Source organism: Semicossyphus pulcher, unplaced genomic scaffold (assembly GCF_022749685.1).
Source record: "Semicossyphus pulcher isolate SPU_LCO1_2020_fin unplaced genomic scaffold, fSemPul1.0.p SCAF_20, whole genome shotgun sequence".
In the NCBI taxonomy this organism is placed as follows: Eukaryota; Metazoa; Chordata; class Actinopteri; order Labriformes; family Labridae; genus Semicossyphus; species Semicossyphus pulcher.
Genome location: NW_027211694.1, coordinates 18,748,739 through 18,802,698, shown reverse-complemented (window position 1 = coordinate 18,802,698; position 53,960 = coordinate 18,748,739). Strand labels below are relative to the sequence as shown.

The window sequence follows — 53,960 nt, the reverse complement described above, 5'->3', positions numbered from 1 at the left end:
TTTTTTATTAAATTGTTGTGAAAGAAAGAATGCAAACGATAATTTAATAATAATATTCATGATTGTAGTTAGCATGCGAAGAGGCCTTCAACCCATAAGACGACATGGGGTACTCCGGCTTCCTCCCGCAGTGCAAAGACATGCTCGTTAGGTTCTTTGGTGACTCTAAAAGTTGCCTGTAGGTGTGAATATGAGCGTGAAAGTTGTTTGTCTGTATGTGTCAGCCCTGTGATTGACTGGCGATCAGTCCAGGGTGTACCTGCCTCTCGCCCAATGACGGCTGGGATAGACTACAGCCCCGCCGCTACCCTGAACAGGATAAGCGGTATAGATAATAGATGGATGGAAGGACTTTTGGTTTCACTTAAGAGTTAAAGTCCAAAGTGTGCTTGGTTGGTGGTTGGTTTGATGTCAAACAAACAAAAATTTCAGGAGAGTAAATTACTTCATATCACATATCACACTTCCTGTTTCCTGGTTCTACTGTACTTTGATTGATACCACGATCTTCCCTCTAAATCTAACCAACTAGTTTTGGTGCCTTTGGGATAGACAGTAGCTCAGTCTGTAGAGACTTGGCTTGGGAACCGGATGGTGGCCGGACCAAGCGTGGAATTGTGGCTGGTAGCTGGAGAGGTGCCAGCTCCTTTCCTGGGCTCCGTCGAGGTGTCCTTGAGCAAGGCACCGAATCCCCCACAGCTCAAGGTGCATGCCCATGTCTCACTCTGACATCTCTCCTTTAATGCATGTTCATGGAGTCCTGTGTGTGCGTGTATTTTGGGCCTTTGTGTGTGTAGCACTGTTTGCACTAACAGAGTGAAAACTTTGAATTTCCCCTCAGGGATAAATAAAGTATCACTTCTTCTTCTAAACATGACCAAAGCGGAAAACCTTAATACCTAGAGAGCACTGATGGCTGCCATGGCACATAATTCATGCCACCACTATACGTAATGTGGTCCTGCTGACTGACAGAATTCACTGTTGGACCTTCACGTTGATAATAAGAAAAGAAGGGGGATATATGAGTCCATGTACACAAAAAAATTCTACACTATTATGAAAGAGCTGCCGTGAGACTGCGTTGTATTTTGGTGCAGACACTTTCTTCCGTGGCACGGCAAACCTTCCCTGTTGTAGCTCGATATCACAAACTTTATGTAACACAATTAATTTGGGTTAATAAATTAATAACTAAAACATACTTGTCATTGTCTCATGTTGTAAATCTGTCACACATTTGACTATAAACCAGTTCCTGTGTTGGAAGTATCTCCTGCAGCTCTGCACTGAGGTCCTTGAATACAGGGGAGCAGCAACTACTGGATGCTAGCTGTGACATTTACATCTCTGTAAGGCTCAGGCACATTTTGATACAGTTGTGTCAAAAATATTTTTTAACATGATTCAAACTGATGTTTTAGCTGGTGTGCAATTTATATAACATAGGATGCTTGTTTGCATTCTCAGGAAGCCCCAAGCGGACATGCATCCATATATTTATTAACTCAGTTTTACCATGATAACGATTAATTTCAGGTTGTTTTCTCGAGATCTCGACTTGGTTATCTTGTTATCTCGAGATAACAACGCTGGTTTCACGTGATAAAGAGTTAATTTTAATTGTTATCTCGAGAAAACAACCGGAACATTCTCATTATCACGGGAAAACAGAGTAAATAAAACGGATGCATGTCTGCTTAGGGCTTCCGTACATTTCATCTGCTGTTGTTTAAAGACCGAACATTTCACATTTTTTGTTTACTTGCAACTCAGCTAACCTACAAATTTTGCTTTGGTCACCTGACAATCATGCTGAGCAAATATTAGCAGGGACTTTGTGCGCTAAAACCTCGTAGCATTAGCTCAACTCATAACACATGCTTTTACTCTGAGCGGATGTGACTGCACCAAGGCCTTGAGGTGAGATAGTAGCAAATCTGACTCCAGATAAGAAGGGATGTGTTCAAATCATATCAATTAATTCAACATGACAGTTTTTGAATCTCTTGTGTTTTTAACTTGCAACTATGCGCTAATAAAACGTGACTTCAGTACCTGCCTACGTCCCCTGTGTCTCTGAGTGCCTGCACCGCCTCCCATTTGTGTTGCAGCTGTGTGTGTGCGTGTGCATGCGCGTGGGCTTCCACCCTCATGTGGGACTGGATGTGTCACAGGTGGATGCTCAGGTGTAATATGATGACCCTGATAGCTCTTGTTGATAACCCTGGAGCTAGAAAAGTCCATGCAAAGTCATGAATAATTGATGCATATGGGACCAAAAATAGGAGGAAGAGATGGAGAGAGAAAAGAAAAGAGATGGAGGTGGAGAGAGAGAGGAGCAGGCGGAGGGAGCGATGACATGTGAGCGAGAGGAAAACAATCAAAGAGGAGAAAGAAAGACGGGAAGAGATTGGAAAAGAGAAACGGATCTGATGCGTTTAGCCGGTAAAAAACAGCCTTCTATCAGATGTTCGACCAGTAAATGGAGACACACCTACATTATTTACAGCCGCAGCTTTGCCCGAGTGGACACAGGAAAGGTTTCAAAGGACTGATCCAAGGTTTTATTTAAAGCCATCGAATTTAGCTGCAAAGGTTTTTATGGTAAAAATACACCCATCCCAACAAGGGAAGGTGTTTTCAGGTGTCAGGTTTTAATGGTGCTGGGAAATGCTCTTAATGTCTTAATGAACAGGAAGTTAACAACAGATCCACCAACTGAGGACGAACAGCTGTTATTTGATCTCTTGATAGAACATTTTAAAACTTTATTTAAAAGCAACGCTAATAAACATTTTAAGTGTAACGTGAAAAAGGTCCCCGGCTGGCGAGGCGATTAACTTCACGCTGCCAAATCAGCCGTTGTTCTATATTTTCAACGGCAAAGATTCACAGCGAGTGATACGTTTGAATGTTCCACAGGGGGTCGCCAAAATCAACACAAACCGGAAAGTTCCTCACAGGAGCTTTAACTTAGGATTGATTTGGTTGTCTTGTTGGTCAACCATTTTATTACCTAAGTTGTCGGTTATGGTGCGCAAGCTAACTCATGTGTGATATAATGTGTAACAAAGAGATATGTGTGCCAGAGCTGTCAATCATGAGGTTATACCCCATTTTTGCAGCATCAAATAACTCAATAAAAATAAACTTGTCAGAAAAATGAACACTTGGACGTAAATCAGCATGATAAGAACTAACTATAATGACCTGACTTCATTCTGTTCCTACTGTGCTGTAAGTGATGTTTTTTTCTGTTCTATTATTCACATACATTAAATTCAACATTCACTTTTTAGGCCGCACTCTTGTATTTATTACGTAAAAGCTGTAAAGCTCATGAGGATGTTCTTTACTGTAGTTATGATGAAACAGCAGCTCAATGACGCACAGAACAGAATGAGGTTTCCTACATAACCTGCTTAATTAATAATATACATATAGTATGAAATGTCTAAAATCAAGCAGGAGACTGTTGCAGCTTTACATCACACAGTCAGCTACAAACCACAGTTTGATCAGTATTTTCTATAAGACCTGCGTGAAGATTTACGATCAATAATATATAATGCCCTTGATATGCAACTTGCAGCCTTTTTTCACATCAATAAATCATAAGTGCATTAATTATGAAACATACAGTATGTATAACTAGTGCAAACAAATGAGATTATCTCTAAGCAGACTATCAGCCTCCACTCTGCAGGTAACAGCGTTCAATCACATCAGCTGAAAACAGGAAGAGATGTGATGTTAGAAGAAGTTAAATAAGGGGAGAGATGGATAGAGACTGGTGCTGACTCTCAGGCCTGTGTGTGTTAATGTGGACCGTCGATACTACAGTGTGAGTGGATGGCACTTGTGAGGAGGATTATGAGGATTAAAGAAGCAGCCGAGCAGATATGGATGAAGAGGAAATTCACATTTGTACAAGTCTTTCTGCATTCTTCTACAAACTGAATGTTGTAGCTGAAGGTTTATCTGACAAAGACGTCTCTCTCAAATACTCAACATAGCATATGTGATGGCTAAGATAGGATGTTGGACCTGCGAACTAACTGAGTCACTGTTAGGCCGGAGATAGACTTGCTTTTAATTACACGTTCGCATGCGCATTATTGCTGCCCCGCGTGCCCTGTGTCTGTTTGGAGTGTCGTCTGTGCACGTCCTCAAAAATGAATGATACACAAATGATGGAGCATGGACATGAACGGTAGGGGCAGTGTAGATGCAAAGGGGAAGTGACGGGGTCAACACAGCAAATCTGCAGTTATCCACATCTGTATGATGTGTCATTGCCACTGCACAGCCACAAACGTGCCTGTCAAAACAACTGGAGACAGATACGCTCATTTTAGAAGTCGACGTGGAAACCTGCAAACCTAAATGGAATCAGGTGCGGGTCTGTTTCATTGGTGCACAGAGGAAAATGATGGAAAAAGGAGGGACGGTGCCAACGGTGTGCTCGGTCCACCTCTCATCAGTTGCCTGAGCTGGCTACGTCATTTTGTCTGTCACTGTTCAACTGAGAGTTCAGAATTAACATCATAGTTACCTCCTCGAGTGTCAACATGTCTGTTTACATCCTGCACATACGGTAGTTGCATACGGCCTGAGCTCTCCGGTGTGCGCTATTAAGGTCTTCTCCAGTAACACACGTTGTGCAAATATGTTCACAGTTATGTTCATGACGGAGCCGGTTTTGTACGCGAACACAAGGTAAAAAGCAAGTATATCTCCGGCCTCCAATATTTAGAGCAGTATTAATTGATTGTTTTGGCCATTTAGTGGCAGCAGATGAAGCAGCCATAACAAACAAAAAGTAATAGCGTTGTTTGCTAGCTTGTTAGCCAAAAGCTGCTAGAGGGTAACATTAGCATTCATTTAATGTTGCTTTTAGAAGTCTACAAGTCTACAAGCTAGTTGCTAACCCTGTCAGTCAGTTGTCTGGTGCTGAGCTGGTAGTGCACCGTGGGTTTGTAACAGTGTTTCCAACGAAAACTAAGGCAGTCTCCATCACATACAGCCATTTAGATCAATGTTCCTTCACTGTAATATGCCAGTGTTTCCATAATTAGCACCCCTATGGCTGCAGCTTGTCCCCATACCTACTGTACACACGTCAGTACTGGACAGACTTTGAACAAGCTTGGTTTTGTCACTTAAACTACTTGGTTCAGTTTGAAATGATTATGTTTTGGTTTTAAAAAAAGGATGCTTAATAGGTTACGTTAAATTCTGTACTTAAGATACTTTAAATATGTGAGTAACGTTATGTATATTGCGCAAGTAACATTACGCACAGTACTTAATGCAATGTATGAAGAAGTCGGCATTGACTTTTTGTTTGACGTAGGACTCAAACCCCGGTCCGCTGAATGAAAGTTGTGTTTATGTGACGTTATGTACACAAGTTATGCACATCTACAAGTCAACACTGACTACTGGTTTCACATGGGACTCAAACCCCCGTCTCCTGTGTGCAGAGCTGAGTGATAACTCTCTCTCTTTCATATGTCCTCTCGCTGCTTTTCGTGCACTTTAACAGCTGTTATCAGCTAATGCATTGGCACATTTTCCCCAGTTTGGAGATGTTACAAAGGAAATTAACTGCTTGATCTCTTTGAGGAAAAACAGCCGGGTCTTATACCATAGGGAACCATTAACAGCTAATTTTGTAAACTGTGGTCCAGAATAATATCAAATTAATTCCAGTTCTGATCCCTTAAAAAAACAGTCAGACAGACAGCGCTCCCTGCTGAGCTTATCAGCCAGACAGAGGAAACACAGACTCATTGTGTTGTGATGAATAATAAAGCGACGTGCGTGTACAGTGTCGTTACTTTGAAGAGTATTACACAGAAGTACATTACAAGTCTGTCTGTCTCTGTAGACACAGAGGCAGAGGCAATCTGCAGCTTTGTCACTATCAACCTAATCCCTAATGCGACATCTTAGAGCACATTAAACATCGTTATATAATACACAAACACAGCACAGCGACACATGCACGTGCACTCACACACACTCTGTCACTTTGTGTTTCCCTTTCTGTCTGTCTCTGTCTCTGCTACCATGTTAAAACTCAATTGCACACATAGTCCTGCATGTATTGTGCAGCCTTATATATTTGCATGTTACAGTCCTAAACTTTAAATATCCCCATTTGTCTGCATATGTTTGTTTGTGTCTGTGCATTAGGATTGTGCAGCACAGCAGCATAGACAGCCAATAATCAGCGCTAAGTAAGGACGTGCAGGGTCACACGGGACAGAGGGGCTGTGCCGTGACGACAGGTTAGTGAAGGACAGGACAGTTCCTCTCACCCGAGTTCAAATCGTCCGTGGCAGCAGTTCAGATGATGGAGATGAGGGAGAAATCTCTGAGAGGAATCAGAGGATGATGAGGCCGGGGTGAGCCAGATGCCGCTCTGATTGGATCGCAGTTTGATACAGGATTCCCTGGAAAGCTTTAGCTCTGTTTACTCCTCTGACACTTGGAGTATTTTACTAAAAGACGACTTATGTGAGTTTTTAAAAGTGATCCCTACATTTTTATTTGTATTTAACGCTGCTCTGCAAACAGAAATATCGTCAGTGGACCTCGAGAAACAGCGGAGGTTCCTCCTGGTTATGTTAGTACAACTCTGAGGCCAGACATCCTCCTGGTATCAGAGAGTACCAAGTGCGTTATCATGATGGAGCTGACAGTGCCGTGGGAGGACTGTATGGAGGAGGCCCACGAAAGGTAGGCTGCAGACGCTATGTGGGGCATTCACTCCACAAATCCTTAAGCGAGCTGGGCATCAGAGGACTGGCAAAGAGCAGAGCCATCAAGAATATCACAGAAGCAGCCGAGAAACCCTCAAGGTGGCTCTGGATCCGAGGAGGCCAAAGGGATTACTGAGCGCTACACGAACACAAGCCGTGGCCTTTTCAACCACGGCCGGCTCGCCTGGGCGAGGGTGTCTGATGCTCAAAAGACCTGAAACACCCTATGGCCCCATGATACATCACCGAACATGTGTTCATGTGGATCGGAAGATGTATTCTAAGGATGAGAAAATTGTGCAGTTCCCTTCAGCTCTAACAGGCAGCTGTTTTAAGAGAGATAGTTCCTATAAACCAACTGTGTACTAACAGCAGACGGGCACAGATACTGCAGAGCTTAAAGACCCTGTCCAGTGAAAATCAAGTGTTTAACCTTGTAAACATCTCCATGTGGTGTTCTTCATGTGCTACAAGACATATCAGGGACAACATCAGCAGTCATCTCCATGGCTGGGCCTGTCTGCTTTTAAACTGCAGTGTACCAAGGACAGGCTGAACAACACGTTTTCAGATTGGCAGGTTTGTGATGTCACAAACCTAAGGAGCCAATCCTGTTAATGGACGGGGTGACGCTATGCATATCATTATGTGCAACCTATGGCAACCTCTTCGGCGATGCTGGAACCAGCTGTAACTCACTACTGACTACTAACGTTAACGTTACAACTAATCACTACATTTCACACTAGCTAAGTTTCAACAAGTTGCCACTAAACGATGGCAGAGACGAGTTTCGTTTTCGGAAATGTGCATAGTGGGCGGGGCCTATGCAGATTCAGGAAGTTTTGATGAGGGAGAAGGTGGAGATGCCTTGGGAGGATTTTTACAAGGCAATTAAATGTAAATGTATCAGACACAAATTATTATTTCAAGCAGAGCATTTTATATATCTTAAAACATGACTGGAGCTGCTCTTTAAAAGGAGAGGGAATATGAGTCTTTATCTCCTGGATGACAACTCTAAATGAATGCTAGTGTTGCTTCTTGTCTGCTCAATGTACAATAGGCAACTGTATGCATTCAAGTAGCTGTGTCAGTCAGTGACTGTAAGTGAAGTTTAAGTGCATGCCCCTTTACTTTTGAACGAGGAGCCAATCAGTGACAGGTGTTTTTTTGCATGATGACGTGTTTTTTTTAATTGTCGTAGTAAGGATGTAACATATGTTGTAGTACATTTTGCATTTTAAACTTGTGATTGCAAAATGTCCCCTTGCAAACAGTCTACAAAACCAAGTTGTCTAAATCACGAGTCCCACGTAACAGTGAGACCAGGACGGTTGTCTTGCCAAAGGCTTCTGAGTTAAGTACTTTAAAACAACCCAATAACTTATTTATGAAAAGCACCTAATTGGACCAGAAGGATCTATCTTAAATGAGCACTTTGGTCGTTTTAGTTCAAGTTATCTTTTATTAGAGTTTCAGGTTACAAAACTAAAATTTGTTCTTTCCTCTGAGCTTCATTAATGATTTCATATTTCTGCCTTCTGCCTTTGCAGCCACAACATCATCAAACCACCAGTAAACAGCTCTCAGGGTCTTACTGCAGCACAGTGGGGCCCTGCAGACTTAAGGGTCTTAAGGGTCTTCAGCACCACTGGAGTCTTGAAGCTTCTGATTCTGACTCCTGCTGCTACAAACCACTTCTGACCCCAGAGAGACGAACCAGGGGTCGAACAAGAGGGAGGGGATTTGAAGGGCAGGGATCAGGGCGGGAAGGTCTCTGGGACAGCTGGGGAATAATCCCTGACAAGAAACCACTGCTGGAGTGTCCTTGAAGTGTCTTCCTACAAGGGCACTTCCTCGGAGTGGAAAAGCACAATAAAAATTCTGCTGTTCCAACATAACGGTAAAGTGTGAAAGATGAGATAAGATGAAGTTATTGATCGGTGTGGAGAAAACTGCAGCCAAAGACAGCAGTGTTAGATGGAGATGTAGAGACAGTAAACTAATCCGATGTTAAAGGCCTCTGCTTCCACTTTCTCTGGTTTCCACACATGCAGATTACCGCTCAGCTCTCCAGACTAAAACATGGAACTAAACTTGTAAATCTGTACTCTGAGGATTTTAGCGTGGATCCGAGCTTTGGGTGACTCCCTGCAGCTTTCACGATAATTTTGGAGGCGAGTGGCATCAGATTAGAAATAAGCAGTCGGACAAGATAAACGTTTCAGTGTGAGGCGGGGAGACTTAAGGACCCCTGGAGCTCGTCTGATCTTAGAATTGATCCCACACTGCGGGCACCTGGCAGAAGTAGGGTCAATAACTGCTATATTTGGCAAGTGATTAGTAGGTATCAATCCAAGGAAAGGTCGCTGAGAGGGCAGCAGCATTGAAACCATCAGAAACTTTAATATTTCAGTTTTCCCACTGATTGTTCACCATTTTATATCCTGAGAAAAGGGGAAAAGTTGATTTACAGAGCATAAATGCATAAAAATTCAAGTAAAATCTGTTTAAATAAACTCTTAGAAGAAAGTTAAATAATAAAAAATAAATCAAAATTAAAAAATGTTTAATTAAACTGACACAGGAAGAAAAACAAGCTTCTGTGAGGGCTGAAGGGTGAAGGATTCAAAGTGCTGTGACGCTGGCAAACACACACTCATATGGATTTAGATTTGGTTGTGTGTGTGTGTGTGTGTGTGTGTGTGTGTGTGTGTGTGTCTGCTCGTGACGGTGATTTATGCGTTTTGGATGTGATTCCTAATCTGGGTTCAGAGTGTGCTGCAATCTGGCGAAACATTTTCTATTTACATTTCAGGACTTTGGCTGAGCTGATATCCAGACGGAAACGACCTTCTCATTCTCCATCAGCAAAGACGACCAACAGAGTGATAAAAAGACAACATTTTAGTGTCTGACACAGAAACATACCAAATTAAATACCAAATATTTTATAAAACTGTTTTAAAGAATGTAAACTGGGATTAAAAACTGAATTACCCGCTGGTTTCTGGAACCCGATGGCCAACAAATAAAAGCTGTAGCAACAGTAAAGTAAATATTTCTCACAGCAGACATTAAGATCACTGTTGTCTTTTATGAACTAAAGCCTTTTCTAGTGTTTTCTTACTGGATATAAAGTCAAATGTGCAGCGTCTCATCCCTAACTCACAACCTGGCCAAGTGTGCAGCACCATCTTGTGGTTAATAGGTGGTATTGCAACACAATTTTAACCTCTTGCCCCCTCATGCTGATGCGCCTTCACTTTCATATCCTAAATTATTTCTCCTTAAATACTGAAGTCATGTTGCGCAGCCAAACTCACATAATCTTTATTTAAAATTGTAGTAAAGAGCTCAAACTTTCCAGAGATACCAAATATGTCAGATATGTCTAAACCCCGATTAAGGCCGCAAACCAAAATATGAAGTATTAGAACATATAAATATATACATATAAATATGAACAATAAGAACTATTGGAATGAATGTGTGGAAGAGTCTGCTCATATTTCATCTCACTTTACATGAACCATTTAACAAAACAAACTATCATAACCTTCTGCAAAATATTATTATGTCAGATCCCACTGTTGGATCGTTTCATTTGAATGCTTGTTTTAGTAGACTATAGCCTACAATGTACAGTAATAGCCTGAACTTTACTTTACTACATCTAATGCATGTCGGTTAAATTCTAGAGATAAAAAGAAAGTTATGATGACTGGTATGCTTTTGAACAGTATATATACCTAAATACACAATACTAAAATATCATGGTGAATCCATAATGGTACGGTGTTGCCTCAAGGCAACATTTGCATTTTGACAAGTTTCCATTACTTAATTAGTAAATATAGTACATTAAACTATTAGAAATTAAGCTTTAATCATCTATTATTGTGAATCAATTTTTTCCAGACTGAAAAAGGCCAGGGAAAGACATTTTTAGACCATTTTTGTGGAGAGAAATGGCTGAGCTGATCCTTGTGAGAATGTCTGCAAAAAAGCAGCATGGCCTCCAGAGAGTCATGTGACAAATTCAAACAGTGCTATTGGTTCCTTATGGTCCTGCCTCTTATTCAAAGTATTGCATCGTAACTGGGGATGTATTGTGTGAGTGTAAAAGGCCAAAAATTGGTATGTTGCCGAGAGGCAACATCGCACCGTAGAGTAGTGTTGCTGGACCACCTGAAGATTATTTCCTTTCTTGTGGGATATACTAGGAAGAATTTTCTATAGTAGAATAGTAGTAGTAGTAGTAGTATAGTAGAAGTGTCTATAGTAGAATAAAAAGTATATCTTGAAGTAATTTTTCATTCATAGCGCTTCAAAGTGAGTTGGAACTGTCTGATGTTACCTATTAAGTATTAAACTCCTTACAAAAAATGACACACACATTGTCTGAAGCATGGAGACTCAATACTTGGAGTCAAAGCTTTGATTCTAGCCAAGGTAACCAAAGTAAAACAAGTGGGTGCTCATAACCAGTATTCAGCACCACAGCTGACTGGACAGCTCCCTCTTGGGCTCATTAGGTTTACATGTACCGTGTGTAAAAAATATACCAGTTTAAAATGCTTAGTATAAATCTTTATCCATGTTTAGTGCAGGTAGATTAAAAAGATACTATAGTGTGACATACAGGGCGATTGGATCAAGTCATCATGAGGCCATAGATGAGTCTCAGTGCAATCTGTACCCACAGCCTATGTACAGTAGCATTTCTGAAATCTAGCACACAGCCTCATGGGTACCTGGCAGCAACTGTGACCCTGCAGACTAGAATACAAGCCACCCATAGACGTCTCTAATCCAATCAAAAGCAGAGGGGAGGAGCAAAAGGACAGACTTACACCTGCCAGATGATGGAATTTACTCATTACACCTCCTGAGAGGATCCACAGGCAGCTGTCTGTCTGCAGACGATGGCCTGGTATGACTTACACACTCTGACACACACTAACAAACACAGACAAACAAACACTGTTGCTGTCTGAAACAGGACATGGACTTAATGAGTAATATGATGCACTTATACCCTCCATAGTATCGCTAACAACTTCTGTGATACTGACTGAGAGTTTCAGAGCACTGCCTGTTATAAGTGCATTATCACTTATCACAAAATCACACTTTTGCCATTGACAAAGTTTTACGCAGTCTAACACTGAAAGAGGTTGAGTGAGAATTAGCTAACAGTGATTGGGTGATATAAGCTCAAAGGCCCAATGAAGAAGATACACACACACGCACACACAGACACACAAGCACACACAGACACACACACACACACACACATACACAGCCAAAGTGTCTCTCCCGCTCTGTCCTTCCTGTCTGGTGATCAGCTGATTATGGGCGTTTACTATTTAAGTACTAAACCAACCAGAGTTAGCCTTGACGTCTGTCGACCAATCATACCACTGCTGTCAAATTTCAAAGCTGTTCTCCTCTCTTCCGCAGACAGTTTGTTGTTTCAGCTTGATCATTGCGACCCTCCTCCACCCCGTTCACCTCCAATCAATCTCATCAGTGTCCAAGCCCAGCTCATCCAGCATCCTGTCTTCACCACAACCACCAGTGTCTAGACTCCATCGTGGGGGTATTCTATCCTGCTCTCGCCTCGCTACCCCTTCAAGTACATGAAGACATCACAATGGGGTCTAATCGGCAAAGATGTTACACATTTCATTATTTCCAAACTTGTAAATAAATAATTGTTCACTCTGAAGGAAGTCTCTCCTGTTTGAAATGGTGATACACTATAGGTTATGTCAAAACCACTTGTCACTATAATTGATCTGGATCTCCATTCTTCTTCTTCTTCTGAAGTTTCACACATAGCAATAGATTGAGTGGACAATGCCTTGAAATATAAATGCTGGATGAGAAGTAAAGAGTTAATCCTCATTATACAATTGAGTGAAAGCTGCTTGCCCTTGTTAATGGTGCTTAAGTGTTGCTTTTATAATAAGTGAGCTGTTGTCATATGAAGGTTTTAAATACTCAACTTTCATGTTACATCCAGTCCATGCAAGATTCTGTAACATCTACCAATACTTGAGGTGATGAAAAAAAAAAGACTGTGAACTACAGCCAGTAATTATATGGAAAACAACATATACAAACAGAGTGAAACAGAAGGTTTAGAAAGGAACTTAACAGCTGCGTAAACATTTTACTGTCACTGCTGGGTGTGGTTGCGGGTGAAAATGGGCACAAATAGGTCATTTTAGCCAAACCTGTCCCTCCAATAAAAATAATTGAATATCTGATCAAAAATAAAACTCTCCCAAGTTTTCACATGTGCAGTATGCTAAAAATACCCGGATGTCGTACTGAATATCTCCAGTATGCATCGGACCAGTCTACCTCGTCTACTGTATCCCACAATGCAAAGTGCTGGGACTTTACAGCGGCAGTTGAAATGACGGACAGCAGCAGCATTCCAGCAGAAGGGGGCGCAATATTTAAAGAAGCGGTGGTTATTGTTTACTTCCGCCTGGCGTAGCATACTGCAAAATGAATTTGAAAAGCTCCTCCATACTACCGCCGAACGTAGTATGCAGTAACATGTAGTGTATAGTATGTAGTATGTAGTACGGCATTTCCAACACATCCCCAATCATTCTAAATTGACAAGCGCGTGCCAGCAATCTGCAGTCCTCATACTACCACGCCCCCATTTCTCTATGCAAGCACATTCGCTCGGCGTATCAGGAAGAGAGCGGTGAGTGAAGACGAGTTAAAATAATAATTTCGGCCCAGTGGAAACTGAGGTAATTGTGTCGGAGGGGGAAGCAATAAAAACACAGTTTTCTGAAGCGTGTCCTCAGGAGTCACAATGTTGAACTAAAATTAAACTTGGGCTTCAATAACTGAGGCTGTAAATGCGGACCGTGGCTCAGGTAGGGGAACGCTAAAAAAAAGAATCGCTGAGCAGAAAAAAGGAAACAGGTGGAGGACAAGCACCACCTGATCTGACAGCGCAGGATGAGAGTCTGGCTGCAATAATTGAATCATTTATATCTGGAATCTGTCCACGCACTGACGGTGAAAGTGATGATATTCAACAAGAACCGTCTTCTAAAGGTAATTAATTTAATAATTTAAAGTATTGTTTTGTAATTAATGAGTGCAAGACAATCCTAAAAAAAATATTTTATTCAAATGAAAATAGCAATGCTGATTGCAACAATTAATTAATTAGAATTAACTAATTTGGTAAATGCATTAGTAAATTAACGGTTTTAATTGTTTTAGATGAATAGTTCTTACATGCCGTGCATTAAGTTATAAGGGTGTGTGTTTATATTTTCTGAGAAAGCCGGTCCTTCATCATTTGTCCGTACGCATGGTCTGAGGAAGTTCTACATTTGTTCGCAGAGTACGAGCAAACTCAAGTAAGAACATATCGATGAATCCCAGGTTTGTGCGTCACACGTTCGTACGTACGGTTTAAGCACAGATTTGTGCGTACGCACTGTTTGTGAATGAGGCCCAATGTAACAAGGACGCTCATATGATGAATGAAAACTGCTTGAACTGACTATGGGAATCCACTAGAGGGCAGTATGTGACAGCAGCCTCAAATCAGTAACTTCCATCCTGACCCAGGCTCTGTTTAACTTTAAAAGCTTTGTGATGAGTTATGATTAAGGTCTATACAATTAAGCTATTAATTATTATAAACGCACTAAAACACTTTCAAACTTTTTTTTATTAGTATGACAAGTTTTTATCTAATCTGGTATCCGGTGATACTTCCTCTTCATCTGAAGTATTCTGCATATTCTACCGCCTGCGGAAATCCGTTTTCCATTGCATCACTACTAGTGTAATAATTTGTTTTTATTATGTCACAGTATTTCCCTCTTCGCCTGATTACATTCCTGGGTAATGATTTTCATTTGCTGCAAAAACCTCTGCATGACCACGCACATACCCACACCCCTGTGCAAACTTTACTCACTCCTGATTGGTTGATTCACAACCAGAGAGGGTGGAGCGAAGTTGTGGTTAATTAGCATACCTATCCAGGCACATAAATGCGCCGACAGCCTCACCTGCTGCTTCGAACAGCATCAGACACACAGAGGAGGAGAGGAACTTCGGGTGTAGTGCATGGAACGAGAACACACACGTTGAAAGTTTAATTCAGGTTAGAAAAAGCAACTTAAGGCAACTCCACTCACCTCACAAAGAAGTACACAGGTCCGGTCACCGTCCACGGTCTGTGCGTAAAAACGCACAGCTGAAGCCGAACTTGACGCGCTTCCCAGGAGACTTTCCTCCAGCTCTCCACGGCCGGTGGCGCTTTCTGAGATTCTCCCGTCAGCCGGTTTGTGACTTGTCACACCCGGTTCTGCTGAGTTGTGAGCGGTCCAACCAAGAGCCCCGGGTCCCCCATGAGGCTAGAGGCCGCAGCCAGGATGGATCTGTTCAGGAAGCTGTGGAGGGCGAGGAAGCTGATCCTTGTGGTGTTCATCCCGCTGTCCCTGCTTCCCTTACCGCTCATCCACCCCACCAGCGTGAGTACAACAAAACATTAACATTATTATTTGTTGATTACATACACGGAAGTATAACAGAAAGTTAACTTTTGCCAAAAAGTCATACTTTTCAAAATAAGAGTCACAGTCAAAGTGCATGGTGAAATTTAACGGAGATAATTAATTAAACAAGCGAAGCTACTTAAATACTTGGAAATCGGAAATTTCTGGTTTTTATATTGGAAATAATCTCACCAAAGTCACTAAATTGTGCATTCTGAGTCACTTATATTAGCTTAAAGAAGAAGTATCATTTTGTAAAACAAAATCACTTTAAGTTGCTTCCTGAGTACCAAAAAGAAGAAAGAAAGACTATTACAAACCAGACACACTATAGGTTCAACTACAACTTCCTGTAGTGACAGATACCTCCAATATAGCAAAAAGTACAACATACGTTGCAGTACCATACATAAAACTCCTTATAACAGTAATTTCTATTTTTATTTTGGCTCTTTAAAAATGTTAAATCTCTGCACAAAGCTCAGAATTTAATATCAATAAATACCTCAAAAAGCACAGCAGTAAAAAAAAAACATCCAGCAGATGTGTCGGGGTCTCCTGCGTGCTGCTAATGGCTGCAGTGTACTGATAGGATTTGGTGTATGCGTGAGTATGTGTGTGTATTTCTGTGAGTGAGGGAATCAATCAAAAGGCACACTGTCTTCTGTTCTGATGAGTGCTTGTCCCGATCATCAGCTGAGCTGTGTGTGTGGAGAGGAGATGTCGCGACATGTTGATGAGATGGAGATCAGTGAGAGGGGGACACAAAGAGAGAGCGACTTGATACTCACAGGCTCAGGATCAGTTTTAGTTTCTGTGAGTGACACTGAAAAGGAGGAGAAATCTGTCTCATTCTGCCAGCTCAGTTCGTTTGTAGAAAATGTGCGAGGCATGTTAAATGGCATTTGAAACAGAATCTTTATCTACGTAGACCTGCGAGAGGTTTTATGTCACCAAGACACAAACATTTGATTAAAATGTGTTGAGGAGTTTCTTCTTGTTGCATATTGCTTACAAACTAAACATTAATTTGACTCCAGATGAAATGTGTGTGTGTGTTAATATGTTGTGTCAGACTTTCTTCCTCAGAAGAGTTGCGTTCAGGATTTTGGTATTAAGTCGGGATCATGTTTGGTGAGGCTCAGACCTGTGAGATTTGTGTCTGGTGAAATGTCTGGAGCTCCCTCACTTGTCAAAATGCTCTGTGACATGCTGTGAAAAGCTCCTGCTCCTGTAACATATCCTGTGAAAGGCTTGGTGCTGAGCAGCAAACCCATTTTAAAGCTTCTGATTGTCCTTTTAGAAAGTTTTTCTTCCGTCTGAACCTGGTGTGTAAGGTCCATGCTGGCTATTTACTACGACGAGTCACGATGTGTAGCACCTGTTTCTCTGAGTCATATTGTTCGTTCTATCTTTTATTCATGCTTTCCCACAAAATAAGCAGTTGTTAATTTTTCTTTATTGTTGAATAAAATACTAGGGATATTCTGATGCAATTTTTTCCTTACTTATTCTGAACTCATTACAGTAGAATACCAAGTACTAATCCAGTCTCAGCACAATAATAATAATCAACAGCTGTATAAGCCTGTATAGCAACACCCCTTAAAACTAAAGTCTTGCATACTGTACACATTGCCGTCTTACACGTGAGATTTACTACTTTAAAATATTACCAGATTCCTTACATTTCTCTAACTCTGACTATGTTCAATTCTCGGCAAGCACGACACTGAGCTTGTTTGCTAACTGTATCTGCCAGTGGCAGCTAAATTAGACTCAAGATTACAGAATACTGCAACTTGCTGTGTAAGAGACTGTTTTGCAGAATTTGTGGTAAAAATGTAGCCCAAAGCAACGTTAGCTAACGCAAACTGTTGGCTGACTTTCTTACTTACTCTCTGAAGTTTCATCTGGTGTTTCCCTGTAAGATGGGTGATATGAAACACACCGTGATTTCTCACAAGTTAAAAGAAAAGAAAGGATGTTAGTCATTAATCCGTATTTAACAATCTTAACACATGGCGATACCATTTTAACATGCAAGACATGATTTCATTGAAACATATTTAAATGTCACATGTGACAGGTGTGTTGTGCTGGATATTCAAATAAATACATGTTCAGTCACATGTTCATTTACATATCATGAATACAAATGTTCAGCCATGTTTTTTCCGTAACTCTTTGCCAAGCAGTCGCCATCTCACACAACACTAGCACAAGAGGTGACAGGTGTGAGTTAATGTGTTATAAATAAGCTCCCCTGTGTCACAGTTGTTTGTGTGTCTTGTAACATCGTTAATATTCAAATGGTGTGTTATGTGAGCCGTCAGCCAATCACACTGTGTCCCAGGAGCCTTGCTGTTATGTCAGGACCGGTGGGTGTTTGGCGAGAGTAAGCAGCAGCGCAGGATGAGGCCAAGAAAGAACAAAAGAACCAAAACTTCACTACAAAGAAAGAGCAAGAAAAACTCCAAGCAATTAAGTTATGTAATCAACCAACCACCACGCTGGATTTTGGCCCCACGCAGCGTCCTTACGACATCAGGGACCTCAGACTGTGTCAGGAATGTGACGGGTTAGAAGTGTAAGTTTGGGTATGTGTGTGTGGAGTGGTACTGTGTCCAGCTGCAGCAGGACAGAACATCTGTTGGATGCGGTCAGTCCAGGTCACAGAGAGTGGGAGAGAGACTAGTAAGGAAGCTAATGGCAGATATGCACAGTGCTCGTCAAAGTAATGCTTGTGCCATTTTGCATCCCCAAAAAAGTTGTCTTGTCAAGCTTTAGAACAGAGCAAGAATTATACATGAATACAAGGTGGGACTGCACAATAGCAGCGGAAAGACCTGAGAATTGTAAGTTAGCTAATATGTATACTTTCAATTCAATATATGCTAATATATCTTGTGACATATAATTAGTGCAATAGTGAACGATATAATCGTACATTTTCCTCATATCGTGCAGGCCTAAAACAAAGAAACATCCACTAGGAAGCTGCGTTACATTTTAAGCTAGGCAAGCAGCATGGCTATATGGTTGGCAATGTATGCAGTCCACAACTTTGGTCGAGATTGAAATTGCTCAATAACTACGGGATGGAGTGATTATAAATGTAGCAGAAATATCCATGGTCCACAGAGGATGAATCATAATACCGCTGGTGATCCACTGACGTTAGCATCACCACCAATTGAAACAAAAATGTTTGTCCTGCTAACACTGAATTAAGGATGAATTCCAGCAAAAATTATGATATTCTCATTTGGTGCTAATTGGCTAATGTAAGCATGCTAACATGCTTAACTCAAATGTTGTTTTGTATGTATCTCTGTCTGTTTATCTGTTTACGTGGACTTAAGTGGACCTTTTGGGACAAGATGTCCCCGTAAGGTCAATAGTTCAACTTTAGCTTGAAGATTTGGGGGGCTGGGCTTATTGTTATGCAAGCAGTGGTTATAGATAAGGCCAGGGTAGCTCTCTAGGAAATGTATGCAACACAGCGTAATGTCCTCTCAAGTGATGGAAGTAACACACTTTGTGTGTGTGTTATCTGTGTTCAGCTGGAACTTTATCTGCCTAAATCAGGAGTCCTTTAGTCACTGTGTTTTTTTCTGAATACTATTCATCCACATCATCCACATCCACTAATCTGTCCACAGATAACAGGGAGCTGATGAGACGATCAATGGGCACTGTTACATGTTGAGATAGAAATTGGCCTGTCAGCTGTTAAACGTTCAGGGTTTGAGGAAATGCCCTCTCACCTGGATGAAGCGTTTAGGTCATGGAGATACAGACCCTCATTGTGACAAGAAACAACCCTGAAACCACATCTGGTTCCATCAGAGAGGAACGCTGAAGAACAGTGTGCTTAGTTAAGACACATATTGAGACATTGATGTGAGCTTGATTCTGTCACTAGCTGAGCAGATAGTCTCATGGCTAACAAGGTGACATTGTATCATCAGCAAATCAGATAAATAATTCACCTATTGTTAATAAAATATTGTGAGTTTGGTGTTTTACACACACAAGCTTATAGCTCAAAATGGGAAGTGGAAGGGGCAGGTTTATCTCCAAACAGATCATTATTTTTCATATTACACAGCTCAGGATGGATTATTTTCCTTATACCACAGGCAGTAGTGTTTTTTCATATTTTGTTGCTTTAACTGAATCTCTATGTTGGTACAATCTTTAAAGTCAACCTTGGAATATTTTTTTTGTACTGCCTGCAAACAGAGCAACTGTAGCTGCAGAAACCATTGGCCGTATAGCATATACCGTATAACCGGTATAACCGTATAGTAGTATTAACTTAGAATGCTAATGCAGACAATAGCTGTGTCCCAGTCCAGGGGCTGCAGCCTTTGCAGGAGGCGGTCTACGACGACCTGTTACCCTTGCGCCACCCAACGCCGCTCCTGTCGCCTAGCAGGCTAACCAGCTAGCCTAACCAACGTCACGTAACTAAACCTATTACTTTTAGGACAATTTGTATCAAGGGCCCTTTCGTTTATCTCTAGCATGTGTATCTCTAACTATTCAAGTTGAAACACAAAACTTTTACATTTAAAGTGTATTCCTCGGCCTTGCAAGAGTCCGCCATCTCATTTGAATTGGCACGCAATGCATCTCAGGATATGTTGGACCGCGAAGGATGAACCCGATGGATCTTTCGTGGCCCGGGAAAAGGAGGGCGCATTTGTCGGCCGCATCTGAAGGAGCCTTTGAATTGGGAAAGCCTTCGACGAGCCGCTGTGACGCAATCGGCCTTCAAATACGGCCTTCGAAGGCTGCAGCTCCTGGCTTGGGACATAGCTAATGTATCAGAGGCATGCACATATCTGAAAATAATGTACACCTAATGGCCAATCAGTATTCTCCATGGCCATAATTTCTGCATGAAAGGCCTCAGTACAGAGTATCTAGAATTATCTATAGTGTCTGCAGTTGGTAATGGTTATTATATAATGATTATGCAGAACTCTTAATATGAATATGGATGTTTTTCATCCGACCCAATTCTGGTTTCTCCTCTTGAGAGATAAATAAAGATAATATGTTTGGATTTCATCAGTATGTGATCCCTCTAAACCTCCCTCAACCCTAAACCTTAGCGGTGTTGATGAATTGCAGCCTACTGAGTAACAGACAGACTCACACACTGTCCATTTCACCTCAGGCTCCGGCATCACATTCTTTTACTGCCTCACAAAATCATGTGAACTTTTGCCTAGATTTTTTTCTCCCTATAAATCCCTATATTTTCATTCTTCCCACATAAGCTTTGACCTGCCTGTCATCGACTAGTTCCCTAAAAACCTCCCTTAACTTGAAAGCAATCTGCAGGGAGGCTAAAAAATCTGACTCCTTCATGTTTCCTTTCCAGCATAGTATTTCTTGAGCAAGTTAACCCTTAAAAGAATCAATACTGGTTACATAACCTGTCAACCACCTTATTTGTTGCACGGAACCTGACCCTAAAAATCAGGACTGACCCCAAAGCAAACACTGCATTTCCTCCATTTGAATACCAGCAGGTATTGACTTCTGACTTGGCATGTCACAGTATAAAGTCTGGTTATCACAAAGGTTACATCAGCCGCTCAGTGATTCCTGCCTTCCTGCTTACCTGGCTCTTTGGTTTAACTTGCAAAACTAGAACAAAGAAGAATCACAGATAAAAGATTGAAGCTGGAGTCCTTGTGCAGCAACTATCTTCTGATAAACAGAGACCAATAGTCAATGATCAGTAACTGCTGAATCAGACCACCTCTTTATTTACATCCATCTTGGACACTGGCAGGAGAGCTGCTCACACAATGTTTTACTAAACTTTTAGCCTTCTGTTTACCTTTCTTTTCAACCACATGTTCTTACTTCATGAAGTTTGTGTGTGCTCTGTGGGGATTAAAGTAGTTGTAACATTTTCTTTGGCGAGAGCCTCTTTAATTATGAACCCAAACACCTTGTTCTGTTCAGCTCAGCCTAATCCAACAACTGTGCCCACTGCCTGGAAATTCCTCTTTCTTCTTGCCAAGTTAAATCCACAGTAAGACATCCAAAAGGGGCATAGGTTGTGGCTTTAGAGAGACTGGTGCCATCAGTGCCAAACAAATGACCAGTTTCACCAGTCTTCTCTTTGTTTGTGATGTTAAGAAGGAGGCATCATTACTGTAAATGGACCACTCACAGCTGTTTTTACACTTCATGTCACATTCACCAATTCACACAACTGTCAATCAGTCACCACATTCATACCCCTTGGCCATGGCACCGGAAGAAATTAGGGGTTCAGTGTCTTGCACAAGGGCACTTCGACATGTAGGCTGATGGAGCTGGGGATCGAGCCTCCGACCTTCTGATTCAAAGACGACTGACTCTACCACAGAGCCACAGCTGCCCCCAACTGTTCATTAAAGGTGTAAATGCGCTTCATCGCTGTTTAATCTGTTTGGGCAAGGATTCAGTTCTTCTGAAAACATCACGTTTCATTGTTCAAAGTGGCTCTTTAGAATCATTTCTTCTATTTTATGTACCTCTTCCTTCATCAGATAAAAGGTTAGATTACATTTTTAACAGTAGACATCAGAAGGCTTAAAGGGCTCGTTTGTAACACACAAGATTTGTCGTATTCAAATGATGTTGTAAAGTCGATGAATGAACGGCTGTGAGGTCTGAACAGGTCTGAACATGCTTCATCCTGGAGCCCTGCTGCTAATTCTCCCCCCTCTGGGTTTATTAATTTGAGATTAACTGACCTGCTACTGGCAAGATGTTACACTGAATGTTCCTCTTACGTAAAAGAACTGAAAGCTCACACAGCATGTGGCAGGAGCGGAAACTGCGTATGTATATTAATCATGCTGGAGGAAAGTAAAACAATAAAACACTTAAAAATGTATTACATAAAAAACATGGGTGAAAATATTTGCAGTGATAGCATTTGTAACATCTCTAATATTAAGTAGTTGATATGTGGTAGAACGGTATCTGCAACCTCAATGCCAATTGTTAAATCGCATTCCTTAATTTGGGCTTCATGAAAGTCTTGGTCATTTTTATAAGGCTTGAAAAGAGAGGTCACAAGATTCCTCTTTAGTTTTTGAGGTTGGAGAGCCTGTCACTAAGCCTGCTGGGGTTGCGACAGAGCGCTGCGAGAGGCTGGTATGTTGATATTATATAACTATAACCAGATTAATGCAACATCAGTGTGTGTGTGTGTGTGTGCAGCCAAGTTTGTAAAAGCCACATATCCCCCCACCAAAACTTATAATAATTATATATCAATCAATGTTTATCAATGTTGCTTATATTAGCTTGTGGCTAATTTTGGCCCAAACAGCACTTGTAAACCTTATCAGGTTTTGCTTGTGACATTTGGGCCACATCTGGCCCACAAAATACATCAAAAGTTGGGTCAGGATCCTGAAATTCATGCTAAGTCTGGCCCACACAACAATGACCATAATCCAAGTCAGGCCCAGCTCTTGACATTTGGGCCACGTCTGGCCTGAAAAAACCCTGCTGTAACCCCTTTAAGGTCTGGCTTAAGACATTTGGGCCACGTCTGGCAGACACAACACTTCCGAGTGAGCTGTATGTGGCAGAAGTAGCCAGATAAGTTCAAAATGTGTCTAACATGTGGACTTAAACTTGTCTGATATCCCTCAAAAATCCAGAGGAGGAGAAGATACAAGTATCATAGCTGTCCAGTAAATATGAAGCTTGAGCCAAGAGAAAGTTAACTTAGGTTGGCATTCATTACTGTAAAACTAGAAGCAGCAAACCACTCTAACCAAAGTTAACAAATCTACTTGTTACCCCCTGGTTAAACCACAGGCTTTAAACCTAATATAAATTAGCAGGCTTTAGACGAGATGCTCTGCAGTTTTTTAACCTTTGGACAGAGCTACGCTAGCTCTTCCCCCTGCTTCTAGGCTTATATTAAGCTAGCAAATTGTTTCCTTGCTATAGCTTCATATAAAACATTGAAAAAAAAAGTTGCCTTTGTTGCTAAGAGCTCTCTGCTGTGGTGTGGTAGGTATATAAAAAGAGAAAGAACCTGTGTCTTATTTGGTCTTTGACAAAGTCTTTCCTGCTTACAGGAAGCATGCTGTGCATATGTGCTGATGGTGACGGCAGTCTACTGGGTGTCTGAGGCTGTTCCCTTGGGTGCTGCTGCTCTGGTACCCGCCTTCCTCTATCCGCTCTTTGGAGTACTAAAGTCCAGCGAGGTGAGTCTCTATGTATTGTTAGCTGTTTCTCAAATTCCCTTTAAGTTTGTGAGGTCAGTGGGCTAATTTAATGAACCGCTAATTAATCAATTTCAGACAAAGGTAAAGCTGAGATTACAAGGCCAACTATAAGTAAACACTCGAACGAATTAGAAAAACAGTGACATGCCATTTGGTATGTTAGCAGCGTTAGCATAGTTTTTGTCTCAATTTTATGTCACAACAAATTAGAAGATTGTTTTTCCTTTATTTTTCGATCACTTCAGGTAGAAGAGCTACGGAACATACTGAAGAACACATTTCATTGATGTGTTATTGCAATTAACACATTAAAGCTAACACTGAGCAACATTAGGACAAATTCTGACGTGTCGTTTTCCTAACAAATGTCCAAAACTTGACTGTTGTTTTAGTGCTTTTTTGGTAGCTACAAACTTTTAAACAACTAGCTTATAGCTAGCTATGTGTTTGACTTTTGTGTAGCTAATGATAGTGACAAACTTTCTCAGTGAGCTTACTGCCCACCACTTAGCCCTGGTAGTTAGCTTATTTGTCAGGTTTTCTTTTCTAAGATCAGTAGCTGCCTGCTGTTGCTGTAAACAGTGAGCCAAAATAGGCTGGAAAGCAACACAAGATATGAGAGTTAGGTCATATGCCTACAACCAGATAAAACATAATATTATCCCTCTCCATTCCCTGTGCCTTCACTTCTAATTGACAAATTAAGTTTGCACTGATAAGATTATTCCTCTAGAGTGACTACATTTAGATAGATAGCCATTGTTTGAAATCAGTGTGAGAAGAAATGCCTTGTGAACAGGAAATTCTGATTGGTTCATCCCAACTGAGGGATTTAAAAAAATAATTGAGTAAGTGTACTTAAGCTTAGACATAGGCTGTGTTTGAAATCGCATATTCTAGCAGTACAAACTGATTTGGCAAAAATGTAGTATGCAAATAAAATTAAAATTTACAGTATGCCAAAAATACCTGGATGTTGTACTGATTCGGAAAAAATCTCCAGTATGCATCTGAGTCTACCTCACCTACTTTATCCCACAATGCAAAGCGCTGGAACATCACAACAGCAGTTGAAATGGCAGACGGCAGCAGCATTCAAGCTTAAGGGGGCGCTATAGCTAAAGAAGCGGCGGTTTGCTTTTGGCAGGGTATTGTTTACTACTCCGCTTTACTTCTGGCAAAATACATTTGAACAACTCCACACTACATACTACCACCGAACGCAGTATGTAGTATGGAGTAGCTATATAGTATAGGATGGGATTTCTAACACAGCCATAGAGACTTTTAACATTAGCTGCCATGTTGACTGTTATTTACAGTATTATAGCAAGTTTCTAGAATATAACTTAATGTGTTTGTATGATGACCAATAATGAACTCTGCTGATCTTAATCTACCCATGACCTTTAAACTGTTAGTCACAAGAACTCCATACTTGTGTATGGGATGACAATGTTAAATTTTGGGTTTAGGCAGAATAAATGTATAAATGGGAAACAAGGGCTCTTTTACGGTGTGTCAAACTTTGTCACTCAAGATAGACAATGTCTTAAAATGGTAAAAACATGTATTATTAAGGGCAAGCCATAAACCACGTAGAGCTTAACCAGAGGGAGAATGCTGGGATGTTGTGTTGTTGTTACTGTACTCGTAGTAAGAGTCAGCTGATCAGATTGCTGTATATGCGGATATACAGTAAGTCCAGATCAGGAAGAAAATGGGTGAAAGGCCTTTCTGTGTTTTTTCATGTGTGCTTTAAGTGTGGGGGAGGTTTCTAAGATGCACATAAGTTTCCACCTGGGTTTTAATATGCGGTGTCACTCGTCATATTACGTCTCTGTGTAAACAAGAGGCTAAACTTTAAAGGTTTTATCAGCCATGATTTTATGTAGACAACCCCATTAACCTGGCACTCATCACCATTATCCCACTCGGTTATCCTTCATCTCTAAGTACATGCCTTTAAATGTGCCTTCAACCAACCAATCAAACACTCACACACCATCATCACCGCGGCCACGTCTGTCGCTCCGCCATGTAGAGATTTAATTGGTTTGACGGATAATGACAGCTGACAGCGTCACTTAATTTTACTTTAGTTGCTTCTCGCTCGCTTCTACTTTACTTTTCTCATCAGCATTACATAAAAAGTGAGCTTTACACCTCATGTGACCAAAATCGCATTGACAAACAGTGACAAAGCTGCCTGTTAACACTGCTGTAAGCCTCTTGTGATGGTGTTCCGTAAATATGCCAGCAGAGCTTTATGCAACATTTCCAGTCTATTAAGGTACTCCCAGTCTCCCCTAACACCCCCTCTTTTCCGAGTAAACCCTCTAGTGAGTACTGGCAGGATGTCTGTACAGCGCATTACCAAGTGTGAAGATACAGCTAGTTCTTGACTTCTGAAATAGTACGTTCGTAAGACTTCTGAAATAGTAAGCTCTTGTCGAGTTGATGTTTTGATGCTGGTAATAAGGGATGTAATCTTACATCACTGCACATGTTCGCTCACTTCATCAGCACTACTTTTGGCCCATTTAATCTGGTTTAAGATTTTCACGTCATTTCCTGAAGAGTCTCAAGTTTTTCTTTTAAGTTTCCTGTTCACTAGAGCTGATTTACAAGGTCTCCAAATGAGACACCAGTGAGCTAAGAAAGTTAAGAAGAAGGATAACCTGAAACTAATGCTGGAAAACTACTGTTAATCGTCATATTTAAATGTATAATTTATAATTTCAAAGGTAGAAATGTTAACCACTAGAAAATGTAGAAAGGAAGACATTTCGGTGGTTGAACTGTTTTGTACTGACCTTTCTAAGTGTCAATTTATATCTTCTCCATAAACTTATATAGCTAAATAGCTTTGGCTGGGTCACATTATCTTCAAATATTTTATTATATTTAATTCTATGAAGAATTTTTTATTGTAGTTTTTTTAAATTTGAGGGGATTTTTGGCGGCGGTGTAGTTCAGCAGTTGGATATTGTATCCGTACATCGAGGCTGCAGCCCTCCCACCCTCGGTCCTTTGCGCGTGTTGTCTCCACTCTCTCTTCCCCTGTTTCCGACACTATCCTTGTCCTCTGTATCTCAATAAAGGTAAAAAAAAAAAAGGCTCAACAAACCCCAACAAAATACATAAATAAATCAATTTTTTAACAATTTTTAAAGTCATAATTAGAGCCTGACCGATATATAATTCTGCTGATATTATAGATCCGATATTTTAGATCAGATATATCAATCTGTCGATATTGAGCATTTGAAGGTGTTTGAAATTGTTTGTCTATATTAATTATTAGCATTATGTATGTATGGGTGTATAGACGTATGTGTGTATATATTTGTGTGTTATATTCTTTTGCACTGTCCTATCTGCCACTGTGTGTGAAGCACTTTGGTCAGCTCACGTTGTTTTAAATGTGCTATACAAATACATAGAGAAAACAGTGCTTGGGGTGTTATCACCAAGTTTGTCCAGCAGAGTGTGCTCTGTATCCAGTTTTTTACAATACTCTGAGCACTTTCTGCAGCACATGAGCACAAGAGCATCGTAGCTAAACAGATGGTCCACACCTTTGCATGGTCATATCAGGGCAAAATCCACGTATAATAAGTCTATTTTGATAAATATATCCATATCCAAAATGGGTTATTTTTTTCCCTTTGTATGGTTTTGGTCTCAAAAATCCAATCCAGCCGCTTCTAGTCATTATAATGAAGAGGAGCTAAAAAGCAGGACTTTGTTTTAGTCCTTGACTTTCTCCCTGTATGGTTTCTTCTCTTCGTTATTCCTTTCAGTACATAAAAAGATAGAAAAAGACAGCAAGAAGGAGCCACGTGTAGAAATATCCAGAGGAAGGAAGTGCAGCAGTTTTTAGGTGAGAGGTTAGGAGACGCTGGCTTACACAACACTGTGAGGCTTTGAACCCTGCAGGTGGGAAGCTGAGCAGATTAAGAAGAATTAGCAAACTGTAAGTGTTGTTAATAATAAAAGATGGTGAAGTAGGGAAGTGGGTAAAGACAGAAAGGCCTGTCAGTCCTTCCTTTCTCTACAGTTACCGCGCTGGTTTCTTTCCTCAATTTGATCTTTAACCATGTTGTCAAACATTTCATAATCATATGAGCTTTTATTTTGAAATGTTTGTGTGTGTTTAGGTGGCAGCAGAGTACTGTAAAGACACCACTCTGCTGCTAATGGGAGTCATCTGCCTGGCAGCCTCCATAGAGAAGTGGAACCTGCACAAACGCATCGCTCTGCGCATGGTGATGATCGCAGGGGCCAAGCCCGGCATGTGAGCATTACACAGACTGACTATTTAACACATACAGTACAAAGGTCCTGTTCAAACACACAAAATACAAATCCTGTTGTTACCAATGTGACTAACTCAATGTCCCTCTCTCTCCCTCGTCCAGGTTGGTGCTGGGCTTCATGTGCTGCACAGTCTTTCTGTCCATGTGGCTCAGCAACACGTCCACCACCGCCATGGTGATGCCCATAGCAGAGGCCGTCCTGCAGCAGCTGATCTGCACCGGCCTGGCCGACAGCCAGGACGACTCAGAAACTGTAGAGGCCCCTGAGGATGACACCTGTACGTCTAACAAATAAAGACTTCCACCAGTAGTTCTCCTGTTGCACATTTATAATGAATGTTTTTGTCTGCAGCTGTTTCAGATAGAGAAGAGAACCTGGACAAAAACCAGTTAGAGCTGCTTTATCGCAACGACATGTAAGTATGTGTGTGTGTGTGAGCATAAACAGGATTTTTCTTTAATTTTCATAATTTTAATTTATTTGCAATTACCTGCAATTTCAAATATCTACTTACAGTCCTTGTGACTGTCTCCTTAAACTGTTGGCCTGGAGAGGCTGTATGCAAACACTTCCTGATTCACTGAGGCTAGCATCAATCTGATTTGATTTGAAATTTGCACAGACTGGAAATCATGTGGTTTGTAACACATTCATTGTGGGTGATGAGTATTGAAGTTCTATGCAACGTGTAGAAAGAAGAAATCTATTATGCATATTTTGGCCTTGTTATTAATTGTCTCCTCTCTTCTCCCTCTAGCAATCACACTAGACCGGAGCTCTCTACACTAACTGAGGTGAGACCTGTAAAGGCTTTTTTGTTAAGTTGACAGAAGTCAGATTAGCATTAGAAGAACAGAGCAACAGAGAAATCCACATACCGTAAGTAAAGTCTTTTTTCTGCTGTTCTCAGGTTCAGCCAGGGGAGTTAAATGGTGTGGGTCTAATGCCAGTCTCCAACCAGGAGATCATCAGGCACACCAATGGACACCTGCCACAGGTTAGGAACACACACTCACACGGATTACTAAAGGTTAGAGGTGGATGTGTGAGAGTAAGGTTGTACCTTTGCAACGTCATATCAATGCAAAATCAGTCCATTATCAGTCCAGTTCAGAAATTCATGGTATCATACACAATATTGCTAATGTGTTATTTCTTCCCCTCTAAAATTCTTATTGGTATCATCCAAATATCCCATCATTAATACTCCTCTAATTAATAATCTTCACACTCTCCCAGATTACGATCGAAATCCCCAACGTGAAGCGGGTGAAGGCCAGGAGAGACTCCCAGTATCCCACCAAGAGGGATCACATGATCTGCAAATGTCTGTCGCTCAGCATCACCTACGCTGCAACAATCGGTGGCCTGATCACCATCACCGGCACGTCGACCAACCTTATCTTTGCTGAGCAGTTTAACACGTGGGTACAAATGCACACAGTCACTTTTGAAAAATGAGATCATAATTTTCCATCTGTGTCTTGCTTAGTTTGGTTTGGTATCAAGCAGGAGCTCCAAATCAACTATACCAACCATATCTTATCTCAACCGAAAGGCATTCACTATTTACTGAAGTGAGTTTAAGCGTTTGAAACAAAATTACTTCTCCAGGTAAAGTGAGACAACAATAGAAAGAAGAAGATTCTGGTGAAAACATAAGGCTAAGCCAATGAAGAAACTAAAGCTAATGCTGCTAGCGCACTGATACCAGTTACCATTCAAGAGACTCAGCAGTGATAAACCTCAACTACAGTATGACGGGCATGTCGCGTTCATCGATCAGTATCTTACTTTAGCTACTATAAAAATAAACATCTGGCTTTTCAAGACATCAAGCAGTGTTGCAGAGGCAGAACATTTTGATGTGGATTCTGACACCCAGTGAGGGTCATGCTCACAGTTAACAACATCAGCATGTTCAACTTCCTGGCTGAGGCTGAAGCGAGCCAAGAAACTGAAGGCTTGAGCTCAAATTCAAAGTGTCATCTCTGCTTTTACACATGTTGAATCACTCTAGGCCAACAACTTGACTGCAGAACACATCATATGAAGCCAGCATCCTGCTGATTCAAAACCAGGCCCTGACACAAAGGCAGTTTTATCACAGTCTTGTTGTTGTCAGTTAAAACCAAAATGCTTGAAAAAGTTCTTGAAAGAATGCACATGTTCAGTTCTTCATGCTGGCATAATCGCTTTATGCAAAGTAGACATACTGTTTGTAATTCAACCCTTTCAATACCTTTTTAACACAGATCAGAAGAGATTGTTATCAATGATTATACAACAGTTAGTTCCGACCAAGTTATCTGATTGGACAAGAGGCACTCCATGAGTGGCGATATAGAGAACAACATCACTGGAACTTTACACTCTGTGTATCACTCCGCCTCAGCCAGGTGTTCTGAATACTGTTAATTAACGTTACAGCAGGCCGTGTATGTCTACATTAATCAGGCTGGTACCTCTGCCCACTCCAGAGATTTTAATTTGGACACCCCATCATGGAATGCATTGCCATCATTCATTCGCACACAACTGCCTAATTTGTTGATAATCAAGATCTTTCTCGTCCTTCCGCGATTCACTGAGGGACCCTTCACAGCTGCCCTCCCTCCCTGTTCCAGTTTTAGGTTATCCTTGAACCATTGGCTACTAGCATCAGACTACTCTTGACACATATTAATTCAAAGACCACCTTCCTTCCACTTTATGCAGATGACATCCTTTTATACATCTCAAACCCGCCAGTATCAATACTTCTCCAGTTATTCTTATTGATAATTTAGTCTCTCAGGATTTTCTATCAACTGGACCAAGAGGGAGTTAATGCCAGTTTCTACAGTGGTTAATATGACTTATTTTACAGTTCCCTTTTAAAAAAAAAAAAAGCCTTTAACAGCTTTTTATATTTTAATATGATTTAAACAAATAACTCTATTGATCTCTTAAGATTGCATTCTTGCTATACTTATAAAAATAGGAAATAAATATAAAAGAATATGTAAAAAATAAATATTAAAGCAGCTTCGAAGTTGTTATTAGATAATTATGTTTGTTTGGTTTTGGCTCGGGACTCTCTTTAGACACTATCTCAACTTTCTAACACATTTACAGCCCGATTGATTTCTTGGCTGCTGTGCTTGTCCGACTGAAACAGCTCATGTTAACTCAGTGTCTGGGGGGCACTAGGGTCTGAGATCAAACTAATCAGCCTCTACAGTCCTGACAGAGCCGATTTCCACCAGCCGCAGCACTAAGCCCTGCAGAATGGCCTCCTTCATGTCGCAGCTGGTTGTACAAAGGTCAGGTTTTGATTCTATGTGGGTTTGTGTGCACAGCACTACTTGTATCCCAGGAGGTGATTATGAAAACCCCCCAAATTGTACCTTAAAGTTTCAATCTTGAGTTAAATTTTGCTCGAATGTCATCAATCATATAGCTTGAGGTCAACACCTGAAAACAAGTTTGGTCAGTTCAGGCTCTTGTCTGAAACAAGTTCATGCAAGTACAGCAAGGCCAAGCGTTAGCTGAGCAAGAAGAGGGACAGAGACTTGTCCGTTATCCTGTTATTAACCGTTAAGAGTGTCGGTTAACCGGTCAAAAGAAAAACTCTTAATGCACAGCCCTAACATGTATTGTTTTTCTTTTTGTTAGTTTGTAATAATACGTTTCATTTAAAGCTGCACTAATCAGTATTTTTTAAATACCACTGGAGATATTGAAGTCTTCAAATGTGAGCGGGTTAATTTTACTGACACATCCACAATCCATGACTGCCCGACTCAGAATCAGAATCAGCTTTATTGGCCAAGCATAGGTGCACATGTTGAAGAAGGGTTGTTATACACACATCATGTGCAGGTGCAGGGCAATCAAAAAACAGCAGCAAATAAAAAGCCCACAAACTTGCTTAAAGCCACAAAAAGTTTAAAAGGTGAAATACGCCTCAACTTGGCCACTCTTTCATTGTTTGACCAAACCTGCCATAATAGTGCCATAATCAGCCTATTGGTGTGCAAGTCTCTATATATAGATGTGGCTTCCAATTTTTCAAAGAACTGTCACCTGAAGAAGAACATGGTGAGAAATGTTGTGATTAAACTATTTGTGGCATTTTGTGGCAAGGGCGCAGGCTCCTCTTTTTCTTGCGAGCATGTGTACACACACGGACTCCGGTCTATAGGGCTCTCAGAAATACACAACAAGACTCTGCAGTTCCCTGCAGCTCTATTGAGCATCTTAGCGTCTTTCAGCTAATTGTTTTGTTTTATGGTCCACAGATTTAGTGTTTTATCCAGTCTCACAGCTCTCATCCTTTACTGCAGTGCACTAGCTGTTTTCATAGAAAACGTTGTGAAACACAGTAACAGACGGGAGAAACATAGCATTGCCTACTGTATTGGAGTATTGAGATAAAATGCAAGTATTGTGTTGACAGCTTGTTATGCTGCCCCCAGGTGACCAAGTGGTCACAGTTAATGCTTTAAAACCAAAATGCAGAGACTGTTTGTAAAACATTTTCTGTACAAAATCTAATATTATAATTTACCAGAACATAGATATCTAGTTACATAATTAGATGTACCAACTACGGCTACATCCATTGTTTCGTAGTGTTAATTTACTGCAACTAGAAACTTTCAATCTCCAGATTTTCTTTTTGTCCTGCTTTCTCAGTTTGTCCCTCTTTTTTTATAAACCATCTGAAACACAGAAATGTAATTCAGGTTATGTAGGATTATTAAAGTGGTGGGAGAGTTGTTTCTGCACCACGCTATGATCCTCATCTCTGACTGTCACCTTTGCCCTGCTTACTGTCTACACATAGTGTGCTCATTGAAGCACATCTGAGCAAACACACTTTATCACCTTCGCAGCTTTGAATGACGCTCAAAGTGCACTGAGGACAAATGACCACTGGTACTCTGCGTAGGAAGCCTAATGAGTTGGTTGGTAGTGACCCCCTCCATGCTTTTCTTTTCTTTGTACAACATAGCTTGATATTCATCTGTGCAAACATTTCTCACGGTGCCTCACACTGACAGTGACTCTGAGGGTGTGTGTCTACAAGGCAGTGACCCTCGTAACCCCTGCTGTTCAGTTATGGGAGCTTTTGAGGAAATGCATGAACCATAGGTGGTATTTGAAGCATAAATCGCTGGTACAGCTTCACCGAGACATTATGTTGTGGTGTGGTGTACAACAGCTGTCTGCAGTATGAATGCAGAAAAGCAAATGGCTGTAGTGGCACTTGAACATGTTGTGATTTTTAATATATAAAACAACAATTGAAAGTGATGTTTGAACCAGAGAATATAGGTTACCTGTTATGAAGTTTAGTAAACCAGGTCATAACTATGGTTATAACTGCTGGTTTTATTGGCACCGCACACAGCAGTGATGCTCACACTGACTCACCTCTTATCAGTTCAGAGAGTCAGCTGAGCTGCTGCACGGATAGGCAGAGGGACAGAACAGCTGCTGTCAGTTATTGCAAACACGTGAGGCCAAGGCAGGGTCAAGGTAGACGGTTAGTGAAGGGGAAATTGTTATTTCTGTTTTTATTACAAGCGCTGTATATACACAACAATACATCACATATTTAAATATCAAATCTATATGATTGTAATGAAATGGTAAACCTTGTTGGAGGTCATTGGTGGCCTTTTTTGGGGAATGTAAGTGTTATTTTTTTAAAATTAGGACCAAATTTCTAGGGATACAGGATATTGGATTTTATGCCGATATCCAATATGCCGATATTTTCCAACCCTTTTGGCCGATTGCCGATTTCGATATATTAGGCACATGTTTTTTTCCACCTAATTGTAGAGAACATGAAGTCTCCCCTGTAGTGGAATTGATATCATGTCTACTCTTATTGTAGTGACCAAAAACTGCTATACCGCAGACATCTTGCACCCTTCTTCACACTTGGCGGAAGAGGCGTGGTGCAGGCACTGCGCACACACACACGCCGAGTTAATGTCGTAGCATTATGTCAAGCTTTTTTAGGGAATCATCGAGCATTTAGGCATAATTAAAGTGTTGTATTATCTGTGAAAAAAATATCGGTAGAAAAATGACATCTGGCGATGACCAGCATGTACGCATATCCTAAACTAACGTCTTTCTGCCTTGTCTCTTCAGTCGGTATCCAGAGGCAAAGGTGATAAACTTCGGCACGTGGTTCATCTTCAGCTTCCCCATCGCCATCATCATGCTGATCCTCACCTGGCTCTGGCTGCACTGCCTCTTCCTCGGCTGCAAGTGAGTGGGTTGTCACTCACTGTGCTGTGTCATTATGCGTATCTTACGTCTTACCTGCTGGGCAGGAGTAATGCATCTTATCATTATAGACTCAGGGTAATCCCTCTGTGCGTGGCTACAGGTCAGAGACAACTGAGTAACTGTCAGGTCACCGTGTGGTTGATGTTTCTGTGTGTGTTCAGCTTTAAGGAAACCTGCTCGCTGAGTAAGAAACGCAAAACCAAGAGAGAGATGCTGTCAGAGAAGAGGATCCATGAGGAGTACGAAAAACTAGGACCCATCAGGTGTGTATTTGAATACCTATTTATGTGTCTGATTTGGTTGTTGTTGCTTTGTGTAATATGTGCAATATGTGGTTAGGTCATGATTGTATGTTCTTGTTTGTTTATATGTTGTTTGTTTAGTTTTTTTATTATTACTTCTGTAGAGGCAGCTTTTTGTGAGCTGCATTCAAGCAGTATTGTTTTGCATCGTATCGTACAGCATCATATCATCATATTGTATCGTATCATGATATCATATCACATGCACCATTCTGTATCATATGGTATCGTATTGTTTCTCATCATATTGTATAGTGTCCTACCGTATCATACTGTATCGTACTGTACAGTATCGTATCGTATCGTATCGTACCGCATGGTATGGTATCGTACCATATTGTAATGTATCATATGTATTGTCGTTTTTCTGATCAGAAGTGCAAGAATTTCTGATGTTGTATACAGGGGTTAAATAATGGAAAGGCCACATGGCCACATTATTAGATGAAATTCCTGCATTGTGATGTTATTTTTAGCCTGGCTGCAGTGGAGACCAGACTCAAACATAATCATTAACACACCAGAAAGGAAGTTTTCTACAGAATATCATCGAGTTTTTCATAATGGTCAGGGTGTTTATCCCTTGCAGACACTGCAAAAAAAAAATTCCAACTCCGTCAACTGGATTTAAGTGATGTACCAAACTCATTTATAAATATTCAACCTGAGTGGAGGATTTTTTTGGTTCCAAGAAACACTTTTGGACTTTTGACGGTAATCTCTGAATAAATGTGTGTTGGTCTTACTTACACACCCAGACATGATTTCATGGCAGGATCATGTTCTCACTAATGCAATTGTTACTTACATGCTTTTTTGGTTTCTATTTGTGCGTGTGTGTCCCAGTTACCCAGAGGTGGTGACCGGTGTGTTCTTCATCCTGATGACTCTGCTGTGGTTCACCAGAGAGCCTGGTTTTGTGCCCGGCTGGACGTCTCTTTTTGAGAAGTGAGTGCCCATCATGGTGCGCAACACCACCGCAATTGGTGTTGTTGTCACTTAATTAGTGATCAAACAGGTGTGAGTGGCTTAGGGTATTTAGTGCTGTTAAATAAACACACACTGTCCCACAGTCAGAGGTGCATAGATGCATAAGGCATGTGTTTATAAGGTCTTCTTCTTCTGCATCTTATATGTTACATCTCTGTTTTTCCCTCTTAGGAAAGGCTACAGGACCGATGCAACGGTGTCTGTTCTTCTGGGCTTCCTGCTCTTCCTCATCCCTGCTAGGCGCCCCTTCTCATCCTCATCCAGCTATAGACACACAGGTGACAAAACACTCAAACACACAGATTTTTGTTGTTTTAATCTCAGCAGGGCATCAGACGAGTGGGTTTAACACTGTAAACAGTCCTTCCCTCGTAATATAAATATGTATGTATTGCCATGGTCTAAACATAAAAAGCTTTAATAAAACAACAGAAAAATAAAAGTATATTTGTATAATTTATACAGTCTCCTTGCCCTGCTCCGAATAGCTGCTGTTTCAAAAGGCCCCTGTCTGTGTTACCAGGTAGATTTATTGCCTGAATATTGCAGGGTCACTGGGTCAGAGAAACCTCTGCTTTTTCTGCTTTAACAGAAAAACACTTCAACTTCAGACACGTGTGTTTTCCCTGTTGTGCAGCAGTTTGTAAAACACTGGAAAAGTCTGACATTTATTGTGTGTCACTGTGCTGCTCAACACATGCTTTAGTGCTGACCCTTGTCAGTCCACTAACCTCTTAACACCCTAACCTGTAAGACAAAAATGTAGTTGAAGAATGTAAACAACAGCAGGCCATTTGTCCCTTTACATTTCAGGATGTTTAAGTCGCACAGAGACATAAACACATAAACTGTCCAAATTATGTTCAATAGCGTGATTTTTTTTTGCTAAAATGTTATGTAGCAGGGCTTTTTTTTTTGGCCTTTCGTGAGAGAGGACAGTGGATAGTGTTGGGAAGAGAGAGTGGGGGATGACACACAGCAAAGTGTCGAGGGCAGGAGCTAATACCGGCGCTGCCGCATCGCGGACCATAGCTTCTGTTTGTGGCCACCGATTCAACCTTTGAGCCAAACCGGCGCCATGTCGCAGGACATTTTACCTGAATTTACTGCTTCTGAAAACATGGTGGTCCTGTTTTTATTGGGTTCTCAGCTCTGATCATTTTTTAATTATTACCATGATATTTCCTCAAAGAAACTCAACAATTCAGCATTAATTTTAAAGAAAACAGTTTTCAGCTGGTATAGTTAATGATTTGTAGTAATCTGCATGACATAAATGGTATTAACTCAGCACATCATCTAAAATATAAAATGTGTTAAAGCATACCATTCAACATATTACAAGAACGTAGTTATTCATAAATGAAAAGTTGATTTAGATGCAGCTCCTACTTCCTAAAAAGTCTTTTTTTTCTTGAAACTTCTTTGGAAAGTATTTAGAAATTTGGCTCTTTAAAAAAAATACTGTACAAGAATTTATTTATTATTTTTATTTTATATATAAAATACAATACAATAGAATTAGCTATATTGTAGCATGAACTCATCTTTAATGTCCACTTAACATTCACATAATACGACCATGTCCACTTTTCTGTGCACTGTATTTTTCGACTCTAGTTGTTATATTGTGCACTGTGTGCTTCGTTTCTTCGTCATTTCTTTGCTGCTGTTTAACACTGAAAATGTTCCTATTGTGGGATCAATAAAGGTTTATCTTATCTTAAATAATTTTCATTACTAAAAGACAACAAATGCAAAACTGTGTTTTCACCACAGATCAGCCCATTAGCACTCCGGCAGTATTAACACATTTTTTATGGTATAAAAACCCTCAGGTGATGATGACCCGCTGGCCCCAATGATCACCTGGAAGGACTTCCAGAGACTGATGCCATGGGAGATAGTCATCCTGGTGGGGGGAGGCTACGCACTGGCTGCTGGTTGCAAGGTAATAAACATGTGTTTGTGTTGTTTACGGTACCAGGGAGGCAATTTAGTACTGAATTGAGGGTCAGGAGCATCTTTTCTCTGCTCGGTTAGTTTTAGGTTATCTAACGAAGGTCAACCGAGCTTCTAGATGGGAGGTATGGATGAGCTAATTTTGAATGTTCAAATATGTAATTTATGGATCAGGTGGGATTTGTGTAAGTATTGCGAAGAGGCTTTAATATCTGCCCGTCATGCTTTTGTTCTCCAGCAGGCAAGCATTAAAACAGTGAGTCATTATAACAGAGATTGTGATGGATGAAATGTAAAGCCGTGTAGAGATGACAGTGACAGTGTGTGTGTGTGTGTGTTGCAGGTGTCAGGCCTGTCGGTGTGGATCGGCAGACAGCTGGAGCCCATGAGTGGGCTTCCTCCCTGGGCCGTCACCCTGCTGGCCTGCCTGCTGGTGTCAGCGGTCACAGAGTTTGCTTCCAATCCGGCAACTCTCACCGTCTTCCTGCCCATCCTGTCGGCGCTGGTACGACACACGTCACACACACTTACTCTCAAAACCTTATGTGGTTATTGTTAAAAGTGAAAAATATAAAATTAAAGATAAGAGAGAAAGGAAGATTACAACTTTTGCAGGAAATCAAAGAAACATTTATAACATGCTCATTAGTCTCCTTTTAAAGAGCTTCTATTACTGCATTGGAGGAGTTACTATATAAACCCACACATTTCCTTCTAAGTGGACTTTTTTCCCTTGACTTTGCTTCCCCCATGTGGATTTACAGTTTAACTTCTCAGAGTTATGTCATGTGCATGCGTTTGCAGCCTGCATTGATATCTCTTACTGTTGTGTTAGTGTAAATGCATCATAGTCTGAGGCCCATGGAAGCAGTTTCACCTCTCTCATCGTCCTTTACTGTCTTTCCTCCTTCCAGTCAGAGACTCTGCAAATCAACCCCCTGCACACTTTGATCCCGTCGACCATGTGCGTGTCATTCGGGGTTATGCTTCCAGTGGGGAACCCCCCCAACGCCATCGTCTTCAGTTACGGCCACGTGCAGATAAGCGACATGGTACGACACACACACAAGAGCTTACACTCACATGCACGGAGTCACATGCCCCGTCTGCACCTGCAGCATCAAAAGGCCCGAGAGCACAATGTGTCAAAGTCGAGTTACATAATCAGAGGGATGAGGAATTTTCTTCTTAACCCATGGCGAACCAAACTCTGAATTCTGATACGTATTTTCTCTTATATAAAACATTATAATTTTCTTTTCTTTCTCCAGGTGAAAGCAGGTTTCGGGGTGAACCTGATCGGCGTGGCCGTGGTGATGTTGGCCATCACCACATGGGGGGTTCCCCTCTTCAACCTGACTGAGTTCCCGGCCTGGGCAGTGGGCAGGAACGTCACCGGGATCTTATAACCACCGTTCGAATCACTTGAAAGACTGAAAGAGAGAAAGAGACGGAGCAATGTTTCTGTAAGGAAAGACAGCAAGAAAATGACATGTGGCGTGTCAAGAGGACAGCTCAGAGTTAAGCCACTGGACCTGAAGGAGGAAGAAGGATAGAGTCGAGGAGGAGGAGAAGAAGAGAGCGAAAAACTATAACCTGTTGCTTAGATATAATGATTAGAATCATATTTTTATTGGCCATAAGGGGGTGTCATGAGGAATGAAGATATCCTTTGTGGAAGTGACAATTATGTCGAGCCATGACTTCCAGCGAAAAAACACTTTTTCACCTCCTTAAAGAAGTATGGTGGAGATTCTGCTCTCACCGAATCATTGAATTCACAGGAATTTATATTTTGTTTATTGATTTATGAATGAAACAATGATAAGTGTTAGACGCTGCTGGGCCTCGGAGCCACATCACATTGATCTATTTCAAATTAGAAAGTTAGTTAGAGATAAACTAAATGGCCATCGTGCATAAGCCTCTTTTCGCTGCATGCTTGCAGATCTTCTGCTGCACTTAAATGTATTGCTTTGTAACCAGATCACATACATTGCAACATGGTTGGCTGGTGAAAGAATTTTGAACTTTGATTTTGATGTATCACTTTGACGGCGCTGTCCAGCTGTGTTACAGCAAGAAACGTGTAAAAAGAGGCTTCTGCCATGGCTGATACTGTACTGTACACATAGAGCTACTTTCTGATGTACCACACGTCTTTCTGATCTGTTTCTAAAAAGATGAGAGCTTGTGTATATTTAGCAAGAAACTGAAAGAATGCACGCTGTCCTTTGATGTTCCTAGCTGCTGCCTTTATTGCCTTACAAATCTAGGCCTCTTAATATCCACCTGATTGCTTTACCAAAGTTTCTTAACTTGTGTATGTGTCCCAATCATACTGTTAACATGTCACATTTCCAGAGAGCAAGTTGCAATATCACTAGTGCCTTCACCATCGTATTGCCTATCCCTGCCTTGCTGTAATCCCAGAGCACTGCAGGACGTTGGTTCAATACATTCCTACATAAATGAAAAGCAGTAGTGGAACTACTTTTCCTTTGTGCTCTCATACTTGATAATATCACAATATCAAGAATGTACTGTATTTAAAGTAATAAACTCGAAGATTTTCATGTAAATAAATGTCACTATCGCCGAATGAGGTAACAGAATGATGATTGAGCCTATGGCCCGCTGATGAAAGCCTTTGCATTTGCAGTATATAGTAGAATTACGGACTGGGTGTCTGTGGCGACATTCGCAGAAAATAATCACAAGAGGCACCCAGTAAGTAACGCGTTCCCATCACCCAGCCGTGGTTGGTCTGCCAGAGAGGGTAGGCGGAGCTAAGCGGATGCATTTCCAGTTTCTGTAAATGTTAAACAGTAAACAGTAATCTACTATGGCTGAAAAAACAAAGAAAAGATCGATCACTACAGATACAACTTAAAAAATATGTGAAAATCCAAAGAAAAAGAAACAAATTCGACTCAGATGAAGGCAAACAGTCTAAAAAGGAAAGCGACCATCAGCGAGGAAAATCAAGAGTTACAACCGTAACAAAGGCAGCCAACTGTAGATGTCTAGTTACACCTGGGAAGTGTTGTCCAGCAGTATATCGCCATTAGGAGCGCCCAAGAGAACGAAACTGAAATCTTCGAGATTGTCGGTTTAAAGTATAAAAAGTTCCATGTTACACGCTATTATTATGTGTATGTACACATATTACGATGGCTTTTGATTCTTCCAACAGTCTTCCTCTAGCTGTGCTGTCTTTCATAACTTCTCTGTCTTTAGACTGTTGGTTGGAGGTGTTTTTGTCATATTGAATACACCTAAACTGAATTCAGTTATGAAGTTTTTAAATCTTACATTTTACTGGAAGAGGTCCTGTTTTATGGCATTATAAGGATCTTTAACCATAGCAGTTAAGTTCTGTCTTCGTCAACAGGTGGAAAACATCTAAACCTTTATGAAGTATCAGTATCTACAATGAAAATATATATTTTTATGAAATTTGTTATAGTAGCCTGTTAAGCAACAGGAGCATCATGTTTGGTCGTTATGTGTCATTAACTTGGTGAGACTTCGAGAGATGTGAGGCGTTGAGAGGCGTCTCCTCCGAGTTCTGCGTTACTGTTAAACGCAGCATCCAAAGCCTTTACAAGAGAGAGAGAGAGACAGAGAGAGAGAGATGGTATCATAGCTTGTTCAATCAACTGTCAAATCACATTAACTGTTTTCTGGTGGTGAAAAGGTTTGCACACAACATTCACTGTACTGTGCAGAAATATAAAATATATGCTTTATATTTTTACACAAATTTTTAATGTAATTTGTGCCTTTTTTATATCACTGCATTGTAAGTTTAGGTCCTAGGTTTCAAACATCTTGATGGTGTTACAGCAGTGACCTTTGACCGAGGGGCCACACTCTTTTGTAAATACATACGGATTTGTAATATAAAGACAATATGCTATTGCCTGTTTGCAAATGAGATGTAATATTCCGTAATTATGTATTATGTCAAGATGTTACAGTAATGTCCTACTCAGACAATGCTAGAGTTAGGATGATGCATTTATCATGTACAACAATAAAAACACTTAAACCACTGATTGTATTCATTTTTTTTATTAATTTACAGACAACACAAGAAATCAGCCACGCTTTTAAACTTTAAGATTCTATTTTATTTTTTTACCTTAAATTAAAAGGTGAGACTTTATTAAAGATCAGCATTTCTGTAAATCAAACTATCATTCAATTGATCAACACTCAAAAAAAAATCATTCAACACAAACGTTAAGCAGAGGTAACAACACAGCACTCTGGACACACAATACAACGGCTGCTGACAGAAATGGAGAGGAAAATTCATCTTGAATCGTGTTTACTCAGACTGACCCAGAGTGCGTGTCTGCATGGGCTGTATCAGTGGATCTGTGTAGGGCTGAACACACACAGGACTATATTAAAGTTTGTCCACAGTGTTATTATTACAAGTTATTTAATGGTAAAACCCAACTGGGATTTCCTCTCCTTTTTATGTGACCAGCTGTGTTGGTTAACATGAGCTGACACCACATATGTCTGAGGAGAGATGCTTCTTTCATCGACAAATAAATAAGGGTGCAGGTAGTTGATAAAGTTTGGAACCTCATCTCCAAGACCTCTGGCGTAGTCTGAAATGGGGTTAAAAGTCAGTCCCTCTGCATATTTCAGACAGTCTGTTATCCACTGGCTAGGAAGGCTGCTGGGGACCTTCAGCAGGTGTGAAGCCCTCCGTCTCCATCTTCTCTTTGTATTTCAGGAAGTCTCTCCTCTTGGAGAAATATTTTACCTGCCAGGAAAAATGAAAAACATTAGCAACATTCCTGCAGTGTATAATATTTGAAAGTAATGCTTTTGCAATTTTGATTAAGCTTAAAACGATTAGATATTGTCATTTGGAAACATTGCTCACAGTCCATGCTTTCTTATATCACAGACTATAGTAATATAACACACAACTTGGTCCTCACTGATAACACAGATAAAAAGATAGATAGCTTACCCACTGAGCGGGACATTTTGCCTCAAACTCGCTCTGGAACCTCTGGCAGGATTCAGCTTTGTCATTATTGTCATCCAGACATTTCCACAGCAGGTCCCTGGCATCCCAGCATGCCTTCCTTTCTGCAGAATTTGGTGCCGTCATTGCTGCCTAACCCTGGGAGGGATTTAAAAATGGGTAAAGTGAAGGGTTTACTGTTGAGAAACACTATTATGAACAAATTATTACTTTTACTTACAACATGCATTCACTTAACATAGGCATTCCTCACTATAGTCACTTCATTACTATGATACTTCTGCTATTTAATGCTATGTGTTTACAGTAAATCTCCAAATAATGTCCCAACAATAATGTCCCTCTTACACTCCTTGCTGCATGTGTATGCTGTGAATTTACAACCTTATTTCAGTCACAAAAGACCATATACCTACATTTAGCAGAGTTTACTCTTAGAAACCTACCTGTCACTCACCGAATAAAGCGCTGAAACCTCCAAAGGGATTTAATCGTCCCAACCACCGATACTATATGCTTCTGTCACTCCATAAAAGCCGAAAACTGTTTCTAATTTACGAACACAGGACTTTTATAACGTGTTTAGGCACTGTAGAACTAAGAGTGAAGGGCGCGCATAGCAGCACTTCCTTGTCGCTTAGTGATGACGTATGACGTTCAGCGTACGTGATTGACTAGATGTACCAGGTGATGGCGCAGTTAGGTAAGTAACAAACTCATGTGAGGCGTTTGAAAGTTTTTAACACCATTTGTGAATAAAAACAGACAATAAGTCAAGGTAAAGTACACAAAATTTCTAGACATAATGTGTCGTCTTGTGTAATTTAGGGTTAATATTGTTAAATTCGACTGAGAATAAGCAACAGGTGAGAGGAATTGACTACCTTAATTAGCTAACTGTTCATATAGCATCTTTCTTTAGCTTAATATGCCTTTTCACAGAAGACTTTAGCATATCACTGTAGGAAAAGCGCAGGTGTTTATAGTAGCATGATGGCTGTATTCCATTTAGCTGCTTCAATTTCATTGTCCTGGTTGTGTGCATGCTGACTGCCTGTCATGGCTTTCTCAGACACCTGAATAAAACGGAATCATTGTTAAAGTTATTATTAACACCTGTGCTTTTACTCCTGTTAGAAGTCAAAATGTCCGGTGTGAAAAAAGCCCAAAGCATGGGCCTCTGTTATATATCCCATTCTCTACATTTGTACATTGAAACACCATCATCAGTTTAACACTGATTTAACAAATATCCTAGTTTTTTAGGTAGGTTTATCGACAACTTTCAAAGTGACTACATGTATTTTTTTTTTTTAGCATTTCACATGCTAAACGACTATTCGAAATGGAGAAAAAGGCATTTCATTACTTGATAATGAAAAAAATTCTGAGTTGCAACTGAGTAATTTGAATTAAGTAGAATACTCTGTAGTTTAGGAGGATGGAGTTTAGACTTGTTGCCAATAGCTGGTAGGTAAAAAACAAGAACTGAGACCCTCAATCAAACATACTGTCTTGTTTGTTTGTTTTTCTTACTAAATGAGAGGGGCAATTCAAATATTGAACAAGCTTTTGATAACTTTTCATCTTCAGTGTCTTGTCAATACACTGACCGAATTTGTAGAGGATCGGATGAAGTCCCTAGGAGGAGTTTGTTAAAGTATGGACCCTGTAAATCGCCAAAAATAGGCCTTATTTTGAAATTCAAACTAAAATGACTGGCTTCCTGCTGGGTTTTAGCTATGGGTCAAGAGGATTTTTGTAAGACTTGACATGGTAAATATGCATACCTAATTTCATACATGTAGGTGAAAATAACCTCTATGGGGATCCCTCTTTGGGGAATTTCTAGGGGGCCCTACGGAGCCTTTTTGCCAAACTCATGCGTATATAAAATATAAAAATTTTCGCCAGACCTGAAGTGTATGCAAAAATTAATGAGTTTTCAGGCATGTTATAGCTTCCAAAAATGTGACTTTTGGACAAAGAAAGAAAGAAACAACACAAATTCCTTGCATTCCAATTGGGTCCTCGCAACCACGTTAAATAAGATGACAATGAATGAATGAATGAATGAAGTTTTACTTTTTGTTCACTCATGTGAGAATCATATCCACCTTTCTTCCAACAAGTATGTGCATTCGAGTCGCTCATGTTCCGTAGAAATTGAGCACATTTTCTTTGAATGTTTGCATCTTCGCTGAAAGCCTCTTACCCTCCTCACTTCAGCAAGTATTTGCCTGGGAGATGCATAAATGTACAATGAAGTTAATGTGTGTGCATAGCTTGGCAGTGAGTAAAGCCAGAATGAAAATGTGTGTTGTTGATTAACTCCCTCTCTCTTTTTCTCCCTCCCTCAGCCACTGTGACAGAGAATAGCCCCACTGGTTGTCATGGTGCCCAGCAGCAATCCATCTCAGTTCGTGTGCTTATGGGTACTGAATGAAAGTAAAAAAACAAGTACTCTGATGCCAGGCTGAGGTGCTCACCCTCTTCTTGGGAAAGTAAGTGTTTGTCACCCCTGTGCGTGTGTGTGCGTGACTTGAGTGTGTCCCTCTTCAGCTGCTTCTGAGACAGAACTTCATTCACTATTCATATCACACACCATTTACTGACCTCACTTCAAGTTTGTTTCCCCCACTGACAATGAGTGTTTCCATTACAGCTTGCTCTAGTATAGAGATTTAAGACCAAAGTTCCTGTCCAAGAACAATCTTTTTAAATGCATCAGAATGCAAATACACTCATATCATGCAACAGAGCTAATGGAAAGTGGAAGCTTCTTGTTGGGATGTTAGCATTTTCAAAAGGTAAAATTGTCATTTGTGTTTGCCTTAAAAGGCTAATTGAATTTCCTTGTTTAGTTTTTCTGTCACAGCTCTACAGAGTGGGTTAAAGGCCAGATAGAAAAGTTATACAGAAAGTTGTATCAGTTTTCAAGTGGCTGACATTGTCAGAAGCAGAAGTGGCTAGATTTCACCTCCATAGTGGAAATAGTTTGTAGATCCTATTCATCTTTTTGATCGGCATAGAATGCAGATTCTGAACTTTAGGTGGAAAATTCTAACGGAAAGAAAACCTGCAGCACAGCACTATGCTGTTCTTCCATCTACCAGGATTCACATTATACCAGTGTTGGACAAACATTTGTTGGTTTCAGAAACTAAAAGCAAATATAAAAAGCCTGCTTCACATCATGCTTTTACTAGGAGTTTGATAGCGTTGAGGAGTTGAAATACCCTCTGGTAAAGGTGCATTGTATGAGAGCTTTTATAGCTGCTGTGCAAATTAGAATCCAACTGATGATAATATCTGTGAGCGGCACAGATTTTAAAAATGCGTAAACTTACAATACTGCCAAAACTTACAAAATGCCATACTATACTAGCAGTACGTACTGATTTCGCCAAAATGTAGAATGTAGTAGTTTTTGTCTCGACACCTTGATCTGCATCCCCTCTTAAAGATCTGTTTAAAATAAGGTTCCTATACGTCTTGTTACTTGATAAGATCAGGAAAATAAATATCAGTAATTGAACCCTTGTTACAGTCGACCTTCGACCTCTGGAATGGCTGTTTTTAAGAGCAAGTGACTCGAGCTGAGGTTTGTGTCCTCTCCTAGCCACAATTTTCAGAGGTATCAGCGCAGTAGGATTAGCATATATTCAGAATAACTGTGTGAGTGTATGAGATGTTTAAAGAGAAATGTATGGCTTGATAAACAAACTAAAGCTGTATATGAAGGTTATATATATATACACATATATACATATATATATGTATATATATTTGTTAAATATTCAGTCCTGCTGAGAGTCTCAGACTTGTCTGACAGTACAGTCATCTTTATATAAGTTTCTGCATATTCAGCATAGGTGACATCAGTGGGATTTGAAGCTTAATCCTGACAGTTTCAGTGGCTCAGCTTGATGTGTACTGCCAGCTCTCCCCACCATATAGCTCTCACACATTGCTGGTTTTAGATGCAGTGCGAAAGAGGCTTTCGTTAGACTCTGATAGCTGCTGAAGTTAATTTCCCGTTTTGTCAGAACCTCTTATTTCATTTCCCTTAATTTAAAGGTAAACTAGTGATGCCATGCCAGTAGCTGATGCCATTTTTAGGCTGTTAAATGCACTAAAGCACTTCCTTGTTTAACCCCTGTTTAAGATGGCAATTATTTGTTCAGATGACTAAAAAGAGGTTACAGCATTATCATGTATTTTCCATTGACATTTCTCATGATTATTGTCACTAAAGCAAAGAAAGATCCATCAGTGAAAAAAATATGTTACATTTTTGAATGAGCATCTCCAGTACAGGTACCTGTCCAATGATAATGAGCTAGATTAGAGACAGAGCTAAACTCCATACCTGCTGCTGTCCCAGAAGGAATAAAAACAACATAAATGGATCCGTTGGCCTCTTCATAGAAGGGATTGTTAATCTTAATTCACACTGCACAAAAGCAGCCTGACAGCCTGTTGTCAAATTGACAGGAGGAGCTGCCGCGGTCACGACTCTGCTGTCACCTGCCAGTCAGTGTCAGCACAGCCTGGATGTCAAAAGAAGCATGACAGTACTTGACACGTGCAATTAGGTATAAAGCCTGGTATACCGGGGTAACATGTCTGCAATAAAAGCTAGACTCTTCCAATGCACTCATGACTTCTAGGCCAAACTGCTTCAGTTTAGCCATACCAGTCAGTCGGGTTAATTTGCTGTATGTCTTTGTTCTTCAACAGAAGGAACATGTTACAGTTTCCCTCAGCTGTATTGACCTCACGCATATTGTTATTTTTGTTGCTGCAGGCTTCGGTGTCCAGTTGGTGCAGCAGCTTTATGACCATCGTTCATCTCTCCTCTGGTAAGTAGTATGAATGCCAAAACAGAACAATGGTAAGTTCGTGCAAAGTCATATGTGAAGAAGAATTTTTGTTTATTTTGAGTGTTTAGAAAACCACAATATATGTCTGTTATTTCCAGGGATGGACAGCAACAAAGTAAATTTACTTGAGTACTGTACTTAAGTATATTTTTGAGTATCTGTACTTTACTTGAGTATTATTTTTTGGGGAAACTTATCACTTTTACTCCACTACATTTGAAAGACAAATATCGTACTTTTGACTCCACTCCATTTTTATGAATGTTCTCGTTACTCGCTACTTTTGCTCTGAAGTCACCTGATGAATTTTCTTTTCTTTTCTAAAATCCTAAAGACAATAAACTTTGTTTGTGTAGTTCTGTGTGTGGTTTGTCTAAGTCAGGGGTGTCAAAGATACGGCCCGCGGGCCAGATGCAGCCCGCCAGGAGGTCTCATCAGGCCCGCGAGACATTTTGGGGAAGGGGAAGAAGAAAAAAAATATATATATATAAATATATCGCCACCGCTCAGAAACTAGTTCCTGATGACGACAGGCTGGTGGAAGTGAAAAAGTGTCAGGTTCCGACCAGCAAGTGAAAATGTGAGTGTTCCTTTTCCTCAGTTTCAGTTTCACATATACTGCCGGCCACAAACTTGATTGGCAAAATCTCTCCCTCTCTCTTCCTCTCTCTCGTCACTACACACTGGATTCCACAGGCCCTGATCCCAGGGCAGCTGGTTTAACCCCGATATCAGGTCAGAATTTCTGGACAACAGGTGGCTGTTTTATAGCCTTAACCAGCAATATTTGAAATTAATAATTAATGAATCACAATGAGATTTAAACACTAAATGTATTGTTGTTTAGAGTAGTGTAAATAGGAAAAAGTTTACTATGCCACCTGTTGTTACACTTCCCTGTTGTACAGTATTGTTATGTGCTATTATTATTAACCTATTCTTTCAAATGTATCATTGGTGAATGACAAAGACATTCACATTTGAAATGAATCTTTGTTAATATGTTGCAAGGATCGCATGTTGCTTTATTATGCTCACTGATTTCTACAAGTATCTGTTGGCTCTTATTGAATGATTTCAAATAATAAAACTGCAGTAGCCGATATATCTATGTGTTAAGACATCATGATGTTGGCAAAAAATAGTCCGGCCCCTTTGAGGTCTCATCAGAACAAATCCGGCCCACTACCTAATATGAGTTTGACACCCCTGGTCTAAGTGGTGTTGCCGTACCTAGAGAGCAAACACAGAGCAAACGTCACTCAGATCAGGCAGTTAATTTTTGGTGTGGTCGGTGTTGGCAGATGTACGATAACTATTGTATTTGTACGATAATTTTGCTCTCTGTACGATGTACGAGCAATAATGCCAAAAATGCCAAATGTACGATAATTTTGCCCACAATAAGAGTTCAGCAATGCATCTGTCATTCATTGCATCTCTGCGCGAGCGCGGCTTGCACACAGCTTCCCCGAATGTGCGAGGATTTATGCAGGGATGTGTATGCCTATTTCAAAAACAGTGCCAAGCGTGTGAGACCTCTAAAAGAGTTTCAGGAGTTCAGTCATGTTGAGCCTCATAAACTTCTTCAGCCATCACAGACCCGCTGGTTCTCTCTGCACCAAGTTGTCAAGCGAATGTGCACACAGTGGGACACTCTGAGGCTTTTCTTCACCGACCAGTGTAGATGTGGTGCTTTTATTTTGAAGGGTAATAATGGAAGGAGTGATTGCGTAATGGACTGCAATTGTGTGAAGAATACAGTTGCCATATTGTACAAAGGACGGGACCTCTGCGTTGTTACATTAATATAGTCAGCAGGGCATAGTTTTGCAATTCCGTGTGGTATTTTGACCCTTTTATTGTTTTTCTTGTTTTGGTAAAATATGATCATTTTAAAGCTGCAGTACGATATTACTGTATTTTCAGTCTGGCAGCACTGGTGGTGGTAATGATGGCTACGGCAGAGAAGGATGACCATTCTCCATCTGAGCACGCACCCATGGCCATAATGTTTTCTCGTTGTGTAAAGCCTGGCTGACATTTTCCCTGGTCATCAGGTATTTTTAGTTGTTCCTTTAGAGCTGCAAATCTGGAAATCTGCAGCACGTGAGTTTCAAAATGTAAATAACCATATTTCTAAATAAACATAACGTAGCAGAATGTACACTCATGTATTCTTGACTGCACTCGTGCATTATGAAAATACAACGTTTGTAGATTTGTTTAAAAAAGTAATTTGAATACTCAAGTATTTTTAAAAGCAAGAACTCCAGTTCTTCAACTCAATAATTGATTTGACTGAGCAACTTTCATTTGTATTGGAGTAATATTTGACCAGGAGTATCTACTTTGACTCAAGTACTGAAGTTGTGTACTTTGTCCTCCACTGGTTATTTCTAGTGTTGACTGCCATTGTTAATCCATGTTGGATGGATTTTATTACTTTCTTGTCTATTGTATAGAAGTCATTTCTTACATAATTAAAATCAACTTGTAGCAATCTGTCTGGATAACAGCAGAAAGTGCTTTGAAAACAGTCAAGCAACAGTGTTTGGGATATTTTGTACCTGGTCTAAAACATTAGAAAACAACGCTTTTGTCTATGAAGGATCTTTTTGAAGATATCTGCATCTCTCTGGAGAGACTTCATTAAGATTGAACAATTATTTATATTCAAGTTTGGAAAGAATGAAATGTGCAAAGTCTTAGGGGATTAGACTCCATCGTGATGTCTTCATGTACTTGGAGGAGAACTTCATGAACCCCCCGATGGAGTCTAGACACTGGTGGTGGTAGTGATGATGGTGAAGACAGGATGAGCTGAGGAGCTGGACTTGGACACAGATGAGATGGATTGGAGGTGAACGGGGTGGAGGAGGGTCGCAATGATCGAGCTGAAACGACAAACTGTCTGCGGAAGAGAGGAGAACAGCTTTAAAATTTGACAGCAGCAGGATGATTGGTTGACAGACGTCGAGGCTGAATCTGGTTGGTTTAGTACTTAAATAGTATACGCCCATAATCAGCTGATCACCAGACAGGAATGACAGAGAGGGAGAGAGAGAACGTGACGTGAATGAATGATGCAAATGAATGAATGAGTATGAACAGTCTTCCTGGTTGAACTTATGCTCAGCTACATTTTCTGCTGACTCATAGTTTGATAAACCCTTAAACCTGATTCATTAGAATGAGGCTAACGAGACGATAATAGTAATGCTCGACAGGTACGCTGTCTTTACAAGATAAGAGTTTTTTGTTTCAGATGGCATCTTTTCCTTTGAGGGAATTAGGAATTGAAAGAAAAGTGAAAAGAAGAATTGCGCTGGCAGTTGAAAAAAGGTGTGATATACTTCACTTCCATAATTAGAGAAATTGTGGTCCATAAATGGATGACGTAACATTTTTCAATAGGTGGTAATAGGATGAACTTATGACTTTAAGGTGGACATATTTTAGCTATGCAGGCAATTTTCTATTATTCTTATATGTTTTTTAGGCAAGTTGATAAAGTTTGTTTCATTTTAAAAATTGTATACATATTTTAATTCAATTATTTTTCGGAGCGTCTCCGTCCTCCTGAAACGAACAAGGCGTTTTGCCATTCAAAGGTCAGACCTTAGCCATGATTGGCTGAAAGTATTTGGAGTGACTGCATAGCCCCTCCCCCATGTGTGCGATCCCGCGTAGGGGAGTGTCCATATTGCACTGTCACTCTAGGATAGGTTATTCGGCCTTATGTGTACGAGCCAGAATCGCCAGGAGGTATCGGAATGGTAAGTTGAAATCTTAACGACTTGACTACAAGCTAATGAAGAAGGCAGCCTGAGGTGAATGACGGTGAATGACCATTCGGTCGAATTCAGCGAAAGCATGGATCTACATAGAAACCTGCGGCTGCTCTGAACGGCCCATTTCAGAGGCATCCTTTTTAAAATGTCATTCTGGAAAAATATGGAATTATGCAGTTCTCACTTTTTCACTGTGAACAATTAACACACAAAAATGTGAAAACCATGAAAATATGAGAATATCCATTTAAAAGATATGGCCCCTTTAAGATGTGTAGGTGACCCGTTTGTGTGTCAGAAAGGTAAATGTCGGATCATACTTCACAGTCTGTAAAAGGCCAAAGGACACGCTAAAAGACACGCTCTTGCTCAGTTTCAGACGCACACACACACAACAACACACAAAGATGCAGGCTGTTAGCTCTCAGTGTATGCTGAAGTACCTCAGTGTCGACGATAAAGGACAACCATAACATTCCTCTTCACAACATGAGAGGCTTGACTCTCTAATTACTTTTTTCCTTGCCTTTGAGAGAGATGATCTTCAAGTATAAAGGACCTATAGGACTAAGAGCTTATTGATAACTAAATAAAGCAGAGTCTTAAAGGAACATTTTCTTTCGGCACATAGGTCAACCTGTCTGTTGATTAATTACAAAAGAGAAGTGCTACCTTGGCTACAGAGTTCTCATGAAAATATTTCAACATATATTAAATGATCCTCGTCGTGAGCGCTTAAGGACACACTGTATTGATTTGAGAACTAAGCACACATCAGTGTTTTCAGTACTTTCACATTTGCAGCATACATATGGTCGACTCTCAAGCCACAAACACAGAGCTGTGTTGCTCCATTGCAGGTATCGACCACTGATGGCATCTCCCTTTGCCTTTTACACACACACACACACACACACACACACACACACACACATCGACCAGTGTTTGTCATCCCAGTGGTGTCCAGGACACTGACCTCCAGATGCCACCGCTGCATGTCAATATCACTGTCAACTCGGCAACCGCATCCACTGTCATGGCAACGGGTTAAAGCACACGCACGCCACACACATAATAAAACAAGAGGTGCATATAGTAATTTAGAGGAACATTTGAACCAAACACATTTGTCACTTTTGCTAACGTCTACTGAAGACTTTTTGCTAAAAGAGAGATATAAGATGCCTTTTTTAAAAACCAGAAATCGCTGTCGTGTTACTTTCTTCAAAGCCACCAGACTCTTGACAAACGCAGTGGTTTACCTCACAGAACATGGAAGTTGCTGGTCTGCTGCTGGCTGGGTTAGTTGATGTTACGGGTTTGTTTGTATTCTTGTGTGACTTCGGCGCTTTAAAGAGTTAGCTTGTACCCAACTCGACATAATAACTAAAACAAACCATTGGTCCAGGCAGCGCTAGATCAGCAACTCCTGAGTTCAGAGAGGATAAATGACTGTTTTTGTCAGTGGAGTCTGGTTGCTTTGGAAAGAGTGATATAAACTGCTGTTTTCTGATTAAAGTAATCTTGAGGATTTTCATGTAAATAAATGTCTGTTAAGTCACTATCGCCGAATGAGGCCCAAGTGGCGCCCAGCTAGAGAGACGTTTTCCATCAGCCAGCAGTGGTTGGTCTGCCAGAGAGGGTAGGCGGAGCTAAGCGGCTGCTTTTCCTGGTCTCTGAAAGTGTTGCGAGTAAACAGTAATCTACTATGGCTGAACAAACAAAGAAAAGATGGATGACTACAGATACAACTTCAAAAATAAGTGAAAATCCAAAGAAAAAGAAACAAATTGGACGCTCAGATGAAGCAAACAGTCTGAAAAGGAAAGCGACCGTCAGCCAGGAAAATCAACAGTTACAGCCGACGCCAACTGTGGACGTCACACATGCAACACTGTCTGGATATCTGGGAAGTGTGCTCCCGCAATTACCGTTTATCACCATAGGAGCCGCCAAAGAGAACGAAACTGAGATCTTCAAGATTTTCACTTTAAAAAAAGGACAACACATTAACAAAAATAAGAAGGTCCACCTCTGTAGCAGTATTTTCAGTTTAATAATAATCTGAGACTTTACATCCTTTTCAGGCATGTCATTCTAGTGGAGCAATAGATAATCTTCTACCAACCTTTTAGTGATCTATTTAGTTTTGATCGTGTTTCTATTCTTGTGCATCCTTTCTGTTTCTTTTGGGGCCAAAGACTTAAAACTGGATGATGAAAATGAACTCCTCTTGAGCTGTTGACCCTCCTCCTCTCACAGTCCTGATGCGCAGTCACAGACATAATCCATAATCCATAGCAGCCTGTGTGCAGTTAAAACCGAACCAGCTTTCCCACAGCCACAGGATCTGAAAGAGGCTCAGGATATTTTGCAGCAGGCGACAGCACGCTGTGATCGTTCACCACACAACTCGTGTCTGTACACCTGTCAGAGCAGACAGTAACTCTGTTTGTGTGAACATGCAGGCTTTGTTAGCTTTAGTTATCCTTGTTTTAAACTCACGTTGTATCCCTCAGCTGTGTGTGTGTGTGTGTGTGTGTGTGTGTGTGTGTGTGTGTTTGTTATGTAAGACTCAATGAGAGGAAATTTTTTGTTCTATTCTCTCTATTTTTGTCAGTAATCACCCAGAATGATGATACAAACATGGACCTACCTTTCTCCTACAGACATGTGCGCAAACACACATCAACACACACACACACACACACACACGCACACCGGACGGGCTTATCCACCGGATGCACAGGGGCAGAGAGGATATTGTAACAAGCACCCGAAAAAATGTTGG

At 40.6% G+C, this 53,960-nt stretch overlaps 2 protein-coding genes across 3 annotated transcripts; one reads left to right on the top strand and one right to left on the bottom strand.

The window, feature by feature from the left end:
• Positions 1-15,187: 15,187 nt before the first annotated feature.
• On the top strand, positions 15,188-40,608 carry slc13a4 (solute carrier family 13 member 4). The gene is made up of 16 exons (XM_069670717.1): positions 15,188-15,310; positions 23,452-23,580; positions 27,765-27,901; positions 28,026-28,201; positions 28,276-28,339; positions 28,682-28,718; positions 28,835-28,921; positions 29,164-29,348; positions 34,078-34,197; positions 34,380-34,481; positions 35,367-35,468; positions 35,682-35,788; positions 37,349-37,461; positions 37,816-37,977; positions 38,387-38,524; positions 38,744-40,608. Exons 1-16 carry the CDS (start codon positions 15,188-15,190, stop codon positions 38,879-38,881), a joined length of 1,920 nt encoding a protein of 639 aa, XP_069526818.1. The 3' UTR covers positions 38,882-40,608.
• Positions 40,609-41,567: 959 nt separating this feature from the next.
• Positions 41,568-43,114, bottom strand: coa6 (cytochrome c oxidase assembly factor 6). 2 transcript variants are annotated; one of them, XM_069670719.1, is made up of 3 exons: positions 42,936-43,114; positions 42,472-42,627; positions 41,568-42,258 (listed from the first exon to the last, which is right to left on the bottom strand). In XM_069670719.1, the coding sequence occupies exons 2-3, from the start codon at positions 42,613-42,615 to the stop codon at positions 42,160-42,162; spliced, it is 243 nt and encodes an 80-aa protein (XP_069526820.1). In that variant the 5' UTR covers positions 42,616-42,627; positions 42,936-43,114; the 3' UTR covers positions 41,568-42,159. The 2 variants fall into 2 exon arrangements, with proteins under 2 accessions (XP_069526820.1, XP_069526819.1); XM_069670718.1 differs by having other exon boundaries at positions 41,569-42,258; positions 42,947-43,114.
• Positions 43,115-53,960: the final 10,846 nt, after the last annotated feature.

Coding starts and splice junctions, on each gene's coding strand:
- slc13a4 (XM_069670717.1), top strand. CDS start 15,188: ATGAGGCTAGAGGCCGCAGCCAGGATGGATCTGTTCAGGAAGCTGTGG. Junction 35,789..37,348: donor ATCCAGCTATAGACACACAG/GTGACAAAACAC, acceptor AAAAACCCTCAG/GTGATGATGACCCGCTGGCC. Junction 37,462..37,815: donor CACTGGCTGCTGGTTGCAAG/GTAATAAACATG, acceptor TGTGTGTTGCAG/GTGTCAGGCCTGTCGGTGTG.
- coa6 (XM_069670719.1), bottom strand. CDS start 42,615: ATGACGGCACCAAATTCTGCAGAAAGGAAGGCATGCTGGGATGCCAGG. Junction 42,259..42,471: donor CAAAATGTCCCGCTCAGTGG/GTAAGCTATCTA, acceptor TTTTCCTGGCAG/GTAAAATATTTCTCCAAGAG.